Source organism: Indicator indicator, chromosome 28, assembly GCF_027791375.1.
Source record: "Indicator indicator isolate 239-I01 chromosome 28, UM_Iind_1.1, whole genome shotgun sequence".
Taxonomy (NCBI): Eukaryota; Metazoa; Chordata; class Aves; order Piciformes; family Indicatoridae; genus Indicator; species Indicator indicator.
The window spans coordinates 2165332-2234588 of record NC_072037.1 but is presented as its reverse complement, the minus strand read 5'-3'; the positions used below and the strand labels follow the sequence as shown (position 1 = coordinate 2234588).

The 69257-nt window shown below is 54.4% G+C and overlaps 4 protein-coding genes across 4 annotated transcripts; 1 reads left to right on the top strand and 3 right to left on the bottom strand.

Moving 5' to 3' along the window:
* Positions 1 to 1395: 1395 nt before the first annotated feature.
* TOR4A (torsin family 4 member A) lies at positions 1396 to 2916 on the bottom strand. Its single transcript, XM_054393400.1, has one exon. The coding sequence runs from the start codon at positions 2914 to 2916 to the stop codon at positions 1396 to 1398; it is 1521 nt and encodes a 506-aa protein (XP_054249375.1).
* An 18427-nt stretch (positions 2917 to 21343) lies between these two features.
* Positions 21344 to 39850, bottom strand: ANAPC2 (anaphase promoting complex subunit 2). The gene is made up of 13 exons (XM_054393398.1): positions 39767 to 39850; positions 37647 to 38269; positions 36488 to 36620; positions 34389 to 34563; positions 34038 to 34157; positions 33226 to 33343; positions 32969 to 33150; positions 29735 to 29876; positions 26536 to 26611; positions 25300 to 25503; positions 22972 to 23101; positions 22304 to 22539; positions 21344 to 21556 (listed from the first exon to the last, which is right to left on the bottom strand). Exons 1-13 carry the CDS (start codon positions 39848 to 39850, stop codon positions 21344 to 21346), a joined length of 2436 nt encoding a protein of 811 aa, XP_054249373.1.
* Positions 39851 to 39924: 74 nt separating this feature from the next.
* Positions 39925 to 42877, top strand: LOC128976100 (microtubule nucleation factor SSNA1-like). Its single transcript, XM_054393218.1, has 3 exons — positions 39925 to 39982; positions 40057 to 40256; positions 42764 to 42877. The coding sequence occupies exons 1-3, from the start codon at positions 39925 to 39927 to the stop codon at positions 42875 to 42877; spliced, it is 372 nt and encodes a 123-aa protein (XP_054249193.1).
* A 2387-nt stretch (positions 42878 to 45264) lies between these two features.
* TPRN (taperin) lies at positions 45265 to 65834 on the bottom strand. The gene is made up of 4 exons (XM_054393397.1): positions 63672 to 65834; positions 46098 to 46281; positions 45697 to 45827; positions 45265 to 45327 (listed from the first exon to the last, which is right to left on the bottom strand). Exons 1-4 carry the CDS (start codon positions 65832 to 65834, stop codon positions 45265 to 45267), a joined length of 2541 nt encoding a protein of 846 aa, XP_054249372.1.
* Positions 65835 to 69257: the final 3423 nt, after the last annotated feature.

The following is a 69257-nucleotide window of genomic DNA, read 5'->3' as shown; positions in this document are numbered from 1 at the left end:
GAAAGTCACACTTCAGTCAAACAAAGGAAATGTACTTGGGATGACTTTATTCAGGAGAGTTTGGATTTATTCCTGATGACAGCTCTGGAAGCAGGAGTTTGTGATGGAAGTCTTTTGGAGACCAACAAATAGAAAGAGGCAAATCAACTAACCAGTGCAACCAGCCACAGGATTAGGTGTGGGACAATTCACAGCACGTTGTAGAAGGGGATTGAGGCACAAACCCCAGCCCTGAAAAGGCACTGTCACAAATGCCTGCTCCAAACCAGGCTGTGTGCTTTTCCTGAGGTGCTCTCCCTGGGGTCTCAACGGCCAAGAACCTCTTCCTGGCCTTGCAGGGCTGGGAACAGGCCCAGGATTCCCACTGCACTTGGCCCAGACAGCCCAAACTGTCTTTTCCAGTGTGTGTTGCTTAATCTATGTCAGTTGCTATTTTGGGCTTTCTAGATAACGAGTGTGGGGAGGTGCAGCCAGGAGCAAAAAGCAGAAGAGCTCTCAGGACGAGCTGCCACCAGCAGACCTGAAACAATCTGCTGGTTCTTTCTGCCCCAGCTGGCACAGCCAAGCAGCCTTCTAGACAAGCCCAAACAGACTTGCAGAGCAGAAATCTGGCTGGAGGTGCCAAAGGTGAGCTCAGGTGTGAGCTCAGGGATGAGCTCAGAAGAGCAAGAGCTCAGGAACAGGCCCAAAACCACAGCCTGTGGAGCGTGAGGTCGTGCAGAAGCTGCAGGAGGCAGAGCTCTCACTGCCCAGGCGTTTGCTCTGCACATCAGCAGCCAGCAGCAAGAAGAGCAAAGAGCTGAAGACCATGGGTCAGAAGAAGGGAGACACAGCAAGCAGTAATCCACTTACCAATCCCTCCCCCTGTATACATCCCCCAGTGTCTGCTCTCACAGCTCCTTAATGACAAAGGCTCCCAAATGAGGGCAGAACAAAGCATCCCGAAGGGAATGGGAGGTGGCTGGGGCTGTGCTGCCTCCAAGGGCATGGCCACCTTCACTCAACATCAGCAACCAGTGAAGCATCTGGAGCAGAACACAGACAATGCTGCAGAGGAGTCATAGATAGTCACAGATAATCAGAGAATGGGTTGGGTTGGAAGGGACCTTAAAGCTCATCCAGTTCCAACCCCTCTGCCCCTGGCAGGGACACCTTCTACCAGACCAGGTGGCTTAAGGTCTCATCCAAGCAGGCTGCCATCCTGCAAAGGTGGGGGGGAGGGGGCAGTGGCTCCATGGTGGCCCCAACTAGTTGGAGACATCAGAGCAAATGGTGGCTTGACCTTGACTGGGACAGAGCCTGAGAAAGGACACCTTGACCACAGCCTGCTTACCCCTCCATAAGCCCAGAGTTTTGCAAATCCTGAGAGCAAGACTTGGCCTCCGCAGTAAATCCCTACAGCAGGTTGACTTTGGCCACAACCTGCTTGCAGCCCATCCTGGAGTACTGCTTGTCCCCAGTAGTGTAGTAAGTGAGCTGGCTGGCCAGGGTTTCAATATGCTTCTGGTCAGGGTACAGCCCTTCCCTCCTCATCTCCTCCAGGAAGCAGTTTACAACGTGGCTCTTCTCCAGGAGAACAAATGGGATGATGTCTGCAGCCTTCCAGAGAGGGTGGACATCAATCAGTACTGGCTGGACAATGCTTAGCAGCTCTTCAGCTCCCCTCTGCTGCTGCAGCAGCTCAGCAGATGCGTTCTGGATAACAAACTTTGTTATCTCCCCACCTCCTATGTTGCTTATCAGGATGTAGATGGCGTTGAGGAACTCGTTGGTCTGACTGGGTTCAAAGAATCGGCTGAGGGTATCCAGCAGGACTGGAGACATGAGCTCGACCTCATCCAGAATAAACAAAGGGATCTTCTCTTCTGTTTCAGCTCTGGCAACCATGTCAGAAATCTTCTTAGACAGATCTACTTCACAGGTGAGAGGAGGCAGCCCGCTGGGGCAGTGATGCATCACAAAGTACTGAAGCACAAAGTCATTGTCCATGACTGAACGAAAGTGTTTGGCCAGCAGCCAGCCAACGTGACTCTTCCCAACTCCTGTTGGGCCATTGAAAGAGATCACCAAAGGTTTGTTGTGGATGTGGGTAGCCAGGTAGTCTTTCAGCAACTCCATAATGCTTTCCACAGCCACCTTCTGCCCAAACACTTCCCGGTGCATTGTTTTCTCCAGGCTATCTAGGTCATATTTTTGGAGGTTGTCATCCAGGTTCTCTATGGCATTGAGAATCTGGAAGAAGATGATGACAATGAGGAGGAGGAGGCAGCGCTTGGCCTTGCTCTTCTCCTCTGCTGGGAGGTATCTCTTGGTCTTGTCTGGGTACAGGACTACCCGAGATTTCCTCCGGTTCTTTTTCCGCCTGGATTTTTTCATGGCGTACTGCTCCACAGAGGTGTCGAAGGTGAAGTACTGGGAGGTTTCGAAGCTGGGCTGATGAAAGAAGGCCATGGAAGGGCCATAGAGGCCAGTTCTGGTCAGGGACAGCTGCCTCTGAAGCAGCCTGGTGTGGACAAGCTCAGGTGACTTCTCCCGAGGCAGCTCCAGGTGCAGGCGGCTTTTCTTCTGCCCGTGGTAGCGGCGCCGCAGGTGGATGACCGCCCGCAGGGGAGAGGAAATTGAAGACATTTTCTTCACAGGAGCAGGGACCTCAGCATCTGCAACCTCCTCCCCATCACTCTCACAGCAGGATGCCTCCCCTTTGGCACCACTGCTGGCACAGGGCACTTCCCCACAGCTGCCCATGCTGGGCGTCTCCCCTGGCAGGCTGCTCTCAGCACAAAGTGCCTCTTCCCCTGTCTCAGCAGAGGGCATCTCTCCTTCTGCATCTCTCTCCCCACAGGGTAGATCTTCTCCTAGATCCTCTGTGGCAGACATTTCTCCATCCACCTCAATGCAGGGCAGCTCTCCATCCATCTTGTCTGGTTCTTACAGCCCACTCACATCATCTTCTTTCTAAAGAGAAGGAGAAGAAGGTGGACTCATCAAGCTTTGTGACCAAGAACAAGGAGGTTATTTTCCCCAAGGAGGTGCCAGGCAACAGCCATGTTAGCCAGACAGCATCTTTCTCACAGGCAGATGATTGCCTGCAGCAGGCAGCAGTGGCAAGGTGGCAGAGGCAGACTTTCAGACTTCACTTTCTGGAAGATGGTCTCTTTACACATGCAAAACTACAGAGGATCTTCACAGATCAATGTACCTCACAGACCCAGCCCTGCAGTGACAGGATGAGGGGCAGTAGGTTGAAACTGGGGAAGAGCAGATTTACACTGGGTGGTAGGAACAAGTTCTTTACCATGAGGGGGGTTGAGCACTGGAACAGGTTGCCCAGAGAGGTGCTTGAGGCTCCATCCCTGGAGATATTCAAGGTGAGGGTTCACCCATCTCTAGGTGATCTGATCTAGTTGAGGATGTCCCTCCTCACTGCAGGGGACCTTTGGAGGTCCCTTCCAACCCAAAGCATTCAGGTTCTATGATTCTATGACACAGAAGGAAAACTCAGAGCTGGCTGGAGCCAAAGCCAGAGGCTGTGCCCCATGCTGCTGTGAGCAGGACACAGGGCAGACAGCTCCATGCTCCAAAGCAGAGCTGCCCAGCCCTGTTCCCTCCATCTGCTGAACTACAGCAGGACACAACCCCGTGCCTCTGCCCCAGCACAGACACACTCACACACATCCCTGTGGGAATCAGGCTCTCCTGCACCCACAGAGATGTTTTGGGCCATTAGAGCCTGCATGGAAGTGGCTGCTGAAGGGCTCTTGGTGTGCAGGCTATGGTGGCACAGCAGCTTCCTGGAGAGGGATCATAGAACCACAGAGCTGTTGAGGTTGGAAAAGACTTTGAGGTCATCAAGTCCAACCACTCACCCAGAGCTCACAGTCCCATCACTGCTGCTAAGCCACTGCCACCAAACAAAGTCCCTCAGCACCACACCCATGAGGTTTTTAAGTAAGTCCAGGGATGGTAACTCCAGCACCTCCCTGAGCAGCCTATTCCAGTGCCTGGGAATCCTTTCTGAGAAGAAATTTTTCCTAATAGCCAACCTAAGATTTGTCCTGGCTGTGCTGATGTGTACCTCAGGCAGTGCCCATCAATGCTGGTGGGGAGAGGAAGGGAGGGCAGCATCCAGCCAGCTCTCAGCCTGCAGCTCCTCAGGAGTCCTGGGACAGGGAGGGCTCAGGCAGGTTGCAGAGAACTGATGTGGTTGTGACTAATCCTGCCAGCAGCTCATGGCTGTGGAGAGAGGAGCAGGGCTGTCCCACAGCACCCCAACCCCTGCTACTCCCAACCCTTCTACCCCCAGAGCACCCCAACCCTCCCTCCCCCACACTCTCACAGCCCTGCACACACAGTGTCCTTCCTACAGGAGCCCCTGGAGCCATGAAGGAGAGCACAGGAACATGAGAGCCCCTGGAATATTGTGGAGATGATATGGACAAACCTGGGTGGGTGAAGAAGGAGGAAGAGGAGAGGCTGTGCTCCAGCAGCAGGACGTGATGACAAGACACAGACCCAGCAGGAAGCCCCTGGGACAAAGCAGCTCTCCAGCCCTGGGTGCCACACGGCACAATCACCTCCATGTGCTGCAGCTCCAGGGACAGCTCTGTCCCTGCCCAGCACGAAGCTGTTGGTGGCAGGAGCTGTGTCACAGTGGGAGGGCATTTCCCACCCCCACCCCCCCACCTCCAGACCACAGCAGCTCTGACGCAAGGGACACTGCTGCCGTGACAGGGCCAAGCCCCAGAGCAGGAAGCTGGCATGGGCAGGGCGGCACTCGGCACCTTCAGTGACTGCCCAGAAGAATCAACCCTAGGTCTTGCCAAAAGTTCCCTGTCCCTGGGGGGGGAGGGGGGAGGAGGAGGTCCCCAAAGGGTTTCTTATTAACTCACACCAGCTCGGCAGGAAGTTACCAACGTGCAAAATGTCACGGTCCGGAGGAGGTTTTGCTTCACCACCGCCAGGCTGACACAGGCAGCTGCCTGCCAGCACACAGCGAGGGAAAGGCTGCCCAGGGAAGCTCCCAGCCACCTCCTTGCTTCATCCCACTCCTTTCCCAGCTCCACTCGGTGTCCCAGGCCATTTTAGAGAAGCCTTTGCCCCCACCCCAGGGACGAGTTGATTTCTGGCCCATGTGCCAGCAGCCAGCTCGCTGTGGGAGCTGAGCTGGGGCAAGTGGCTCTGCAGTGCTACTTGCTGGGGCGAGCTGGTGCTGTGCAGCAATTAGCCCAGAGTGCTAATTACTGACCCTGTGCAGCATCTGCCTGTGCCCAGAGTGGAACCAGCCAGATGAGATTCCTGCAAGCAGGCGTAGGAGGGCTGGTGGCCACCAGCAACCCCAAACTGTCCCCATGCCACGCTGGGATCACACCCCTGCTGCTCCATCTCATGTACTCTGCCTTGCTCACACTCTGCCTGAGGGTCCCCAAAGGGATGCCTGTCCCCAGAGCTGCTGGGGAGCAGTCCCTGTGGCACAGACCAGCATGGGCCATGGTCTCCAGAAGCTGGTACACAGCTGTCCTGTGGGGCCAGGACAACGCTTCGGGCCATGACACAGTGACACACACAGAGCGAAGCCTTCTCAGCCCTAACCCCACACAGGTGAGGAAAGGGTTCAACAAATGCCAGGGGCGAGCTGCAGGAGTTTATGGAACTCCTACAGCTTATTGAATTGCTGGGGCAGGTCCAGAGGAAGCCAGAAAGATGATCAGAGGGCTGGAGAACCTCTCCTGTGGGGACAGGCTGAGAGAGCTGGGGCTGTTCAGCCTGGAGAAGAGAAGGCTCCAGGGGGACCTTAGAGCAGCCTTCCAGTACCTGAAAGGGGCTAAAGGAGAGGGACTTTTGACAAGGACTCAAAGTGACAGGACAAGGGCCAGCAGCTTTGAGCTGGAAGAGGGGAGACAGCCTGGAAACAAGGAAGAAATTCTTGATGGTGAAGGTGATGAGACACTGGAGCAGATTGCCCAGGGAGGCTGTGGATGCCCCCTCCCTGGAGGTGTTGAAGGCCAGACTGGATGAGGCCTTTGAGCAACCTGGTCCAGTGAGAGGTGTCCCTGTCCATGGCAGGGGGTTGGAACTGGATGATCTTTAAGGTCCCTTCCAACCCAAACCATTCTCTGATTCTATGGGAAAAGGTTCAGGTAGCAGAAGGATGGTGGAAGGGAAGCATGAGATATCCCAAACACACCACAGGGTGTCAGCCCACAGCCCCTGCTGAAACATGAAGCAGTTCAGCTCCTCACAGCCTTGGAGCTGACTCTCCTACCATTGCCACGTTCACACAGGGAGCCCAAGGCCAATGCAAGGCCAATAGAAAGTGGCAAGGATCAAACATTCATCAGCGGGGAGATGTACAAAACTCTCTTTCCCAAAAGCCAAGAGCCCAAACAGCACTTCCATGATCCACCCCACCAGCATTCGATGCCTAACCCTCCAGAGGAGCCAACTAATGCAGGGTGGAGGGACCAGAACCCATCCTCAGCAAAAAAAAAAAAATCTGTCCAGTCATGCATTTAATAGTCCTATTAATAGCATGACTCAGCTCCTAATACCTGCTGGTATTTATAAGAGCAGCTCCTGCTTGCTCAATATTGGATCGGGGCCAGAGCAGGTAGCTGTGCCAGCCCCCAGCAGTGCCAACCCAGAGGTGCTGCCAGCCTGCAGAGATGAGCTTTCAACAGCTGAACCAGATGCTGGGTGAAAATGATAGGGAAAAGAACCTGGCACTGCAGTCCCCAGCATCACAAATGCTCCTGTAAACACCGAGTCCACTCACCCCGCGGGACGGCTTCCACTTAGCTCTTGGAAACGCTCCTGAGGACCCCCTCAGCTTTCCTCCTTTAACTCTTCCCCACACACTGCGATTTGCATTCGTGTGTCACTCTGCTGCCGCCAAAACAAGTTTTCCACAGCAGAGGAGCCTGCGTGGGCAGCCGGAGGCAGCGGGGCGGGAGGGGAGCGGGGCCGGAGCGGAGCGGAGCGGGGCCGGGGGCAGCCGCCGGGCAGCCGGCGGGAGGAGAGTACCTGGTTCGCAGGAGACGTCAGCCCCACGCCAGCCACGGAAACGTGACCCTGCTTAAAGTGGCAGCTGCTGAATCCCAAGGATTGGAGATGAAGGAGCTGCAGCCCAAAGTTGAGCTCTTTGGGTTAGCATAGCTGGAAAAAACCCAAAGGCTGATCCCCCCGCTCCCCTAAGCTGGAAGCCAAACTCTTCCATCCAAAACTGATGGGGGGAAAGTGGAGCAAAGTTGTGGTCAGGAGTGGAAATCTTGGATACTGGCAGAGGCCAGCACAGCCCCAGCACAGGGTATGGCCCCAGCACCCCAAGTTTGCAGCTCCCCGGGGTTACCACTTGGGAACAAGCTGCCAAGCAGTCTGCTCAGGGCTGGAGCTTGGGGCATGCAGACGTTTGCCTCTTCCAAAGCACGGCACAAGGGTGACAGCCAGGACAACGTGAAACCCTCCCAGGCCACCCCAAAAGCCTGCTTGCCACCAAAACCCACCAGAGCCCTGCTCCCAGCCTGGGTTTTTTTGTTGCTGTTGGGGTTTATTTTTGGCCAAGCCCCAAAACCCAAGACCAGAAGCAGGGCAGCAAGTGGAGGAGAAGAGCCCAAAGCATCCAGAAGCAGCAGGAACAGAAGGGTCCCCGCGAAACTGCAGCAGGGTTTGATGGAAAGGGCCCACGGGCGATGAGCAGAAGATGATGGTGGGGACAGAGAACAAAGCGGTCAAGACCAAGGGGTGCCCTGCGGGGTGGGCAGCAGGATGGGGGAGCCGACCCCAGGGCGGTTACCTGCAGTGCCTCCGTCAGGGCCGGCTGCCGCCGCTCTCCTCTGGCCGCCGAGCCCAGGCTCCGGCCTCAGCCGGCTCCTCTGCCCCCCTCCTCTCATCCGTACTGAACCCGACCGCGGGGAGGAAACGGCGAGGAGGAGTGGCCCGTGGCAGCACTTCCTTCTCCCAGTGCCATGGGCCGGCCGCCTCGGCCGGTTCGCTCTCCCCCCTCTCGCCCCACACCTCCTCGGCGGCTGCCGGCACGACGGCGTCGTGTGAAGGAGCACGAAGGCGGCGCGGCCACGGCGGGCCCGGGCCGGGGCGGGCTGCGATGAGCTCAGCGGCCGCGCAGCACCACAGCCCCGGCCTTGGGCAGCACAAAGAATCATGGTATTGTTAAGGTTGGAGGGGACCTCGAGGATCATCCCGTTCCACCCCCCTGCCATGGGCAGGGACACCCCACCCGCAGCGGGGAAGGAGCCCGCAGCCTGCCCCGGCACAGGGGCCAGCGGTGATGCTGCACCGAGAGGTCATTGGGGCTGACGTGGTGCCTGGGGGGTGGAATGGAGCAAAAATAGAAGTGGGGAGATTCAGAGTGGATGTTAGGAAGGAATTCTTCACCGTGAGGGTGCTGAGACACTGGCACAGGTTGCCCAGGGAGGTGGTGGAAGCCTCATCCCTGGAGGTTTTTGCAGCCAGGCTGGATGTGGCTGTGAGCAACCTGCTGTGGTGTGAGGTGTCCCTGCCCATGGCAGAGGGGTTGGAACTGGATGAGCCTTGGGGTCCCTTCCAGCCCTGACGATTCTGTGATTCTGTGATGAGGTTCCTTGCCAGCAGGGAAAACAGGGGAGTGGAACATAGAGGAAACTGGGGAAAAATGAATGAGTCTGTAAAAAAAGAGTGAGTCTGGAAGAAAACAGCAAGTCCAGTGTGGTTGATTTGTCTGTCCCTGGGCCGGCTCCTGCTCTGCTTTCCTTGGCCCCACAGAGGCTTTTGGCCCCTTCGCAGCCCCCAGCCTGGAGGCAGAGAGGTGTGGAGACATGGCCAAGCTGCACAGCCCCAGCAGGACAAAGCTCTGGGTGAGGGGACATGGCCAAGCTGCACGGCCCCAGCAGGACAAAGCCCTGGGTGAGGGGACATGGCCAAGCTGCATGGCCACAGCAGGACAAAGCTCTGGGTGTGGGGACATGGCCAAGCTGCTCAGCCCCAGCAGGACAAAGCTCTGGAAGAGGTGGCATAGGCACCCCAAGCCCTCCCTGCACAAAAACTCCCCGGGGAAGAACCACTTTTTCCCCTCAGCCACGTTAAGGAAGGAGGAAGCAGCAGGGTGTTTCCAAACCCAGCAGTTTAGAGGCTCATCCTGCCAGCTCCTCCTCACCTCCACCTACAGCTCAGCTTTCCTTTAGCCCCAACAAACCTGCCTCGACCTCCCTGACCTCTCACCTGCACTTGCATAACCTGGCCGGGGATTTTCCCCGAAAAGCAAGCCCAAAACAAAGCCAGAGCAGGTCACCCCAGGACAGGTGACCACTTGCCCTTCCTTCAAGCTCCTATTTTTGGATAAACCCCCTGCTGGAATCCACTCCATGTGAGAGTGGCTGTCCAGGACTGACAATAAGGGTGGGGAAATCACAGTTTGGGGTGTTTTGGAGCATTGCAGCATGGACTCTACCCTGCCTGTGAGACACACAAAGGTCCCCGTGGGGAGGGGATGTGCTGAGCAGGGTCTCTCCAGGCAGGGCCAGCAGTCTCCCTGCCCCTAGACCTGCCTCTGCTGAGGTGGGGGCAGATTTGCCTAACAAATCCTTGCAAATGTGGGGATTTCTGTGTCACAGAGGTGCAGGAGCTCAGCTGGAGGACAGCCACCAGCACAGAGCAGCTGGGAGCTGCTCTCAAGGTCAGGAAGTCCCCTTTGGAGGAGCATGGGCAGACCATTTGGGAGCAGCTGTGAAAGGAGAGGTTTATCTGGCTAATTCAGGTTCTGCAAAGGGAGAGCTTCATCTGAGCAGTGTGATTGAAAAACGGGAAAGAGAAAGGGGAAGGGGAAGGGGAAGGAAAGGAGGCAATGCTCCCCAAAACCTCTTGAAGAAGCGATTAGAGAAGAAGCTCCCAGCCACCACCCAAGGGCTGGCAACAAACCTCAACAGCCCAGAGGAAAAAGGCATTGCTGTAACTGGGAAGAGCCTGGGCCATCCTCCAGAGCCACAAGGGCAGCTGAGGAGGAATGAAGTCTCCAAAACCCAGGCAGGGGTGAAGGCAGGGTGAAGGCAAGACTCGAATTGTGCCCAGGAGGGCTGCTTGTTCCCTGCCTGGGGACTGGGGGTTCCAAATCCCTCCCAAGCCACAGAGACAGATGCTGGGGGCCCTAGTCAGAGCAGAGGATGGTGAGCTCCTGGTTATGGTGGGGATGTAGAACCAACCTGTGTCGCACCCTGGAGCTCAAGAAGCTCAGTGGTGTGTGGGGATGGGCACCTGACCAGGGCAGTGTGGCCACCACCAGCCCATGCCCAATCCAGGGGCCAAGCACAGCCACAGGTGCCCATGGGGGTGATGGGGGGGAGAGGGCAAGGCAATGTGCTGGTGCTGCATGGAGAGGAGTGCAAGGGGGGGGCTGCATGCAGAGAAAGGGACGTTGGGGGCAGCTGTGCAATGGGGGGGCTGTGAATGTGGGGAAGGGGCTGTGAATGTGGGGAGGGGGCTGTGAATGTGGGGAGCACACAAGGGCATGGGGCAGTGCAGTGGGGGAGCTGCAGGGGGAAGGCAGTTGGGTTGTGGGGGTCATATGTGTGGGGGCTGGGCACAGGCAGGGTGCTGCTGGTCCAGCACAGGGGTAAGGGGGGGTGTGCACTGGGGCCAGCTCTCTCTCTCCCCAGCCCCAGTACCCCCAGTCACTCACCCTGTCCCCCATGTCCCTGCTGGTTCTGGGGCCAGGTCTCCCCTGGCTGGGCCCCAGGCAGCGAGGAAATGGCTGCTGGGCTGGGCTGGGCGAGGAGCTGGTGCCAGGGCCCTTCCTGCAGAGCCATGGATGCAAATCTTGCACAAACACAGCCTGGCCCGAGGCTCAGCCCCACCACAGGCACCCTGGGGACAGGGGCAAGAGGTCCCCCAGGTGACCTCTGAGCTGAGGTTTGGGTACCAGTCACCCAGCAGTGGCCACGTGTTTGGGTATCCACAGGTGATTGGTACCCCCCAGTTTTGGTACCCACCACAGAACCTTGCTGGAGGTCAGGGCAGCCACACAGCCCCTTGGTGCTGGGCACTGCCTCACACACCAGTTTTAGGGTTTTCCTCTGCTTTTTGGGATGCCTTTTCTTCAGCCAAAACACCCCCAGGGCTGAAAGCAGCAGCTGCACCCTGGGTGCAAACACCCCCAGCCCCTCTGCTCCCCCCAGGAAGCCAGGAGAAGGCAAGGGAACCCCTGGGGCCATGGGGTCTCTCTGGGGAGGCTGTGAACAGAGAGCCCAGAATGGGGCCAGGGTGAAGGCCAGCAGCACTGGGATGGGGTGTCCCACAGAATTGTCTTGGTTGAAAGAGACCTTTTGGATCACTGAGTCCCAGCACCGCCAGCTCACCAACTAACCCAGGGCCCTCAGCACCACATCTCCACAGCTTTGAGACCCCTCCAGGGATGGGCACTCCACCACTGCCCTGGGCAACCTGTACCAGGCCCTGACAACCATTCTGGGGAAGAAACTGTTCCTCATGCCCAACCTCAACCTCCCCTGGCACAACTTGAGCCTGTTTCCTCTTGTCCTATCCCATACCTGCAGTGTCAGCTTCACCCAGAAAAACTCCACAAGAAAGGAGAAAATCTGTCAAAAAGAAGCTAAAGAAAGATGAAAAGGTCACAGGAGGTGCCAGGAAAATGTATGGAGGTCAGAAGTGCACCCCACAGATGTGAAGCCTGGAGGAGGCAGGGAGCAGGCAAGAAGCAGGCAGGGAGTGGGCAGGGAGCCCTGAAACACAAAGTGAGAGCAAGTGGAGAAGTGGAAATGGTGCTGGGGTAGGGATACAGAAACCCCTGACCAGCCCCACAGGCCCTGAACTCAGACCTGGCCACCTCTACAGCTCCAAAAAGGGAAGAATAAATAATAATAAAATTCTCCAGTGGGTGGTGGGCAGCAGCTTCCTTGGTGTGGGGCTGCCCAAGCAGACCAGGGGTGCAGCAGCCTCTGGCAGGCATTGTGGGGCAGGATCCAGCCCCACAGGGTCATTCCCAGGCCCAGGGTTCCTTTTGCTGAGCATGGAGCTGCCCTTTTCCCAGCACTACCAACCCACCCCGACTCCACAGCTCCTCCTTCTCTCTCACCCACCTTGAGTTGATCTGCCAGGAACTGCTGCTCCAGCTGCTCACTCCCGTGGGGTCCCCCAGCTCCATCAGCAGCTCTCCTGCATCCTCACCCAGCACATCGGTGGCAGGGGCTGCAGCCAGCTGGGTGTACACCCAGCAGTGCCTCCCTGGGCAGGATGAGGCCCTGGGGCTGTCGAGGCAGGGTCCTGTGCTCTTCCCAGTCTCACTCTTAGCAAAACTTTCCAGGCTCTGTGGGCAGCCCTGCTTTAACACATCCTAAATAACCCAAACAGTTTATCCCAGACTCGGGAACGTGTCCTGCAGGGACGCCGCATCCTGCTTGGCTCAGCGAGGCCCTTCCAAACAGTTTATAAATAGACCCAGGGGAGGAGGCCAATCACTGCCTCTGCAGCAAGGGGGACTGGGGTTTAGCTCATCTCTGCTTTTTAGAGCCATTCAGGAGTGCTGGTGCCAATGATCCACCTAAACCCCAACCCTCCTCAACCCCAACCCTCCTCAACCCCAACCCTCCTCAACCTAAACCCTCCTGAACCCCAACCCTCCTGAACCTAAATCCTCCTCAACTCCAACCCTCCTGAACCTAAACCCTCCTCAACCCCAACCCTCCTCAACCCCAACCTTCCTCAACCCCAACCCTCCTGAACCCCAACCTTCCTCAACCCCAACCCTCCTCAACCCCAACCCTCCTCAACCTAAACCCTCAACTCCAACCCTCCTCAACCCCAACCCTCCTCAACTCCAACCCTCCTCAACCCCAACCCTCCTCAACCCCAACCCTCCTCAACTCCAACCCTCAACTCCAACCCTCCTCAACCCCAACCCTCCTGAACCCCAACCTCCTCCTCAACCCCAACCCTCCTCACCCCCAACCCTCCTCAACCTAAACCCTCAACTCCAACCCTCCTCAACCCCAACCCTCCTGAACCTAAACCCTCCTCAACTCCAACCCTCCTCAACCCCAACCCTCCTGAACCTAAACCCTCCTCAACCCCAACCCTCCTCAACCCCAACCTTCCTCAACCCCAACCCTCCTCAACCCCAACCCTCCTCAACCTAAACCCTCAACTCCAACCCTCCTCAACCCCAACCCTCCTGAACCTAAACCCTCCTCAACCCCAACCCTCCTCAACCCCAACCTTCCTCAACCCCAACCCTCCTCAACCCCAACCCTCCTCAACCTAAACCCTCAACTCCAACCCTCCTCAACCCCAACCCTCCTGAACCTAAACCCTCCTCAACCCCAACCCTCCTCAGCCTAAACCCTCAACTCCAACCCTCCTCAACCCCAACCCTCCTGAACCTAAACCCTCCTCAACTCCAACCCTCCTCAACCCCAACCCTCAACCCCAACCCTCCTCAACCCCAACCCTCCTCAACTCCAACCCTCCTCAACCCCAACCCTCCTGAGCCCCAACCCTCCTGAGCCCCAACCCTCCCAAACCCCACCCTGCAGCTGCTTTCTCCTCCAGCTGAGCTCCATCCCCACATTACTAAAACTATTTTTAAAAAGGAAAAAAAAAAAAATAAAGCCAAATGGATTTGGCAGCATCCAGCTGACATGTGCTGACCTCAGCATAGCCATGGGGCTACCATGAAGGTATGAATCATAGAATCATAGAATTGTTAGGGTTGGAAGGGACCTCAAGGCTCAGCCAGTTCCAGGGACAGGGACACCTCACACTACAGCAGGTTGCTCACAGCCACATCCAGCCTGGCTGCAAAAACCTCCAGGGATGAGGCTTCCACCACCTCCCTGGGCAACCTGTGCCAGTGTCTCACCACCCTCATGGTGTAAAACTTCTTCCTAACATCCAATCTGAATCTCCCCATTTCCAGTTTTGCTCCATTTCCCTCAGTCCTGTCACTCCCTGACACCCTCAAAAGTCCCTCCCCAGCTTTCTTGTAGCCCCCTTCAGATACTGGAAGGCCACAAGAAGGTCTCCTCAGAGCCTTCTCCTCTCCAGACTGCACAACCCCAACTCTCTCAATCTGTCTCCAGAGCAGAGCAGCTCCAGCCCTCTGCTCATCCTTGTGGCCCTTCTCTGGACACCTTCCAGCACCTCCAGATCCTTCCTGTAACAGAGGCTCCAGAACTGGACCCAGAGCTCCAGGTGTGGTCTGAGCAGAGTGGAGCAGAGGGGAGAATCCCCTCCCTGGCCTGCTGGCCACACTATGACATCCTGCTATGAGGCACCAGCTGGGCACAGCACCAGGCTGGCAGTGGGGTAGGTGCTGGGACTGGGGATGGGAAAGGGCAGGGACCAGCAGCACCCAGGAGGATTTGGGGGTCACACTGCCATTTACTTGAGGAAAAAAAAGAAAAGGTGGAAAATTGGGAAGAAAAATGGGAAATTTGGGATCATTTGGAAAAGATGGAGAGCAGTGAGTGGCCACAGGCTGTCCTGCAGAGGGTGGGACAGTCACCTATGAAGTGTCCTGATGGACAGCTATGGACTCATTTCACAAGGGCTGATCAGAGAAAATAATCTGAAGACCTTCCCATGCAAGCAAGCACTCACAGAGAGGGTTTCCATGGCACCACAAGGGAACTGAAGCCAATTCCAAACACATAAGGAGTCAAGAAATGGGGGTTCACAGTAGCCTTTTAAAGCTGTAGGTGTTTTTTCCTTTCATTTATCTTAAACCTGAAGTGATTTGCAGAGGTGAGGGACCTGGGATGAGGCTTCACAACTCAGCCAGCAGCTACAGCTCTGGTCTGTAGCAATGCAGCTGCAAGGCAAAGGAATAGGGAAGAGCCCAAAGCCCTTTCATTTCCCCCAGCTTCTTCTGTTCTGCTGGAAAACTGAGTTCCCAGCTTGTTTCAATTAATTTTAAGACTTTTACATTCCATAAAAGCTGAAGTGCTCATTAAATCAGAGGGTTTTTTTCCTGTTGTCACACTTAGGAAGAACCACACTACAGCTCAGCTGGTGGCTCTGGCTCAGCCACCCCAGGACCTCCCACAACTCCCTCAGCAGCAGCAATGCTGAGGTGCCAGCTCAGGACCAACCAAACTCATCACACCCCCTGAGCCCAGCAGGGCAGCTGGGAAAAGTCAGGGCAGGAAAGATGCTCAGCTGATGCCTTTCTCCAACCTCCACAGCACTGCCATGGCTTTGGGCACAGCTGGGAGGGCTGGATGAGCCCTTGGCATGGCACAGGAAGGCTGGGAGTGCTGCCAGGAATGGGGTATGGCAGGGGCACACTTGCTGCCCTGCAGCACCCTGCCTTGGGGAGTGGGGAAGCATCCTGGGAGGAATATAGCCAGCAGCACCCAGAGAGAAACAGCTATAGAATCAGAGAGCCATGGAATGGGTTGGGTTGGAAGGGAGCTTTCAAGGCCCTGGGCAGGTAGCAAGCAAGCCTTGTGCTGCCCAGGTATGTGGGTGCCTTGCTGCCTCTGCACCTCCTGCACCCTGAGCACTGCTCTGCTGCCAACAGGAGCTGCTGAAGCTGAGCCTGCAGCTGCACAGGGGCCAGAGCCTGCAACCTGCCAGTGAGAGGGAGAAGTAGAGACTCATGGAATGGTTTGGGCTGAAGGGACCTCTAAAGCTTATGCAGTCCAACCCCCCTGCACTCAACAGGGACATCTACAGCTAGAGCAAGTTGTTCAGAGCCCCCAGCCTCACCCGGAATAGTTCCAGGCATGGGGCAGCTCCCACCTCTCTGGGCAACCTGGGCCAGGCTCTCAGCACCCTCACTGTCAAACATTTCTTCATTCCCTCCAGTCTGAATCTCCCTCTTGTGGTTTCAAACCATCCCCCCTTGTCCTGTCACACCAGGCCCTGCTTACAACTCTGGCCCCAGCTTTCTGATCAGCCCTTGAAACACTGAAAGGCCACCAGAAGGTCTCTCCAGAGCCTCCTCTTCTCCAGGCTGACCAACCCCAACTCTCTTAGACATTTTTGCATCTGTACACTTTTTTTCTATCTCTAAGCAAAGTAGAACCACCCAGGGCCCTGGAGTCCCTCCCAGCCATGTTCCTTGCCCCAGCAGCCAGCCCTGGCTCCATTGGTGGCCAAGGACAGCCCTGGCTGCCAGCAGGGCTCCCTCTGCAAAGCTGGAGCTGTCTTTGATCTCAGGAGATCAAAAGGAGCCCTTCCCATGGCCTGTTGCAACCACAGCTGCCCAGACACTGAGTTGGATGGATGGGTCCTGGCACACCCTGAGTGTGGGGCTGGATGGGCCCTGGCACACCCTGAGTGTGGGGCTGGATGGGCCCTGGCACACCCTGAGTGTGGAGCTGGATGGGCCCTGGCACACCCTGAGCAGCTCCAGCTCCTGCAGCTGGCAGACACTGCCCCCCTTGCCTGCCCACCTTCCCAGATGTTTCCCTGTGCTCCCAGTTTCTCTTTCCTGAAGAAGTAAAACAAACCTAAACCAAACCAGCCCCGAGGAGCTGGGAACTGGGACAGGCAGCCTGGGGGCTGTGCACCTGCAGCAGGGCTGGGGGGAAGCAGCCTCCAGGGCTGTCTGCCCAGCCTGCCTACGTCTGCCCTGGGGCATGTGGGTTTGGGATGTGAGCCCAGGCCCTTGTGGGCTGCTTTGATTTATTCCATAAGCCAGAGCTGAGCAAGGGCAGGAGGAGCTGAGCAGCCTTTGAGGGGACGTAGAGAAGACCCCCAGGAGATGTTTTCTGTGAGGGAAAACACTCCCAGACCTCTGCCTGGCCTTCAACAAGCTGCAGCCCAACCAGAGGTTGTGCCTCCTGTCCTCAGCAGGTGGGTGCCAGGGGTGGCTCACAGCCATGCCTTCAGCCACACTCCACTGGTCCATGGTGTGATCCACTGGCACAGCACTGACAGTGCCAGGACTGGGCCACCTTGCCCAGCCTCAGATGACAACTACCATCTCAGATGACAACTGCCATCTCAATGACAACTGCCATCTCAATGACAACTACCATCTCAATGACAACTGCCATCTCAATGACAACTGCCATCTCAATGACAACTGCCATCTCAATGACAACTACCATCTCAGATGACAACTACCATCTCAATGACAACTGCTATCTCAATGACAACTACCATCTCAATGACAACTACCATCTCAACGACAACTACCATCTCAACGACAACTGCCATCTCAATGACAACTACCACCTGAAATGACAACTACCATCTCAGATGACAACTACCATCTCAACGACAACTACCATCTCAATGACAACTGCCATCTCAATGACAACTACCATCTCAATGACAACTGCTATCTCAGATGACAACTGCCATCTCAGATGACAACTGCCATCTCAGATGACAACTACCATCTCAATGACAACTGCCATCTCAATGACAACTGCCATCTCAGATGACAACTACCATCTCAGATGACAACTACCATCTCAGATGACAACTGCCATCTCAGATGACAACTGCCATCTCAGATGACAACTACCATCTCAGATGACAACTACCATCTCAATGACAACTGCCATCTCAATGACAACTGCCATCTCAATGACAACTACCATCTCAGATGACAACTACCATCTCAATGACAACTGCCATCTCAATGACAACTACCATCTCAATGACAACTGCCATCTCAATGACAACTACCATCTCAATGACAACTACCATCTCAATGACAACTGCCATCTCAATGACAACTGCCATCTCAATGACAACTGCCATCTCAATGACAACTACCATCTCAATGACAACTGCCATCTCAATGACAACTGCCATCTCAATGACAACTACCATCTCAATGACAACTGCCATCTCAATGACAACTACCATCTCAATGACAACTGCCATCTCAATGACAACTACCATCTCAATGACAACTGCCATCTCAATGACAACTGCCATCTCAATGACAACTACCATCTCAATGACAACTGCCATCTCAATGACAACTGCCATCTCAGATGACAACTACCATCTCAGATGACAACTGCCATCTCAGATGACAACTGCCATCTCAGATGACAACTACCATCTCAATGACAACTGCCATCTCAATGACAACTGCCATCTCAATGACAACTACCATCTCAGATGACAACTACCATCTCAATGACAACTGCCATCTCAATGACAACTGCCATCTCAATGACAACTACCATCTCAGATGACAACTACCATCTCAATGACAACTGCCATCTCAATGACAACTGCTATCTCAATGACAACTGCCATCTCAATGACAACTACCATCTCAATGACAACTACCATCTCAGATGACAACTACCATCTCAATGACAACTACCATCTCAATGACAACTACCATCTCAATGACAACTGCCATCTCAATGACAACTACCATCTCAATGACAACTGCTATCTCAATGACAACTGCCATCTCAATGACAACTACCATCTCAATGACAACTACCATCTCAGATGACAACTACCATCTCAATGACAACTGCCATCTCAATGACAACTGCCATCTCAATGACAACTGCCATCTCAATGACAACTACCATCTCAATGACAACTGCCATCTCAATGACAACTGCCATCTCAATGACAACTACCATCTCAATGACAACTACCATCTCAATGACAACTGCCATCTCAATGACAACTACCATCTCAGATGACAACTGCCATCTCAATGACAACTACCATCTCAATGACAACTGCCATCTCAATGACAACTGCCATCTCAATGACAACTACCATCTCAATGACAACTCCATCTCAATGACAACTACCATCTCAATGACAACTGCCATCTCAATGACAACTGCCATCTCAATGACAACTACCATCTCAGATGACAACTACCATCTCAATGACAACTGCCATCTCAATGACAACTACCATCTCAATGACAACTGCTATCTCAATGACAACTGCCATCTCAATGACAACTACCATCTCAATGACAACTACCATCTCAATGACAACTGCTATCTCAATGACAACTACCATCTCAGATGACAACTGCTATCTCAGATGACAACTACCATCTCAGATGACAACTACCATCTCAATGACAACTACCATCTCAATGACAACTGCCATCTCAATGACAACTGCCATCTCAATGACAACTGCTATCTCAGATGACAACTGCTATCTCAGATGACAACTACCATCTCAGATGACAACTACCATCTCAGATGACAACTACCATCTCAATGACAACTGCTATCTCAATGACAACTACCATCTCAGATGACAACTGCTATCTCAGATGACAACTACCATCTCAGATGACAACTACCATCTCAATGACAACTGCCATCTCAATGACAACTACCATCTCAATGACAACTGCTATCTCAATGACAACTACCATCTCAGATGACAACTGCTATCTCAATGACAACTACCATCTCAATGACAACTACCATCTCAATGACAACTACCATCTCAATGACAACTGCCATCTCAATGACAACTGCCATCTCAATGACAACTGCTATCTCAGATGACAACTGCTATCTCAGATGACAACTACCATCTCAATGACAACTACCATCTCAATGACAACTACCATCTCAATGACAACTGCTATCTCAATGACAACTACCATCTCAGATGACAACTGCTATCTCAGATGACAACTACCATCTCAGATGACAACTACCATCTCAATGACAACTACCATCTCAATGACAACTACCATCTCAACGACAACTACCATCTCAATGACAACTGCCATCTCAATGACAACTGCCATCTCAATGACAACTGCCATCTCAATGACAACTGCTATCTCAGATGACAACTACCATCTCAGATGACAACTACCATCTCAATGACAACTACCATCTCAATGACAACTACCATCTCAATGACAACTGCCATCTCAATGACAACTGCTATCTCAATGACAACTGCCATCTCAATGACAACTGCTATCTCAGATGACAACTACCATCTCAGATGACAACTGCCATCTCAATGACAACTGCCATCTCAATGACAACTACCATCTCAGATGACAACTACCATCTCAATGACAACTACCATCTCAGATGACAACTACCATCTCAATGACAACTGCCATCTCAATGACAACTGCCATCTCAATGACAACTACCATCTCAGATGACAACTACCATCTCAATGACAACTGCCATCTCAATGACAACTGCCATCTCAATGACAACTACCATCTCAATGACAACTGCCATCTCAATGACAACTACCATCTCAGATGACAACTACCATCTCAATGACAACTGCTATCTCAATGACAACTACCATCTCAGATGACAACTACCATCTCAATGACAACTGCTATCTCAATGACAACTACCATCTCAGATGACAACTGCTATCTCAATGACAACTACCATCTCAGATGACAACTGCTATCTCAATGACAACTACCATCTCAGATGACAACTACCATCTCAATGACAACTGCTATCTCAATGACAACTACCATCTCAGATGACAACTACCATCTCAATGACAACTGCTATCTCAATGACAACTACCATCTCAGATGACAACTGCTATCTCAGATGACAACTACCATCTCAATGACAACTACCATCTCAGATGACAACTGCCATCTCAGATGACAACTACCATCTCAATGACAACTACCATCTCAATGACAACTACCATCTCAGATGACAACTGCCATCTCAATGACAACTACCATCTCAATGACAACTGCCATCTCAATGACAACTGCCATCTCAATGACAACTGCCATCTCAATGACAACTGCCATCTCAATGACAACTGCCATCTCAACAACTACCACCTGAAATGACAACTGCCATCTCAGATGACAACTACCATCTCAATGACAACCAAGGAGTCAGCATGAACACTTGCTTTTGTGTAGGTCCTGCTCATCACAGGCAGCTGCAAGATGCTGCTTTAGCCACACAGACAGAGCCAGACAGCAACTGGAACCAACAGCCCCCCCCCAAACCTCCCAAGGCTAGATCCAGAGGAAAGGGAGCTGGTGCCTGGCAGAGGAGGGAGCTTACTGCCTGCCTGATGGAAGGCTGATGTCTAGAGAGCTCTGCTGAGAGAAGAGTTGGTACCATCTGCAAAAGGAGCCCGCTGGGGTTTATTGACCAGCAAAGTGGGCTCCCATGTGGGTACAAAAGCAATGTGGGGTGCAGACCCAGCCCAAGAAATTGTGGGGTGCACAGCCTAGGCTGCTGCTGTGCTGTTTCCACGTGGGAAAAGGACAGCTGTTGGGGGCAGAGGGCACAGCACCCCCCCCAGAGCAGAGAAACTCCCCAGGAGGATGCAGAGAGCTGGGCAGCACTCAGGAGCTGAGCAGCAGCATGGAGAAGTGCCAGAGAGAGGCAAGGAGGACACCTGCAGTCTAGTTGCAGTTCTTGGGCAGGCGATAGACACCTCCGGAGTGGATGAGCTGCTGGTCCCAGACCTTCTTCTGGAGGAAGTCCTGCAGCTCCTGGATATTGATTTCTGTCACCACTGGGCCTGTCATCACAAACATCTTCAGCATGCTGTGAATCCTCTCCAAGGACAGGCTCTCCAGGTTGGTCAGCATAGCCTGGATGTATGTCCAGAAGAGCTGCAGAGGGGGACAAGCAAGAAACAGTAACCCACGGTGACATCGGTGCCAGGAGGGAAAGAGCTGCTTACAGCACCACACATCCCAACAGCAGGGCAGGGCCGTGGCTGGCAGTAAGCTCTGCTCTCAGCCACACAGTCTTTCAACAGGAAATAGCCAAGCACAGCAGGAGGTGTTGGGACAGAGTGAGGAGGCAGGACCTGAGGGCCGTGCATGACCCTCAGTGGAGGCACACCAGCATGACACCTCCGGGTTGCACTCTGGCACAAGGGGAGAGTGGGGAAAGCACTGCAAGTGTCCAGGGAGCACAACACAGAGGAGGCAAAGCTCCAGCTGGGAGTGCTGGGGCAACCTTTCTGGCAGCCTTTGTTGCCAAATATACCCCAACCCTGCCTGGGTGAAGCCAAGTCAGATTTGACTGTTTTTAAATACAAAATCATGTCCCAGACTTTGTCTTTCTTTAAACTGAAAAACCAGGTTCAGAGCTGTCCAAATGGATCCCTGGGCCTAGCAGCTGGGCACTTTTCTGGAGGGAAGGCTGCAATCCAGCAGCTGCACTGGTGAGCACTCACCATGAGACACCCATTTCAAAGACCCTCATGCTGGACTTAGCCACTTGCAGTGGAAAATGCAGACCCAGAGTGCACATTGAATCCATCACCTTAATCAGATTCCCCCAGCCCAGCAGCACAGATGTTTGTGTTGTCCTGCTGGCTCCACGAGCAGCTGGGACACATGGATGGGTACCTGCAGCTCCTCCTCCTTCTGGTCAGCCTGTGATGCCATGGCAGAGTCCCCCTCCTCATCACTGTCTATCAGAACAACCTTCTCCACCTGGTCCTTCTGCTCCTCCTCGATCACAGTGAAGGTGCCCTGGGGCTGCTCACGCAGGACCCCCTGCTGCAGCCACAGAGTCATCTTCCTCTTCAGCGAGGTCACAGGCACCTTCAGCACTTCACTCAGCTCTGTCAGTGTCCATGTACCTGTGGAGACCACAGATGTCAGACAGCAGGACACCTGCCCACCCCCCCAGCATGCCAGAGGATCACAGAATCATAGAATTGTCAAGGTTGGAAGGGACCTTGAGAATCATCGAGTCCCAAGCCCCCTGCCATGGGCAGGGACACCTCACTCTAGATCAGGCTGCTGAGGGCCCCAGGGGTGGGGAGCTGCTGCCAGGAGCTGTGTGCAGTGAAAGCAGATGGGCTGCTGAGCTGGGACCCTGCTGAGGCTGTGTCCAAGGAGACCAGGCTGAGCCTTGTGGTAGATCCAAGCCCAGGAACTAGGTCTTGGTCCTGCTGCCGGAGCTCTCAGAGCCTTCAGCCACCCAAGAAACGTGGCCTTGCCCCTTGCCACCCCCCATGTGAAGCAGGCAGGCAGGGGTGGCAGTGCTGAGCCCCTGCCACTGCACTCACTCTTGGTCTGGAAGTGCAGGATGATAGCAGCATGCACAGGAGAGACAGACAGCGACAGGGTGCGGTCGGCCAGCTCCACCTCCAGGCTCACCAGGCCCAGGTGGTACTTCCAGTTCAGGGTCCTCATGGCCTGGAGAAAGAGGAGAAGCAGCCACTCACAGCAGCTCTTCCAACAGGAACCACTAAGTGCTGCATTACTGCATGTGTCCCTCTACAGCCAGGGCCATCTGCACCCCACACACCTCTGCAGACACAAAGCTGCTTTCTTCCTCAGGAGCCACCCAACTGTCCCCTCCCCCCTCATGGCAAATGTTCTCCCTGGCACAAGTTGTTGTCCAGCCCTTGCTCCTCTCCTCACTCAGCTCTCTGGTAAGGTAGGCACAGGTTGAGGGAACACTGGAACACCAGCTGGGCCACTCAGGCCAAGCTCCTACCAGAAATACTCCTCAGAGGCAGGATTTCCTCAGAAGAGAAGCAAACTCTTCTGATGCTGTTGTGAAAAGATCGCTGCTTGCTTTGAAGGCTGAGGATGCTCAAGGAGGCTGCTCCCTCTTTTGCATCTCCTCCTCCATCCCCTCCCAACTGTATTTACAGGCACAGAAAACAGCTGGCACCCACATCTGGCACCCATATCTGGCACCCACATCTGACACATGGCTACAGCAGAAGAGGCAGCACCTAGAGCACTGAGCTCCCCAGCCTCCAGGCACCTATCACCTGGTGTATAATAGCAAGTTCAAGAAAGGACACAGAAAACCAAGGCTGACATGGAGTCAGAGCACAAGTGGACAAGCAAAGAGCAACATCTGCATGAGACAGCCAGCTGTGCTCAGGCTGGCTGCAAAGAGCCATCTGCACCTGCACACAGACACTACAGTGGCATGACAGCTGGCTCTGAATCATCTGTGCCTCACATGTGTGCCCTGCATGCCACCAGGTAAGAAGCTGCAGGACAAGAAAGCCAAGACCACAGCTCTGAAAGTGATCTAAACTTCTCCTTGTCTTCCAGACAGATGCTCCTGCTTCCAACCCATCAGCAAGATGCCCCTCAGGCCTCTCTCTCTGACTAACTGCCATGACCAAGATCCTGGAGAAGAGAAGACTACATCATTATTTCTGTCTGCTCTCTGTGCCTCTCTTCTGTGCTCCCATGATGTTTATAAAGCCAGGGATTCCAACTTTGAGCCACAGTCAAAGTGACCAAAATGCTTACACATAAACTATCATGGACAGCCCTCCAGAAGTGAAAGAACAAATCCAGGAGAGACCACAGACAGAAGAGGAAGCAACATTCCCCTAACTCCAGACTAACAGTGGACCTTAGAAAGAGACCATGTTTAAAGTGCTCTTCAGGAGGACAAACAGGGGAGGAGAGTGCCAGAGTGCTGAAGAGGAGAGGCCCAACAAGGCCAGGATGCCACTCTTCTGCTGTAGAACTTAGGCCAAGAAGCTTAGACCAGACATAGATGCCCAGGAAGTGCCACCTCAGTGCCCATTTAACCAACAAACTGCTACATTTTGGACAACTCCCTTCCCTGACTGCCCTCACCCAGGCACCCCAGCAGGAGGTGAACCTTGCTTTTGGCAACAACTAAGCTACTGCAGCTTCTAACCCTGATTGAAAGCTGGAGGACTTCAGGATTGCACACAGAACCAACCAGGTTGGAAGAGACCTCCAAGATCAGCAAGTCCAACCAATCACCCAACCCTAACTGATCAACCAGACCATGGCACTGAGTGCCTCATCCAGGCTCTTCTTAAACACCTCCAGGGACACTGACCCCACCCCCTCCCTGGGCAGCACATCCCAAGGGCAATCTCTCTTGCAGGGAAGAGCTTCTTTCTAAGACCAAGCCTAAACTTCCCCCTGCCCAGCTTGAGACTGTGTCTTCTTCTAGTGCTGCTTGCCTGGGAGAAGAGCCCAACCCCCACCTGGCTACAGCCTCCCTCCAGGTAGTTGTAGACAGCAATGAGGTCTGCCCTGAGCCTCCTCTTCTCCAGGCTGAACACCCCCAGCTCCCTCAGCCTCTCCTCACAGAGCTGTGCTCCAGACCCCTCCCCAGCTTTGTTGCCCTTCTCTGGACACCCTCAAGCATCTCAACATCTTTCCTAAACTGAGGGGCCCAGAACTGGACACAGCACTCAAGGTGTGGTCTAACCAGTGCTGAGCACAGGGCAGGATGACTTCCCTGCTCCTGCTGGCCACACTGGATTCCACTGCAGCAGCTAAAACATCAATGATGTTAAAGAGGACACTGCAAACCCCACACTACAGAGCCAAGTCTGAACAGCAGAGGCCTCTTGGAGGGAGGGCTGAAGCTTCCTCACCTTCAGTTTCTCGTATTTCTTGGAGTAGGCTTCCATGGCTTCCTTGATCTGCTCTGGAAGCTCCAGCTTCTCCTCCTTCAGTGGTGGCCAGAACTCACTGGAGAGGATGACAGCAGTGAGGCTGAAGGGAGGCCTCTCCTCCTTGGGGAGCTTCTCTTCCTCATCACAGATGTTGGCGTTGATGCGCCGGGAGTCAGCCATGTCCTGGAAGAGGCAGAGGAAGCTCAGCAGCAACTTCTCCTCCATGTCAGGGCTAACCCTTAGGACAGAAGCTTCAACAAGGTGACTAGTGTTGTCCCCACAGGATGATGGGGACACTGGAAAGGACATGAGCATGTCTACTAGACATGTCTGCTGCCCACTCAGAAACATCAGTGGGGAGCTTGATAAGGGCTTACAACTCAACACTGCCTTACACTGGAGGGCCTCCAGACCTGTGCTCTTCTCAGTGCCCCAAGTGAATTAATCTGCACAGACTCAACCCTAGAGAAGCTGGAAGAGCCCAGCTCCTCAGTGCCTGAACACTGCTGCAGGAGAGACAACAGCACCAGAGCAAGCATCCTCCAGAGTGGATAACAACAGAGAGGGCTCAACAAACAGACAGCATTTTGAATGCACTTCTGGTGCCCACAGCACAAGAAGGATGTGGAACAGCTGGAGAGGGTGCAGAGAAGGCCACAGAGATGATCAGAGGGCTGCAGAACCTCCCCTGTGGGGACAGGCTGGGAGAATTGGGGCTGTTCAGCCTGAAGAAGAGAAGACTCCAGGAAGACCTCAGAGCAGCCTTCTGGTACCTGAAGGGGCTCCAGGAGAGCTGGGGAGGGACTTTTGACAAGAGCTGGGAGTGCCAGGATGAGGGAGAATGTCTTTGAGCTGGGAGAGGGGGGACTGAGACTGGAGATGAGGAAGAAATTGTTGAAAGTGAGGGTTGGGAGACACTGGAACGTGTTGCCCAGGGAGGTTGTGGCTGTCCCCTCCCTGGAGGTGTCCAAGGCCAGGCTGGATGAGGCCTTGAGCAAGCTGGGCTGGTGGGAGGTGTCCCTGCCCATGGCAGGGGGTTGGAACTGGATGAGCTTTAAGGTTCCTTCCAACGCAAACCATTCTATGAATCTATCAAATCAGCTCCTCACTGGGATTCTGAGAATGCCACTTTCTTAGAAGACCCTTTTTGTGTCACTCCTCAAGTCCTCCCCCAGAGGGCTCAAACACCCAGGAGTTGAAGGGAAGCAGAGTTACCTTCAGCATGACCTCACAGTAGTGCATCTGAGCCTCCCCAAAGCGCAGCTTCAGCAGCTCCACGTTGCGAATCTCCCTGGGCAGGAAAGCAGCAGATCAGGCACAGGGCCCTTGGATGAGCCAGGCTTGGCCTCCACCCCTCACAACACAGCCAAAGAAAAAAGGTCCCTGGCACAAGGGTGTCTGTGATGGTTTGAAACTCTCTCTTTAATTTTTTCCTTGCAAAGTTCAGAACAGAGAAAGTGAAAGAGTGCAAATAAGTCACTATTGGGTGTAAGAAAGCAAAATACTGATTGTTCTAAACACTTCCATTGGATAGATAGAAATGTTTAAGAACTATTACCCAAAACAAAGTAGGCACTCTGCACATTCTGCGTTCGGCAGTGGGGGCAGCTGCTGGGCTGTCTGGCTGCTGTTTCTTCTTCTCTTCTGGCTGAAGATAACACACTGACCTTGGCAGCTAAGTTAACAACTTTCTGCTCTAACTAACTGTGCTTCTCTGTCCAGGTGGGTCTGGGGGGGAAGCTCCTGGGAGAGAGGCCCCTTTAGGAAGGGTCCCCTTTGGGGGGAAGCAAAGGGAGCTTGGTTGTGCCTTTCTGTTGATTTTTGTAAATGTTGTTGATATTTGTAAATGTTGTGAATTTTGTCTATTTGTACATATTCATTGCATTTCATCATAGATTGTAGATTCTGCTTTGTAAATACAGCTTTCATTTGCTTCCAGACTGGGCTAGCCTGGTTATTGTCAGTGGGGGGGAATTTCAGCTCACACTGACACAGTGTCCTTCCTAGGAAGCCTTGCAAGGCACATTATCTGAAGAGGATCCAGAATCTAAGTGAGGAGCAGTCACTTCCTCCATAGGGCAGAGGCCTTCTGGAGACCTTCCCACCCCTTTCATTTGGGCTTAGCCACCCCCCTTGACACCACAGGGCAACCACAGCAGGTCAGCCACCCTCCCAGGACTGCCCATCCCTGATGTGGTTTGCAGCAGCTGCATTTCAGAGAAAGGAAAATCACTGCAGCTGTTGAATCAAGAGACACAACTGGATTGCAGCTGAGGTCTCCTGATTCTTCATCCCTTTTTCCTCCTTTGACACCTTCTGCTGACCCTAAGCAGCCTGAGCAGGTTGTGAGGATCACCAGAACAGGTGAGATGGAGCTAAGAGGGTGTCAGTGCCTCCAGTTTCCTACATGCTGTCCTGGCAGTGCAAGCCAAGGGCAGGACTCAGCTGGAAGCAGCCAAGAAGAGATGAGACCATGAAATTCTGTGTGCAAGCCCAAAGCTGCAGAGGAACTGGCCACAGGCACTGCTGGCTCCAGAAACAGCTGGTAGAGAATCATTAAGTTGGAAAAGACCTCCAAGCCCATGGAGTTCAGCTGTTAACCCAGCACTGCCAAGTCACAGAATCACAGAATGTTAGGGGCTGGAAGGGATTTCCAAAGCTCATCCAGTCCAACCCCCCTGCCAGAGCAGGGTCACCCAGGGCAGGTCACACAGGAACACATCCAGGTGGATTTGGAATATCTCCAGAGAGAGACTCCACAACCCCCCTGGGCAGCCTGTTCCAGGGCTCTGTCACCCTCACAGGGAAAAAATTCTTCCTCCTGTTTCCATGGAACTTCCTCTGTCTCAGCTCCTACCACTGCCCCTTGTGCTGGCATTGGGCATCACCCAGCAGAGCCTGGCTCCAGCCTCTGGGCACTCATCCTGCACATCTTTATCACCAGCAATGAGGTCACCTCTCAGGCTCCTCCTCTCCAAGCTCCAGAGCCCTCAGCCCCCTCAGGCTTTCCTCATGAGGAAGATATTTCACTCCCTCCATCATTTTTGTGGCTCTGCACTGGACTCTTTTAAGCAGTTCCCTGAGGTCCATCTTGAACTGAGGGGCCCAGAACTGGACACAATATTCCAGATACAGCCTCAGCAGGGCAGAGGAGAGAGGGAGGAGAATCTCTCTTGACCTACAGGGGCAAGTGCAAAGGAGGGCAATGAAGCTCCAGGCCTGGAGGGCTCCTTTGCACTTGCCCTCCAGGAGGGCTTGGAGAATAAATCTTAAGAGGAACAACTGAGGGAGATGAGGCTGTTTAGTTTGGAAAAGAGGAAGCTGAGGGGAGACCTCATTGCTCTCTACAGCTACCTGAAAGGACCTTGTAGAGAGGCTGGTGCTAGTCTCTTCTCACGAGTGATTAGTGATAGAACAAGAGAGAATGGCCTCAAGCTACAATTGGGTAAGTTTAGATTGGATATTAGGAAGAATTTGAATGAACATGAACCAGCAGTGTGCCCAGCTGGCCAGGAGAGCCAATGGCATCCTGGCCTGGATCAGGAATGTGTGGCCAGCAGGACAAGTGAGGTTGTTCTTCCCCTGTACTCAGTTCTGGTCAGGCTACATCTTGAGTCCTGTGTCCAGTTCTGGGCTCCTCAATTCAAGAGAGATGTTGAGGGACTGGAAGGTGTCCAGAGAAGCTGGGGGGTTCTGGAGCACAGCCCTGTGAGGAGAGGCTGAGGGAGCTGGGGGTGTTCAGCCTGGAGAAGAGGAGGCTCAGGGCAGACCTCATTGCTCTCTACAACTACCTGAAGGGAGGTTGTAGCCAGGTGGGGGTTGGGCTCTTCTCCCAGGCACCCAGCAGCAGAACAAGAGGACACAGTCTCAAGCTGTGCCAGGGGAGGTCTAGGCTGGGGGTTAGGAGGAAGTTCTTCACAGAGATTTGCCCTTGGGATGTGCTGCCCAGGGAGGTGGTGGAGTCACCATCTCTGGAGATGTTCAAGAAAAGCCTGGATGAGGCACTTAGTGCCATGGTCTGGTTGATTGGATGGGGCTGGGTGATAGGTTGGGCTGGAGGATCTTGGAGGTCTCTTCCAACCTGCCTGATTCTATGATTCTAAGTTTTTCCCAGTGACAGTCGCCAGGCACTGGAACGTGCTGCCCAGGGAGGTGGTTGAGTCACCAACTCTGGATGTGTTTAAAGGTGGTTTGGATGTGGTGCTTGGGGGTATGGTTTAGGGGTGACCCTTGCAGAGTAGGGTTCTGGGTTGAACTCAGTGATCCTGAGGCTCTTTCCCAACCGGAATGTTTCTGTGATTCTGTGACACTAACCCACAGCCCTCCAGGCCGTTCACAGGGCTGAGAGGGAAGCACACCTTCGTTTGTGAGGTGGCTGCAGGGTGTGCAGGCCTGGGGCCGGGGCTGGGCTCACCTCTCAGCGCTGTAGTTGAAGTGGTGCAGCAGCCTGTCGGCCAGCAGCGTGCGGTACTCATTGATGAACAGATCCTTGCTGCCATAGATGCTCACCAGCAGGCTGATGATGTCCGAGGAGCGGCGCTTGGAACTCGACTTCCCTAGGGAAAGACAGCCGGAGATTAAAAGTCTGCTGATGACACTGAGCTGGGTGGTGTGGCAGACACCCTGGAGGGAAGGGACCCATCCAGAGGGACCTGGACAGGCTGCAGAGGTGAGCCCATGACAGCCTCATGAGGTTCAATAAGACCAAGGGCAAGGTCCTGCAGCTGGGGCAGGGCAATCCCAAGCACCAATACAGGCTGGGCAGGGACTGGCTGGAGAGCAGCCCTGAGGAGAGGGACTTGGGGGTGCTGGGGGAGGAGAAGCTCAACAGGAGCCAGCAGTGAGCACTTGCAGCCCAGAGAGCCAAGCAGAGCCTGGGCTGCAGCAAGAGAAGTGTGGCCAGCAGGGCAGGGAGGGGATTCTCCCCCTCTGCTCCACTCTGCTGAGACCACACCTGGAGGACTGCATCCAGTTCCGGAGCCTCTGTTCCAAGAGGGATCTGGAGGTGCTGGAAGGTGTCCAGAGAAGGGCTACGAGGATGAGCAGAGGGCTGGAGCTGCTCTGCTATGGAGACAGACTGAGAGAGTTGGGGCTGTTCAGTGTGGAGAAGAGAAGGCTCCCAGGTGACCTTCTTGTGGCCTTCCAGTATCTGAAGAGGGCTACAAGAAAGCTGGGGAGGGACTTCTTGGGGTGTCAGGGAGTGACAGGACTGGGGGGAAATGGAGCAAAACTAGAAGGGGGTAGATTCAGACTGGATGTTAGGAAGAAGTTTTACACCACAAGGGTGGTGAGACACTGGCACAGGTTGCCCAGGGAGCTGGTGGAAGCCTCATCCCTGGAGGTTTTGAGGGCCAGGCTGGATGTGGCTGTGAGCAACCTGCTGTGGTGTGAGGTGTCCCTGCCCATGGCAGGGGGGTTGGAACTGGATGATCCTTGAGGTCCCTTCCAACCTAACAATTCTATGAAACAGGATGAGATCAAACAGGGCCCTGGCCCAGCTCAGCTCTGGAGCACCAGCAGCCAGACTGCTCCAGACTCCAGCCTGCTGGGGTAAAGAGCAGGCTGCCAGGATGTTTGGCCACAGAATCATAGCATGGTGGTGTGGCAGTTTCAGGCTGTGCCTGGAATTTTTTTTCCACAGATCTCTAGAATAGAAAGTGGTAGAATGTAAATAAATCAGCATTGGGTGTAAAAAGGGAAATAATGATCACTTCTAAACAGTCCCATTGGACAGGTATCTGCCATCAAACTCAGAGAGGTAAACAAACTTTCTCTCTGCTTCTGCTGGCTGTCCTGAGCCCAGCTGCACTGCTTTGTTGTGGCTATGTACTGACAAACAACCCTCTGCTCTTCTCTCTCCTCTAGTGTGTACAGGGGAGGGGAGCAGGACAGGGGGAGCTATTAGCTCCCTGGGTTTGGCCAGGGGGGTTCTTGTGCTGTTTATCAATTGTAAATACCTGTAAATACCTGTAAATATTGTAAATATTGGATAGTTTGTACATATCCATTGCATTCCATTGTAGAAGGTAGCTTTGCTTGTAAATACAGCTTCCCTGGCTTCCAACACAACTTCCCTGGCTTCCAACACAGCTTCCCTGGCTTCCAACACAACTTCCCTGGCTTCCAACACAGCTTCCCTGGCTTCCAACACAGCTTCCCTGGCTTCCAACAGAGCTTCACTGGCTTCCAATACAGCTTCCTTGGCTTCCAACACAGCTTCCCTGGCTTCCAACACAGCTTCCCTGGCTTCCAATAGAGCTTCATTGGCTTCCAATACAGCTTCCTTGGCTTCCAACACACCTTCCCTGGCTTCCAACACACCTTCCCTGGCTTCCAATAGAGCTTCCTTGGCTTCCAATACAGCTTCCCTGGCTTCCAACACAGCTTCCCTGGCTTCCAATACAGCTTCCTTGGCTTCCAACACAGCTTCCCTGGCTTCCAACACAGCTTCCCTGGCTTCCAATACAGCTTCCCTGGCTTCCAACACAGCTTCCTTGGCTTCCAACACAGCTTCCTTGGCTTCCAATACAGCTTCCCTGGCTTCCAACACAGCTTCCTTGGCTTCCAACACAGCTTCCCTGGCTTCCAATACAGCTTCCTTGGCTTCCAATACAGCTTCCCTGGCTTCCAACACAGCTTCCCTGGCTTCCAACACAGCTTCCCTGGCTTCCAATACAGCTTCCCTGGCTTCCAACACAGCTTCCCTGGCTTCCAACACAGCTTCCCTGGCTTCCAATACAGCTTCCCTGGCTTCCAACACAGCTTCCCTGGCTTCCAATAGAGCTTCCTTGGCTTCCAATACAGCTTCCTTGGCTTCCAACACAGCTTCCCTGGCTTCCAACACAGCTTCCTTGGCTTCCAACACAGCTTCCTTGGCTTCCAACACAGCTTCCCTGGCTTCCAATACAGCTTCATTGGCTTCCAACACAGCTTCCCTGGCTTCCAATAGAGCTTCCCTGGCTTCCAATACAGCTTCCCTGGCTTCCAATACAGCCTCCCTGGCTTCCAATACAGCCTCCCTGGCTTCCAATACAGCTTCCTTGGCTTCCAACACAGCTTCCTTGGCTTCCAATACAGCCTCCCTGGCTTCCAATACAGCCTCCCTGGCTTCCAATACAGCTTCCTTGGCTTCCAACACAGCTTCCTTGGCTTCCAATACAGCTTCCTTGGCTTCCAACACAGCTTCCCTGGCTTCCAACACAGCTTCCCTGGCTTCCAACACAGCTTCCTTGGCTTCCAACACAGCTTCCCTGGCTTCCAATACAGCTTCCTTGGCTTCCAACACAGCTTCCTTGGCTTCCAACACAGCTTCCTTGGCTTCCAATACAGCTTCCTTGGCTTCCAACACAGCTTCCTTGGCTTCCAATACAGCTTCTTTTTACTTCCAACTGAGCTGCTCTGTCAATTTAACATTGGGGAAAATTTTCAACTCACCACAGGCTGGGGGTGGAAGGGACCTCTGGAGATCATCCAGCCTGACCCCACTGCTAAAGCAGGGCACCCACAGCAGCTTGCCCAGAAGCACAATGGCCAGGGAGGTTTGGAAGGTCTCCTGAGAAGAAAACTCCACAACCTCCCTGGGCAGCCTGCTCCAGGCCTCCAGCACCCTCACACCAAAGATTTTCCAAGTCTGGTCTTAGCATCTAACCTTGATCTGCATCAACTGGATCAGGAACCCAGTCCCCTGGTTCTGAGATGTCATCATCACTCTCCTGGCCATTCTCCAGGGTCACTGGGTCAGCCTTGGAGAGCTCATTTGCCAGATCACCAGAGCCCTCCGTGTCCCCGGTGAGCCCAGCCACGATCTGCCGCACCGTGTCCTCCCGAGTCCTGCCGAGGGCAAGGGAGACAGAGTGAAGGGAGGGCAGAGGGGGGATGTGCAGGGCTGCCCTGCCAGCCTCTTACCTCAGGTACTTCCTGATGGGCTCACAGGCGACCTCCAGGATAACCATGGAGGGGTCAAGCTCTCGCAAGGCCTTGATGGCCGAGATGTACAGAGTGATGATGTCAGAAGTGTTGACTCCTACAGGAGAGGGGCAGAGGGGTCAGAGTCCAAAGCACAGAGCTTGGGTGTCAGCAGCCTGGATGCTCCAAACCCTCTGCTCAGTCTATGGAGTGAGAGGTGAAGGGTGTGCTGCCCTCCTGCCCCAGCCACAGGGAGAGAGCAGATCCCTGTGTCTGAGGAACCAGTGCCAACCACAAACACAGGCTGAGAGACCACTGTGAACCAGGGGAGCCTGGACTGTGTTTGGAGCTCAGAGCACACACAGCAGAGCAGCCTCCACCCACCAGGGGCAAAGCTACACTTCCAGCTCAGCTCCTCACCACACTGCAAAAATGAGGCAAGAAGGGGCTGGCATACAACCAGTGACTGCTGCCCTGCACACCCCAACATGGAGGGCTCCCAATGGGCACAGCCTGGCTGCCACTCACTCATCTAACAGGAAATCAGGCGGCTCCCAGTAGATCCCCACCCACGCCCAGGCTCCTTAGAGTATGGGGATATACATGGGGATAGAGAACCCAGTAGATCCCTATCCAAGGCCAGGCTCCTTACAGTGTGGGGACATAAATGGGGACACAGAATCCAGTAGATCCCTCTCATGCCCAGGCTCCTTACAGTATGGGGACATACATGGGGACACAGAACCCAGTAGATCCCTCTCATGCCCAGGCCCCTTACAGGGTAGGGACACACGTGGGGACATGGAACCCACCAGGATGCAGAAGTCGCATTTCCAGAGCACTTTTCAGGGAGCTGAGCAGCTGCTGCCTCTGATTAGTCCTTTCCAGGCAGAACTTGAGGTCCTCCACAGCAGGCTTCGAGTCTGGGAAATCTACAGAGGAAGCAGAGCTTAGAGACAAGCCATGCCCCATGGGAGGACCAGAGGAGAGAGTGTGGTGTGTCAGGAGCTGGAGAGACATCTGTCACTCATCTGAGTCCTCGAGTGAATGGACATTGAGCTTCAGCACACTCAGGAACCTGAACAGTGACCAGAACTGAGTAACCAGAGCCTCAGTCCCCTGCCCAGTGAGGCTCAGGGTAGCCAAGGCAGGGTCCCACCTACCCCTGATGATGCTGAAGAGCTCCTCGATGCGCATGCTGGCGTAGATGCGGTAGAAGAACCTCTGGACGTGGCACCGCCAGCGCTTCAAGGTGCTGCTGGCTTCTGGAGAGGAGCGTGCCAAGGGACCATCCTGCAGGAAAACCCTGCTCAGCCAGCCTATCACCTTCTCAATCCACTGCACAAGGAGAGGGAGAGCACAGAGATGGTGAACACCACAGCAGGAGGCACAACCACATCCCACGCTTAGAATCATAGAAGAACAATCACAGAATGATTTGGGTGGGAAGGGGACTTTAAAGCTCATCCAGTCCAACCCACACACAGTCAGAGGGACATCTGCAACTGGAGCAGGCTGCTCAGAGTCCCAAAGAACCTCACCTGGAATGGTTCCAAGAATGGGACATGCCCCACCCCTCTTGGCAACCTGGGCCAGGGTCTCACCACTCTCAGTGTCAAACATTTCTTCCTTAGATCTAATCAGAACCTCCCCTGAGATTCAGTCCCACATGGGCAATGATGCCCAACCCACATTTTTCATGGGGAAGAGTTTGCTCTTGCTTTGAGGTGATGTGTTCCCCTTCCATCAACCCAGACTGGTTCACACAGGAAGAAGCAGCAGCTGCTGCAGCACTTCTGCAGCATTTTGGCTGATGCTTTTTCTGTGGGCTCTGGGCTTCCTTGCAGTCCAAGCAGGCTGCTGAGGCTTTGAGGGTTGCCTCCCAGCAGGCAGAAATGCTCTGCAGCTCCCTTTGGAACATGAGGAAAAGGTCTGAAATTGTGCCAGGGGAGGGTTAGGTTGGAGATGAGGAAAAATTTCTTGGCTGCAAGAGTGGCCAGGGATTGGAACAGGCTGCCCAGGGAGGTGGTGGAGTCCCCAAACCTGGAGGTGTTCCAGAAACCTGTGGCCATGGTACTTGGGGCCATGGTTTAGTGGCCATGGTGGTGTTGGGTTGCTGGTTGGACTGGATGATCTCAGAGGCCTTTTCCAACCCAAACAATTCTGTGAAATCAGGGCAGCCACAGGGAGCAGCCTGGGTTGCATGGCAACCTGACCTCATGCTCTGCTCCTCAGCACAGGCAAAGGCAAGGTCATGCACCAAGGAGCACAGAGCACAGGGCAGCCCTGCAGAGCCAGGACTGCAGCCTGGAACAGCCCTCCCCTGGGGGGGAGTTTTGTTTTAAGGTCACACGAGGTAAACAGCACAACAAAAGCTCAGTTTAAGGCAGCAGGAAAACCGCTGGGTGGGTGCAAGGAAGCATTTTAAATCTCTATTAAGCCCACTGGTGAGATCAATACCAGAGGACCACTTCCCACCTTTGCTTCAGATTTTAAAGGGAGGCTGAAAAACTGGAAAGAAGAAAGAAAACAGCAACAGAACTTCAAATGATGAGCCCTCCTGCACAGGGGGAGGGCTCTCTGCAGGCTGTGGTTTGTAAAGCAGCAAATCCCTCAGAAATTCCCTCATTACCATGGGCCAGGTGAAGTACAATCACAGAATCACTTTGGCTGGAAGAGACCTTTCAGAGCATCAAGACCAACTACTAACCTGACACTGCCAGGTCACCACTAAATCTTGTCCACATCTCCACAGCTTTTCAATCCCTCCAGGGATGGGGACTCCACCACTGCGCTGTTCCAAGACCTGACAATGCTTTTGGGGGTGAAATTGTTGCCCGTGTCCAACCTAAACCTCCCCTGGTGGAACTTAAGGCCATTTCCTTTCCTCCTGCTGCTTACCCCCTGGGAGAAGAAACCAGCCCACACCGGGCTCCAGGGAGCCATAGAGAGCAATGAGGTCTCCCTTCAGCCTCTTTTTCTCCAGGCTGAACAACCCCAGGTCCCTCAGCTGCTCTATAAGACTTATGCTGTAGACACTTCCCCAGCTTCACTGCACAGGTCAGAGCAAATCTTCCCCTCTATCATCATCACTTAAAGCAGGGAGTTTTAACCACCCCTTCTGCCAGGGAAGGTGCAAGTCACAGTCCTGGCTCAGGTGTGCTCAGGTAGAACCCACTTCTAGTCAGAGCTGCAAAAGCAGCTCGAGGAGCAGCTGCACAGCCCAGCAGCAGGGCTCTCACTGCCCACAGGCTCTCCTCACCTCCTGGAACTCATTGAGGAAGGAGTGCTCGTACTCGCCCCGGCACCGCTGCTCCATCCTCTCCTCGATCATCCTGTGCAGGATGGTGGTGACGGCGTCGGCGCTCACCCTCTCCAGCAGGTGCAGCTGGCGCCTGCGGGCAGACAGACACCAGACTCAGAGCACAGGGAAGCAAGGGGACAAGGACACAAAGACCATCCTCACACCTGCAGCCACCTTCCTCCTCTGGGAGCCACGGACCCAGGCTTAGCCCTTCATTTACAGGCTCCGAGAAACACACAGACACACAATGTGTACAGCACTGCCCCTGGCCTCTCCTCCTCAGGACATTGGTTGTGAGCCATCAAAACCTTCTGAATTTCATAGGTGCAGAGAATGGTTTGGGGTGGAAGGGATCTTAAAGATCATCCAGTTCCAACCCCCTGCCATGGGCAGGGACACCTCCCACCAGCCCAGGCTTGAGCACCTCCAGGGAGGGGGCAGCCACAGCCTCCCTGGGCAACCTGTGCCAGTGTCTCCCCAGCCTCACTCGAAATTTCTTCCTCATCTCCAGTCTCAATCTCCCCTCTCCCAGCTAAAAGCCATTGTCCCTCACCCTGTCACTCCCAGCCCTTGTCAAAAGTCCCTCCCCACCTTTCCTGTAGCCCCCTCAGGCACTGGGAAGGCTGCTCAGAATTCTCTCATGAGCCTTCTCCAGGATGAACAGCCCCAGCTCTCTCAGTCTGTCCCCACAGCGGAGGTTCTGCAGCCCTCTGATCATCTCTGTGGCCTCCTCTGGACCCTTTCCAGCAGTTCCAGGTCCTTCTTGTGCTGGGGGGCACCAGAGCTGGACACAGCACAGCACATGGGGTCTCATGAGAGCAGAGTAGAGGGGAAGAATCACCTCCCTCATCCTGCTGGACACAAAGCATTTGCATCTTTGTGGACAGAAGGCCTTAAAGGAAGATATTCTCACATCTAAGGAATAGAACTTTCTAACAATCTGCTCTAGTTCGACCACCAGCTGGCAACCATGTCGTTTTCTCTCCCCAGTACTGTGATACAGCCTGACCTTGCATATCCCTCCTCCCACTTCCAGACATCAGAAATGCTGCTGCTGCTCCCCACCCAGCCCAGCTGCTTGCTCCAAGGGACAGCCACAGCCCCGTAGCCCACGCACAGGATGTCATTGAGCTGCTGAAACTGCTGCATGGCTGTAGGGCACCAGCACTGCTCCCTCTTGCTGCTGCAGCCTGCACAGAGCAGGCCTTCCCCTCCGCCCTCCTCGGTGTCGCTCTCCTGCTCGGCCTCGCTCATGCTGCTCTCGCCCTCGTTGGTTCCATCCTCTCCCTTCCCCCACTGCCTCATGTAGATCTTGAAGGTGCGGCTGTAGAACTGCTGGATCATCTCCTGGAAGGACTTGGTAGTGGAGAAGAACAGGATAGCTTTGAACATGGTGTAGACCTTTTCTTGCAGCATCTGAGCACCTGTGCCCAGGAGCAGGCCTGCCTTGGTCCATCTCTCCAGGAGCTCCAGGCTGTTCAGGTAGGGGTCCAGGCGGCACTTGAGGAGACAAAACGCGTCCAAGAGGAGCGAGGAGCACTGGGCCTCCTCAGCTGTGTTTTCATACTGGTTGATGCCGTTCCAGAACTCAGGACCTATGTTCACCTGCAGGTCTGTCTGTAGCACCTCAATGAACCACTCCTCCACGACTGAGTGCAAGTCATAGCACCGCAGCACCTCCAGGGCTGCCTGCAGCTCAGCATCCTTCAGCGGCCCCACAGGATCGGACCTTGGTGCTGCCTGAGAAGTGGAGATACCAAGTTAAACAGCGGGAAAAATTCTCCAGGAGGACCTGTGGCAGAAGAGATCACTGGTCCCAAGGAACAGGGACCAAATGCACATGGACTCTGGCCTGCATTAAGAGGAGTGTGTCCAGCAGATCGAGGGAGGTTCTCCTCCCCTCTACTCTCCCCTATTAAGACCACACCTGAAATATTGCCTCCAGTTCTGGGCTCACCAGTTCAAGAGGGACAGAGATCTGCTTGAGAGAGTCCAATGGAGATCTACCAGGATAATTGAGGAACTGGAGCACTGCCCTATGTGGAGATGCTGACAGCCCTGGGGCTTTTTAGTCTGGAGAAGACTGAGAGGGGATTTAATAAATGTTTATAAACATCTGAGGGCTGGGGGTCAATGGAGGGGACAGGCTCTGCTTAGGTGCACCCTGGGATAGGACAAGGGGCAATGGATATGAACTCCAGCACAGGAGGTTCCACCTCAACATGAGGAGGAACTTCTTCACTCTGAGGGTCACAGAGCACTGGAACAGGCTCCCCAGAGAGGTTGTGGAGTCTCCTTCTCTGGAGACTTTCAAGACCTATCTGGATGCATTCCTCTGTGACCTGTGCTGGATTCTGTGGTCCTGCTCTGGCAGGGGGTTTGGACCCTTCCAACCCCTAACATCCTGTGACTGCTATCAAACAGCACCAGGCAAATCCTCTTCCTCCATGGACACCTTCCGGGGTCTCAGCCTGCTGCTGGAAGCCAAGAGCCCAGCACTGGCCACTGCTGTCCCTTTAGGGCTGCCGCAGGACCCAGGCACTGGCTGGGATGTGGTTGTTGAGAGGCACAGAGCTCTGACCACAAGAGCCACCCTCAGGTCCTCCAAAAGCCAGCCTCTAAGGCAAAACGTCTGGTCAGTGTGAGCTGCCCCAGGGAGTGAGCAGGGAGCAGAAGCACAACATCTTCTGTTTGGCTTTCCTGGCCAGTGTGACGCGGGAAGAGGGGGACAGCTGGAGCCCCTTGGCCCTTCCCTGACACCCCCCCACCGGCAAGGCACCGCCAGATCCCCGCTTTCCCGGTCAGCAGCTCCCGGATTTCCCCTCCAGCCCCTCGGCAGCACCAAGAAATGGAGGGGACCGGCCAGGCCGGGGGACAAAACTGGCACCGCCTCAGCCACCCAGGGGTGTGCGGGCACAGGAAAGGGTGGGGGGCACAGAGACAGGCACCGGGGAAGGGAGCGGGCACCCGGGAAGGGAGCGGGCACCGGGGAAGGGAGCGGGCACCCGGGAAGGGAGCGGGCACCGGGGAAAGGAGCGGGCACCCGGGAAAAGGAGCGGGCACCCGGGAAAAGGAGCGGGCACCCGGGAAGGGAGCGGGCACCCGGGAAGGGAGCGGGCACCCGGGAACGACGCGTCCTGCTCCAGCCCTCCCCCCGGCCCCCGCCGCCCGAGCCCGAGCCCGAGCCCAGGCCCAGCCCCACCGCAGCCTCCGGCCCCCGCCTCACGCCCGGCTCACCAGCCCCAGGGCAACGGGCGGCACTAGGGCGGTGCTCAGCGTGTGCCAGGCGACAGAGAGCTCGGCGCCCGCCGGCCGCTCCATCAGGCCCCGCCGCAGGAAGAGGCGGAGCGCGGCGGAACGTTGGGCCGGGCCGGGGGATGGGCAGGGCCGGGGCCATGAGCGGGGCCGGGCTGGGGGCCGCCGTGCGGGAGTACAACGCGGATCTGCAGGAGGGTGAGCGGGGCCGAGGTCAGCGGCGGGGCCGAGGCCGGGAGTGGGGCCGGGGCTGACCGGTCGGTGCCGCGCAGGGCTGGCGGAGCTGCGCGAACGGCGGCGGGAGCTGAGCGGCCGGATCCGGGAGGAGCAGGCGGAGCGGGACCGGCTGCAGGGGCGGATCGTGGCACTCACCAGGCGGCTGCTCCGCACCAGCGAGAGCCTGGCCCAGCTCCTGGCCGAGCGCTCCCAGCTCGACGGCGTGATCGCCGAGACCGAGGCGGCCTGCAGCCAGGTAACCCCTTACGGCCAGGTAACCCCTTGCGGCCAGGTAACTTCTTACAGCCAGGTAACCCCGTACGGCCAGGTAACTTCTTACAGCCAGGTAACCCCTTGCGGCCAGGTAACGCCAGGTAACCCCTTACGGCCAGGTAACCCCTTGCGGCCAGGTAACCCCTTGTGGCCAGGTAACCCCGTACGGCCAGGTAACTTCTTACAGCCAGGTAACCCCTTACGGCCAGGTAACCCCTTGCAGCCAGGTAACCCCTTACAGCCAGGTAACGCCTTACAGCCAGGTAACTTCTTACAGCCAGGTAACCTCTTACAGCCAGGTAACCCCTTGTGGCCAGGTAACCCCTTACGGCCAGGTAACCTCTTACAGCCAGGTAACCCCTTGCAGCCAGGTAACACCTTACAGCCAGGTAACTTCTTACAGCCAGGTAACCCCTTGTGGCCAGGTAACCCCTTGCAGCCAGGTACCCTGCATGCGAAACAGCATCCCCCGGTACCACCAGGTACTCTGTGTACGGTAAGGTACCCCCCTTAAGTCCAAGGTCCCCCCCATCCAGGGCTCCCCATCCGGCCCCAGGGCCACTCATCCTACCCTGGCCCCGGTGGGACCAAGCTCCTGGCACACTGTCCCTGTTAACAGGTGGTTTGGTTCAGTACTGGTGTGAGCTGAGGGAGAGCACATTGTGAAATACATCAGCATGGTCCCTTGGAACAGACCCCTGCAGAAAGACCAGCATGTGGAGGGGAAAAAGTGGAGGAAACCAGGGACAAGACATTGACCCAGAAGATCAGGCAGTTATGCTGGGATGGCAGAGCTGTTGGCCTGCTAAACACTCTTTCTGCCCAACTTTAATGTCGATTCCCTCCACCTTTAATGGAACAGTATCATTAAGAGTAGAAATGTTGAACCATTAAGAGTGGGAAATTCTGAGGCACTTTCTCATCTTCCCTCTGTTGGTAACAAGGAGCTGTTTGGCTCAAGACTACCAACCCTTCCCCTGGTAGCTGCCTGCAGTCTCCGCCTTTTCCCATGTGGGTTTTTAACGTGGTCACTAATGTGTCAGATCCAGATCATCTCCCAAAGTCAGTACTGTACTCTGACAGATGAGACTGGAGCCATTTTTTCACCTTACTTAAAGATCTGATGGTTTGGGGCCAAGGGGGGATACTTAGATAAACATTTAACAGCTTGGAAGTTGTGTTGTAAAGCTACACAAAACCCCAGCAACTTTTAAAAGAAACCTGACAAATGCAAGTCACAGCTCCCTGCCTATGAATGACTTTGTGTTTGTTGAAATGAAGATACTTGCAGCAGGTAAGAAGCAGTGGTGGTGGGGAAGAGGACAAACAGCCACCCTGTGACCAGAAACCAGCAACAGTTCCTTTCCCATGGATGCACATCCCTCATAACTGCACTCCTTGCCTTCCCCCAGCCCCTGGCAGTTGCAGGACTCCACCTTCCTTGGACAAGGTATCAAGATCCTAGCATTCTGCTGGTGTCTTGTCCTGCAGGGCACTTACCTTCATCTCTGATCACTTGGTGATTTCCACAGGTTCACAGGAACATGGGTGATCTTTGATGCTCCAGCTCCACCTCCACACTGTTAGAATTGTCCACTCTGCTAAATCTAAAATGGTGAGGTGGACAGGCAGCAAGGGCTCCTAAACCCACTGTAGCCTTGTTTCCTAGAGCATACTAAGTGGGAACCTTGAGTTACATACAACATAAGCTAAAAATAGGGGGAAATTAACAAAATGAAAAACTTAGTCTGAGTTAAGGACATTGTGGAATTTGAGTTAGTTTTGAAGCAAGAGTGGAAGCCAGTTGCAACTGCCAGTTGTGCAGTTGAGCACAATACTGATCTAAAAAGCCCAGGGATAAGAGAAAAGGAGAGAGAAGAGAGGAGAAAAGAGAAGAGAGGAGAAAAGAGAAGAGAGGAGAAAAGAGAAGAGAGGAGAAAAGAGAGGAGAAAAGAGAAGAGAGGAGAAAAGAGAAGAGAGGAGAAAAGAGAAGAGAGGAGAAAAGAGAAGAGAGGAGAAAAGAGAAGAGAGGAGAAAAGAGAAGAGAGGAGAAAAGAGAAGAGAGGAGAAAAGGAGAGGAGAAAAGGAGAGGAGAAAAGGAGAGGAGAAAAGGAGAGGAGAGGAGAGGAGAAGAGGAAAGAGAGAAAAGGAGAGAGAAGAGAAAAAGGAGAGAGAAGAGAAAAAGGAGAGAGAAGAGAAAAAGGAGAGAGAAGAGAGAAAAGAAACCCCTAAACCATAAAAGTTCACCCCACAGCCTGCTGCAGAAAGTTCTCTGCCTCATGCTCCAAGATATTAAGGAGGAGTTTTGTATTCAGGACCTGGGCATGAACCAGTGAACCCCCCCTCAGATGCCCCCACAGTGAGACAGGATGAGATGTCACCAAGTGAGTGTAAGGGCTGCCAGGTAGGTCAGCTGAGTTTGAAGGGAACTCGTCAGAGAAACACTTAATTGATGTAAAAATAAGCTATTTTTATTTCTGTCTTTCCCAGATACTGGAGGCATTGCCAGCTGACCTGAAGCAAGGAACAGGGGGTGCTGGTAAAGCCAGTGAGCCGCCAAACACTTCCAAAGGACAACAAGCAGGTGAAGAAAAGCATGGCTAAGCTGCTTTAATAAAAGTCTTGGCTTTGCAGAAGTAAATTTTCCTTGCAGATGCACTTTGGTATTAGTTAGAGATCTACTAAATCTAATCCTCAAACACTAGGGAGGAAGGTAGGCATCTACCAAAAAACCCAAACACCTTTATTTTGAGCACAGTGACACCCAAGCATATCCCAGGAGGTGACTTCTCAGCTAACGCTTCTGCCCTCACTCTGCCAAGAGCAAGCTCAGGGTTCATCTGCTACAGACAGGGATGGGAGGATGAAGCCAGGTAGTGCAAAGGCAGCACTCAGTGAGGTGCCAGTCACAGCTGCAAGGTAGAGCAGGTAAACTGGCAGAAGTGGGCAGCACCTCAGGGCACCATGCTCTCCTCTCCAGCAGCACGCTGCACTCCCACACCACCACTGAGCCTGCCCTGACCAGAGGAGTTGTAGGCACAGAGCTCATTCACTGAGGACAGCACAGAGAGCACCAGAGCAGTTTTGCACTTGGCTGAAGTCACTGGAACAAGCTGCAGGGTATTGTTTGCCTTAGCATTCCTCACTGATCCAGAGCAGAACAAGGACAGGACAGTCCAGGCACCTTGTCCCTGACTTTAACTGCAACTTCTGCTTCACTACCTGCAGTTTTGCTGAGCTGCACATCTTGAGAGAGGGAGCTGCCTTCAACTGACCTGAGCCTTTCCACTGTGCTCCCTGGGACCATCTCTGTTAGGAAAGCTCTGTGTAGCCTTTTCTTCAAGCACAGTCTCCTCTGGCTGTGTGCACAGCTCCCGGCTGCGGGCAGTGCTCGGGGTTAACTCCACACAGCTGATCACTTACTCACTCCTTAAATCTAGCAGTCAGTAGCAGTCCTGCAGTTTTCCACATTCTACCCCAGTCTCAGCACCTTGTTCTGAAGTGTTTCACTAATGGAAGAAGCCTCAGCAGATGGCCTTCACTGCTCTTTCAGGGTACTTGTGTCACAGGCAGACACACTGCCAGCCACACGCTGCTCCTGGGAGGTCACACAGGGAACTGAGCTTCACTTAGCTTGAGAAGAAGTGCAAAGAGGTGGAAACTTTCCTTGTGGCCCCTAGCCAGCCAGCATCTAACAAACTGCTGAACACCTCATTCCTTTTTTTTTTTTTTTTCCATTATCTTTCCAGAAATAATTAGGCACCCAGGGTAGACAGAAGTAGGTATGTCCTCACATTTAGCCCTGACTGCTAGCAGAACAACCTTCCTCCTGCTGCTGCAACACACCCCAAAAGAAGTGCAAGGTGTGCAGAGCATTAGCTCCCAGACCAGCATCACCTTGAGTAGACATTCACCATCCATCTACAACAGCCAAACCAATGAATGCATCAAAGGTAATCCAAGATCCCAGCCTGTTCCTCTGGACAGAGCCACGTGCTGGGTACCACTCATTTCAGAAAGCCCAGAGAGGCCACATCTCTTCCAGCTGCATCTCCTTTAATCCCAGAAGTACAAATCAGTTAGCAGCAGTGTTCTGTCTTTTCCAGAGTGCAGTTTTGACCCTGAGTTTACAGTAGTAGAAAATTTAAATGGAAGAGTCTAGCAGATTCCTTTGCATATTGGCTGCATTAAACAGTTACAGTAGAACTATAAAAATCCTAGAAAAAAAACCTATCAAAAACCATATTCCTTGTTCAAGTTCTGCAGCAGAAAGGAGTGGAGTTGCCCTCCTGTGCTTTGGAGGAGCAGTGCAAAAATGACTCCTAAAGCTAAAGGCCTTTATTCCCCTTCCCACCTCCCATCCCTCACACATTGCCTTCAGCTTCCTTCACAAGAACATGACTGGCACATGAATTCCATGGTGGCTCAGTGAGACCAGACCCCAAGACAACCCAAGAACAAGCCATGAAGCTTTCAGGGGTTTCCAAGCTGACACCCAATCCAGCTGTCAAATCACATCTGCTGCTGTGAATCCAGCTCATTGCCCAGACACTCCCAGTGCTGCAGCTCCAGAACCATTCTTCAGTGGGGCCCCTGGTGGGGGAAGGGTTCCAAACACCTTCCAGACCCTGCAGAGAGCCTGGAGGAGTAGACTCAGATAAGCTCTGAGGGGATCTATGTCCATGCTGAGATTACAGATCTGTCCTTAAGACACTTCCCTATCAGTGGCTGATCTTGAACAAGGAATATGCAAGGCCACAGGTAGAATGCATCATAAGCCTCAGAAGTAGTCGTTAGGTCCCAGAATCCAGTGCAAATATTCTCCAGAGATGCCTGACAGCATCTAGTCCACCATTGGCATCGAGATCCAAGGAGAACTGCGGTGAGAGAGGGCCCCAGGAGCTCTTCCCGCGGGGCTTGCGTGGGCGTTGGGAAGCTGCACTGACAGGCTTCGTCCAGCAGCTGCTGCTGCAGGCTAGCAGATGAAGCCATCAAAAGTAGAGAGCAGGCTCGCTGCTGAAATCCGAGAGGCTGCCCTTCTCCGCTGGGGTGAGCTGTGGAGGAAGCAGAGGTGACAAGGAGGTGTCATCAAACCCAAAGCAGTGAGCACCCACACCTCTGCATGCTGGCACCCTGCCCGGGGCTAACCAGTGCACTTAACTGCCCCCATCCAAACGTGCCTGGGAGTGCAAAGGGTGCCAGCTGCCTTAGCTCTCCTTTACAGAGGCAGAGGCAGGTCTGCCAGTGGCCTGGGCCCTGGTGGTGATGTCTCTGGGAACAGTGGCATGGCACCCTAGGCAGGGAGCACCAGCACCAGTGCTCAGTGGAACGCACATCCCGTCCCATCCACTGCCCAGACCAACCCAAGCACTGGAGGAGAGCACAGCAGGACAAAGCCCAGACTTGCTGATTTAAAGTCTCACCATCACTTGGTTCCCACGGGCATCAACTTCCTTCAGGAGGGGACCCTCTGCAGCAGGCATCTCCTCATACTTCTGCTCCTGCCACTCGCTGAACTTCACGGAGTGCTTTGGGGTGTAGCTGGATAAATCTGCTGGAAGGACAAAGCTGACTTCAATATTTCTGCCCACCCCAAAAGGAAGCAGGATCAGGAATCCCACAGGGACACCAAGGAAGCTGCCCCACCCACATCTCCCTATTCTGTTTGATCCTTGTCCCCATCAAAGCCCTGACTGCCATCAGCTGGCAAAGGTCACCTCTAGCAGCATTTCCACCTCTGTGGAGCCCCTTGGGTCTGTGGGAAACATGGACAGTGCCAGGCAGCACCAGTAGCCTCCCAGTGCCACCACAGTGCCTCACTCACCTGAGTTAGGTGTGCTGGGATGCAAAGTGCTGTTTGAGTGTGGAATGTGAAAGGTGCAAGACTTGTCCTCCTCTGCTTCAGAAACGTGTCCTTCCTCTTCCTCCTCATCCTCTTCTGCCAGTGAGCTCTCTGATGGGTACTCAAACATAGTCTGCAAGCTTGTCTCATTGAAAGAGATCTTCATCTAGACAGAAGCAAAGGAGAATCTTTAGGAAGCAGCACAAGAAACCATCGACCCCAACACCTGCTCAGCCAAAGGCCACCTCCCAGGCCAGGACTTCCCCCCAGCTGCCTATCCCCACCTCCTGCTCCAGGGGCCTTGCTGAGAGCAACCACAAGGAGATGGGTTGGAGGCAGGAGCCCGAGAGGTTGAGAGCACCCCTGGCTTTTTGCCCTGGCACATACTTTGCCAGCATCTAACACTGCTGCCCAGCAGCCAGGAGGAACTACTGGCATGTCCCTCGGGAGGGATCTGTGAGGCCAAGGAGGGGAGGAAAGCATCCACACCTCCACAACTCCTGCCAACTCTCTCCTGTAACCATTGCTCCAGGCAACAGAAACATCAGCAGGACTGCACTGCTGGGAGGACATCCTGGCACAAAGCTATTTAAGTGCACAAAACCAGGGCTTAATCCCAGCAGGCAGAGGATGGAAGCAGCTAAAGGAGAGATGGTAGGAGTAGAGAAGAAATTCTGGGCAAGTGAGAGGTCCTGAAAGGTTCCATCTTAAAACTGGTGCTATTTAGTATTGTCACTAATGACCTGTGGTGGTACTGGAGACCTGATGTGATTCCCTTCCTTCCTGGGCCACATAACCAACCTGGGGTAGGTCAGTCACGGGCTGTGAGAGACAGTGGAGCAGAACACTGAGGGGTCTCCTTGGTGTCTGCTCTCCCTGTCATTTGGGAATCCATCACCTCCTGACAGCCCAGAACATCTGTGCCTGGGTTGTGGCCAACAGGGAGGTGACACCAACCTTCCAAAGTCAGTAAATTCTGTGTCTGCACAACAGGCAAAAGAACATCAGAATGTTTTGACAGCTGAGGAAGGCCAGAGCAGAAAAAAAATCCCCCAAACCCCAGTTATAAACACTGACCATAAAGCCAGAGCCTTGGAGCTCTCCTGTGTCCAGCATCTTCCCCAAATAAGACATCTCTCAGGCACAAACTGCCAGGATGAAGTCAGACTTCTCAAAATTCAGTTATCATCCACTGACAATCACAGAACCTTAGAGGTTGGAAGGGACCTCCAGAGATCACCCAGTCCAACCCCCTGCCAGAGCAGGGTCACCCAGGGTAGTCCACACAGGAATGCATCCAGGTAGGTTTGGAAAATCTCCAGAGAAGGAGACTCCACAACCTCTCTGGGCAGCCTGCTCCAGGGCTCTGTCACCCTCACAGGGAAAACATTTTCCTCCTCTTTCCATGGAACTTCCTAAGCCTCAGCTCCCACCACTGCCCCTTGTGCTGGCACTGGGCATCACCCAGCAGAGCCTGGCTCCAGCCTCTGGGCACTCATCCTGCACATCTTTATCACCAGCAATGAGGTCACCTCTCAGGCTCCTTCTCTCCAAGCTCCAGAGCCCTCAGCCCCCTCAGGCTCTCCTCATCAGGAAGATGTTCCACTGCCTTCAGCAGCTCTGTGGCTCTGTGCTGGACTCTCTCAAGCAGTTCCCTGAGGTCCTTCTTGACCTGAGGGGCCCAGAACTGGACACAATATTCCAGATGTGGCCTCAGCAGGGCAGAGGAGAGAGGGAGGAGAACCTCTCTGACCTACTCACCATAGCCCTTCTAATCCAGCCCAGGAAGCCCTTGACCTTCTTGGCCACAAGAGCACATTCCAGAACATCTCAAGAGCACTTCTCATTCCAACCCCCTTACCAAGGGCAGGGACACCTTCCACTAGATCTAGATGCTCCAAGCTTACCTTGCACACTTCCAGGGAAAGGGCATCCATGACCTCCCTGGGCAACCTGTTCCAGTGTCTCCCCACCCTCAGTGTAAATCCTGTGATGACTTAGAGCAAGGGAGTGTGACTCTGAATCTGCTGCTGGTTTGATTCTAACATCTTCTACTGAACAACTTTGTTCATTTCAAACTGGTTAAGGATTCAGTGCTGCTAAAATCCAACCTTTTGATCTACCTCTCACCATCAACACATTTTAAATTGCTGCCAAAGCACAACTGTGGCAAACCTTTCCAGAGTGGCCTTTGCACAGTACCTGGGAGACTGAGAAATGAAGATGACTCCAGCTCAGGAATTCATCAAGGGAAAAAACAGAATTTTATGGATCATGAAGAAACCTAGAGAGTAACACTAGAAATGGGAGCACGTTTAAGACCAAGCCTTGCTCTAAGAGAAGTTCATCACCCGTGAATGAGTGAGAAAGAGGATTGTGGATTGCCCACAGGACTGTAATTGTCATTTGCCTGCTGATTAAACAAACTGGGAATAGAGCAAGGTATTTCCAGTGCAAATTGGGACTGCCTGGCTCCATCCTCCCTCTAACACCCAGCAGGCAGTGGAAGGCAGCAGCTGGGCTCCTTCTCTCTTCTCCAGGCTAACCAAAGCAGCTTCCTCAGCTTCTCCTCACACACCACATCCTCCAGCCCCAGGAGCACCTTGGTAGTCTCTGCTGGACTTGCTCCAGATTCTGCCTCCGTCCTGCAGCAGGAGGCTGAAACCCAGACACAGTAACTCCAGATGGGCTGTCGAGAGGCAAAGCTGGGCCAGGCTCTCACCACCCTCAGTGTCAAACATTCCTTCCTTCTCTCCAGTCTCAATCTCCCTCTCTTAGTTTCAAACCACCCCCCCTCGTCCTCTCACAACAGGCCCTGAGAAAAAGTCTGTCCCCAGCCTTCTGATCAGCCTCCTGAAGTACTGAAGTCTCCTTGGGGCCTTCTCTTCTCCAGGCTGCACAACCCCAACTCTCTCAGCCTGGCCTCCCAGCAGAGGGCTTCCAGCCCTGCCAGCATTGCTGTGGCCTCCTCTGGCCCTGCTCCACCAGGTCCCTGTCTGTGCTGTGCTGAGCACTCCAGAGCTGCCCCAGCACTGCAGGGGAGCAGCCAGCCTGCTGCTGCAGCCTCCTGTGCTGCTCACAGACAGGCACTCTGGAGCTCTGCAGGTGAGAAGAGTTTCCAAGAGGAGCTCTGGGACAAGACAGTGAGCATTTCACTGCTGCTTTCCAGAAAAGTGATGAGAGGAGCTTGAATCAAACCCAGGTAGCAGAGTGAGTACCTAATGCCTCCTCTATGCACGGCACACAAGCTGGAGCTGGTGCTACTCTGCCTGCTGACCCTCAGACACAGGCTGCCTCCCTTCCCCCTGCTTCCAGGAGAAGGCACCATGGAAAGAGCAGAGAGGGCAACCAGCTGCCTTTCTCCATTCCCTGCCCCAGCCCTGGCCAGAGCAGCTCTGACCTTCTCCAGATGACGCATGGGGAGAAGAGCAGCTACTGTCCTTCAGAGAAAAGGGGGTGGAATAAAATGACCTTGAAGATCAGAGCATCCCAGCCGTTGTTCCCAGGATTTCTCAGCCCTGGTGCTGACCTAGATGCTCCCTGACCCGAGCTGGGCAGCGGAGCGGGCACTGACCACTCACAATGTGGCATCTGTGCCATGCTGCCAGGCACAGAGGCCACCAGGCTGGAGGTACCCAGGGCTCTGGGAAGCTCAGAGGCTATCCCAGATGCAGACACTGCACACAGGCTGACTACCACTGCTGGCAGCTGTGCTGAAGGGCAAGCACTTGGCTGTTGTACCAGTGTGAGAGCTGAAATCCCTGTCCCACACTGCCCATGACCAGGCTAGCTCAGCCTGGAAGCAAATGCCAGATGTGTTTACAAGCAAAGCTACAATCCAGGATGCAATGCAATGAATCTGTACAAACAGACACTGTTCACAACATTCACAAATAGGTACAATCAACAGAAAAGCACAACCAGGCCCCCTTTGCTTGCCCCAAGGGGCCTCCCCCTCAGCCAGAAGGAATCCCCCCAGACCCGTCTGGCAGAAGGCAGGGAGGCTGTTAGACTGAGCTTGTCAAGGTCAGGGTGTTATCTTCAGCCAGAAAAAGAAGCAGCAGCCAGCCAGAAGCTGAGGGAGCTGAGTCCCAGACTGCCCAACTCCCCAACCTTGTTTGGAGTAGAGATTCTTAAACATTTCTCTCTTTCCAATGGAACTGTTTAGAATAATCATGATTTTGCTTTCTTACACCCAAGAGTGACTTTTTTACATTCTTTTACTTTCTCTGCTTGAACTTTGTCAAGAAAAATTAAAAAAAAAAGTCTTAAAACCATCACAGCTATCCATGGAACATGAGGGGACAGGAGCCCCTGGGTTTCAGACCCAAAGCCTGGGAGATGGAACTCACTTTTCCTGGGTTTCTGTTGTCAGGAGGGAATCTCTAAGGAAAATGACTCTAAGCCCAATTTGGACTAAAGCTGTGAGTAGTGCAGGAGGAGAAAACAGCCTCACCAGGGAGTAAAACCAAAGAGTGTGAAGCAGCAGCAGTACCCAGGAGACTCCCTCCCTGCAGTGCCCAGAGGCAAGGTGCCAGCAGCCCAGCCCTGGAACATCTCTCTCTGAGGAAAGGCTGAGGGCTGGGGCTGTTCAGGATGGAGAAGAAGAGGCTGAGGGGAGATCTTATCAATGCTTACAAAGATCTAAGGGGTGGCTGTCAGGAGGATGGGGCCAGACTGTTCTCAGTGCTCCCCAGTGACAGGACAGGAGGTAATGGGCATGAACTTGAACATAGGAAGTTCCACCTAAACATGAGGAGGAATTTCTTTACTGGGAGGGTGGCAGAGCCCTGGAGCAGGCTGCCCAGAAAGGTTGTGGAGTCTCCTTCTCTGGAGACATTCAAGGCTCACCTGGATGTGTTCCTGTGTGCCCTGCCCTGGCAGGGAGGTTGGACTTGATCTCCAGAGGTCCCTTCCAACCCCTGCCATTCTGTAATTCTGTAAGACAGCTCCCACTTGCCCACAGCCAGCTCGCCTCGGGCCACAGTGGCTCGCAGATTGGGCTGGGTGTGCTGCAGAACACTCTGCCTCCAGAGGCTCTCAGGTACCTTCTGCAGCAAAGCCCCAGCAGTGTAGGAGGCAACGGTGAAGCTGTTCAGAAGGAGCAATCGCTGAGCCAGCCCCACCACCAGGGCCCCAGCCTGGGGGAGAGCTCCTACCGAGATAATTTGCTGCTTCAGCAACACCTCGGGCTGGTCCTGCACAGCCTGTGCCAAGGCTGACACCAGGCAGTCCTGCTTGGCATGAGAGCACCTCCAGGGCAAGCCTCCCCCCAGAACCTCGCTGGAGGCAGTGTCCCACCCTCTGCACCCAGAGAGCTGCTCCCAAGAAGCAGGAAGAGCCCTGCAGGAAAGCTCTGGGACACACCCAAGCAAAACAAACATTGGAGGAACAACCAGCAGCTGGCACAGGGTCAGAGCCCAGCAAACAGGCTCTGCACAGGCAGCCACCCTCCTGCACCTGACCCACGTCAGCCCTGCTCACACTGAGCCACAGCCTCAGCAGCAGCCCCGAAACTCCAGCCACAAAGCTGCTGTGGCAGTCACCCAGGGGCTCCACACACGGGGTGGTTTCAGGGGGGCACAAAGCAGCTCTGCTCAGCCCAGCAGAGCATGGAGGGTGCCTTATTGAAGAACTTATTGTGGCCTTCCAGTGCTTAGAGGGGCCCCTACAAAGCTGGGGACAGAGTTTTGAGCAGAGCCTGCTGTGACAGAACAAGGGGTGATGGTTTGAAACTAAAGGAGAGAGATTCAGACTGGAGAGAAGGGAGACATTTTTTATGCTGAGGGTGGCAACACCCCAGCCCAGGTTGGCCAGAGAGGTGGGAGATGGCCCATCCCTGGAACCACTGCAGGTGAGGTTGGTTGGGGCTCTGAGCAACCTGCTGTGTCCCTGCTGACTGCAGGAGGGTTGGACTGGATGACCTTTAAAGGTCTTTTCCAGCCCAACCCAGTCTGTGATTCTATGATTCAGGCAAAGCAAGGGGACACTCGGGTCAGCACAGCTGCCCTAAGAAGCCCTGTGAGCAGCCAAGGAGCAGAACCAAGCACTGTGTGTAGGGAACAAGCAGATTCAGTCCCAGAACCATCTGAACAGAAAAAAAAACAGGAACCCAGAGTTGGCACAGACTTGCAGAGTCAGCAGCCCCTTGCCAGACCACAGAGACATTTCTGGAAACACAGAAGATGACAGAGGTCATTTTCTGCAGCTGGTAAGTGCATCCCAGAAGAGCCAAGCCCAGCCAAGCCCAGGCAGAGCACTGTGTGCCTCCTGTCTCAGCACTGCTTCCCCCATTCTGCCTCAGCAGCAGCTGCCAGTCGTGCAAAGGAGGAATTCTGCACCCTTCAGCTGCAGATGTTGGCAGGGATTTGTCACTATTTGCTCAGCAGAATGCTTCACCCAGAACTGTGTCACAGCGGGGGCCAACCCAAACCCATCCATCTGCACATGAAGACTCTGCCCAGCAACCAGAGCCATGCTAGCAAGAACAAGGCAAAGCTTTTCAGGGAATCTGGTGCTGCTCAGCCACCAGCTCCTCGTTGCCATAGCAAAAATAATTTATTTATTTGCTGGGATTTGAGTAGTAATGAGAAATAGAGAACCCAAGAAAGAGAAACCAGGGTGAACATTGCTCAGTGAGCCTCAATCTGAGTAGTCAGACAGGGCTCACTTGGCAAGCCAAAACAAGAAGTCAGTCTTAGTTCAGGGGTGAAGGCTGTCAGGACCCAGTCTGCACCAGACCAACAATGAAAGGGTGTCTGTGTACACACAGAGAAATAAAAATAACTACTTTATCACTGGAGGGCAGGGATGGCATCCAAAAGGACCTTGACAGGCTTGAGAAGAGGGCCAGTGCCAGCTGCATGAGGTTCAACAAGTCACAGTGCAAGGTCCTGCATCTGGGGTGGGCCAGGCCCAGGCACAAACCCAGGCTGTGTGCAGAGTGGGTTGAGAGCAGCCCTGAAGAAAAAGCCTCAGGGGTGTTGGGTGCTGAGCAGCTCCCCAGGAGCCAGCAGTGCCCTCCTGCAGCCCAGCAGGCAGCTGTGTGCTGGGCTGCAGCCAGAGGAGTGTGGGCAGCAGGGCAGGAGAGGGGATTCTGCCCCTTGGCTCTGCTCTGCTCACACCTCACCTCCAATCCTGCCTCCAGTTCTGGCACCCTGAGAAGGACACAGAGCTGTGGAGTGAGTCCAGAGGAGGCCACAAAGATGATCCAAGGGCTGGAGCAGCTCTGCTGTGAGCACAGGCTGAGGGAGCTGGGGGTGTTCAGCCTGGAGAAGAGAAGGCTCCAGGGGGACCTTAGAGCTGCCTGCCAGGACCTGAAGGGATCCTGCAGGAAGGCTGCAGAGGGACTCTTCATGAGGGTGTCTGGAGACAGGACAAGGGGGAATGGTTTGAAGCTGAGGAGAATAGTATTAGACTGGATGTTAGGAAGAAGTTCTTCAGTATGAGGGTGGTGAGACTCAGGAACAGACTGCCTGGAGAGGCTGGGATGCCTCCTCCATAGAGGTGTTGAAGGCCAGGTTGGATGACGCCTCAGGCAACCAAGTCTAGTTGAGAGGTGTCCCTGCAGGGTGGTTGGAGTAGATGATCTCTGAGGTCCCTCCCAACCTGTTGTGGTTCTTAAACCCATAACACAATCTAAGCCATTCTATGATTTTATGATCAAAGCAAACCTGCAACATGAGCCACAGCAGCCAGCAAGCACCTCACCTTCAAAAGCTGATTGGGAAAGTCTGCAAGACTCCACAGTTAATGACACAGCAGACACCTGACAGCTTCTCACAAACCAAGGACAGCACCCTGAGCCCCAGGAGAGACCCAAGGGGTTAATCTCCATCAATTCCAGAAGCAGTCTCTTTAGTGTGGCTTTTATCTTCTCCACCCATTATCACTTTTGCTTTTTGGCTGATGTGGCAAAGCCAAAAGGATGACGTACAGTGCTCTACAACTCTTAAACAGTGCCAGCTCACATCCAGCTTCTCACCCACCAGCACCCCCAAGTCCTTCTCCACAGGGTTGCTCTCAATCCCATCCCCAGCCTGTGCTGTACATCACACCAGATGCCTGAAAACTGGAAAGTGCATCAGCAGACAGCTGGGAGTGCCTAAGGGAGTCTGTTGATCCAGAGCATCCCATAAACTTTTGTGAGAAACAGCCCCCAGAGCTGAGCAGGAAAGCTCCTGGGGCACCAAAAAAGAGACTCTAGCCACTGGAGCTCAGGTCTGTGTGAACAGGAGCATCTCTCCACACAGAACAACCTCCCAGCTCCACAATGCCATGGGGTGAGAGGGGAGGTACCTGCACAGGCAAGCAACTGCTTGTGAGACTGGAAACAGAGGGTAGAAGCAGATATTAAATGGTGGACAAAGATCCCCAAAGGGATCTTTCCAGCTGGGATTTTCCACCTGATCCAGCCTGACCATTCTCACAGATCAGCAGATTTAGAGTAAGGAGGTGGAGGAGCAGTTCATAAACTGCATAGCTCTGCAGGGACCTTCATTCCTCTCATTACAGTCTGTGACCTAGACAACTCCCATTCCCTCTGAAACTTTGAGATTAAGGATTTGGGGGAGCCATTTCCTAGGAGCTAGCAATGAGTTTATCTACATGCCTGTCCTTGCCCTGCAAACATGGTCATGTGTCAGCCCAGACTGGTGAATAACCCCAGGCACAATCTCTATGAGCAGCCTGGAATAGTACCCTGAGGCTGCATCAGCATATTACCAAGACATTTGCTATCCTTCAGGAGAAGGTAAGAAGCTTTTGTACCTCTAAAGCCTTTCACTGACACAAGAAGAAACCCTGACAGGTGCCCCTAGGAATGGGTTCCTGTATCAGACCAGCCCTGTGCTGCTGTGCCTGAAGCAGCCTCAGGATGCCCAGACACTGCAGATGGCACCACAGAAATGTACTTCTCTGTTATTCTGTGGATGAAGAAGAGCTTTGGGGCACAGGAGTTGGTTGCTCTTCTACAGGCTGACCTGATGATGCTTTTGCAAGCAGAGTTCCCTAAGAGCAACACTGAGCTTTGCTCAGCTATGAACTGAACCATGGTTAGTGCCAGCAGCACTGAAGGTTCAGAGCAGCAGCATGGCAAGGAACTCTGTGTGGCTGGCAAAGGAGAGGTTGCCTTCAGGATCACATCCCAGCTCCCAAGCCACGAGGCAAACCAAGCAAGTCTCCATTTACAAGGCAAGCCACAAAGCCAGCTGTGTGTAATCAATCTGCTGAAGCACATGGCAGATAGGGGCAATGCCTGCAGAGTCGAAATATTAAACTCCTGGCAGAGGACACCAGGCAGGGGCAGTTTCAAATTCCTGCTGAGAAGTGACAGGGTGGGGACAGTCCCGGGGAACACAGCAGAGCAAGCAGCTTTGTTAACTCTTCCCAGGGCACTGGAGTCCCAGTGTGAGGGGGTACAAAGCAGCTATTCACTCAGGGATGCCTTCAGTCCTTCACCCATCTGCAGACGGAGGAGCCAGAGCCTTTCACAGCTCAAAACAAGCAACTCAGACACTGCTTGCTCGGCCCAGAAGTGGTGCAGAAACCTCCCTGCAGATATGAAACAAATCTCTGAATGCACAAAGAGAGCAGGCAGAAACAAGACACAATTAGTGCCAAGCCTTGCTAGCTTCACAAACAACACACAACACTCCCCAGCAGCAGAGGACTCTGCTTCACAGCCAGCTCCCAGCCTACCACTTGTGGCTACAACTCAGGTAGCTACCACCCACCAGCACTCCTCTGCAGCCATGACTGACCCAAATCCTTTGGGTTGGTGCAAGTGAAGAGTCTCCAGCTGGAACAGGACAGATGGAGCATCATTTCCTGGGAAATATGGGGAACAGAATGACATCCCACCCTGGCAAGCAGCTAATTCTAGGCTTCAGGACCAAAAGGCTTCTGTGGTATGCACAGTATCAGCTGCACCACAGAGCTCACATCTCCTTTGCTCTTTTCCTGTGCTACCAACAGGCAAAAGAGAAGGGACTGAGAGCAGCAATTCACCAACATATGCCCTCAGACCTGCATCTTCCCTAGCTGCAAGCTGCACAATTTCCCCAAGCACACAAGTGCTTGGCTGTCAGAATGTCTAAGATACTTTCCTTCAGCTTGCCTCTAGTCCTTTGAATGGCCACCAACCAGCAGCTACACCCTGTCCAGTTCCCAAGATCATCCAAAGGGCATTTCCCAGAAGGGCACATCAACACCAAGCTTCTTCAGTCCACATTTCCCCAGGAGGTTTGTGAAGTTTCTCATCTTTTAGAGATGCTTCACATGCCCAAAGAGTGAGACTGTTACAACCTGACACCATAGCCTCATCCCACCACGGGCACTAGGAGTAGTCTGGGTCTGTACAGGTTTTTATTTGCCCAGGAGGGGAGTGAACACAACCCCAGAGAAGAGGGAGATGCTGCTGCAGCAGCAGATTTCCTTCACTGCCACTCAACCTTGAAACTAAACATTTCAACTTTTCCCACCACACAGACGAGCAGGACTTGTGCCCTGGCCAGCCTGAGGATGTACTTCCTCAGCTCCCCTCAGGAACATCACAACCAAGTACTGGAAAAAAACAGAGTGGGGAGGAAAACCCCAAACCCAAGCCAAGCTGAACACTTGGGATGGAAGGAAATGATCAAGCATCTCCAATCTAGTGCACAGATTAAGGAAGGTGATTAAGATAAGGGAACTGTAATCCTGGAGATGGGAATCCAGAGCACAAAGTACTCCAAATCTTCTCTCAAGCTCTGGGGCACGCTGAGCCCTGGGCACATCCTAACCAGCTTCAAAGGCAGGCTGGGCTCTGATTTGCGTAAGAGTTCCTATTTTAGCTCTTCTGTCCTGCTCCCTGTGCTGCTGACAGCAGCAGAGAAAGAGGAAGAGAAGCAGAGGGGATCTGGGGAGCAGCTCAGGCTGCCGCTGTGGCACGAGGCGCAGCATGGGAGTGGCGAAGCCACAGAGAGTCTCAGGCACAGAAAACTTGCCACTAAGATGAGATAAAAGTGACTCATCTGCTCTGCCAGGCATCTGGGTACAACAAAGCACCAGCCCTTCAAGGGGCTGGCAGGCAAGAGGGAAACAAAACCCAACCTCCTTGCCCACTGACAGCCTCAGGTGCTGCTTGTGAGGTGGTTTAAAAACTTTTAACCACAACCAGATGCTGACTTCTGAAGTCTTCAGCCATCAACATCAACAACCTAGAGCAGATTTAGGCTGGATTTTAGAAAGAACTTCTTTAGAGTGAGGGTGGTGAGATACTGGAACAGGCCCAGGGAGGTTGTGGATGCTCCCTCCCTGGAGGTGTTGAAGGTCAGGTTGGATGAGGCCTTGAGCAGCCTGGGCTGGTGGGAGGTGTCCCTGCCCATGGCAGGGAGGTTGGAACTGGATGAGCTTTAAGGCCCCTTCCAACCCAAAGCATTCTATGAATTTATAAACCTAGAATTGGAGAGGCACTGCCTGGGTGAAACAGCCTGCTGAGATCTGCCAGCTGGTGGAAATCACCTCTGCAGGGGAGGGACACACCCCATCAGCCAACACATGGATTTTCCACCTGGGAATTGTCACTGCTGACCTCATCTACCAAAGATTCCGCACATCCACATCACGAGACAGAAAACAGAACAGGAACACACAGCCCTCTGAAAGCTAAACTCCACCAACTTTGTGCTGGCCCCTCCAAAGCAGAGAGATGAGGCAACCTAAGTTACTTTTGCTTCTACCACCAGGTTAATTTCCCTCTGCTGTGGCTACCTTTCTACATCACCCAAACACACTTCAGGCAGTCACTGGTATTTAGATTCCACACTGTGCAGACTTGCTCCAAACAGGTCTGGGCAACAGTGGGAAGGGTTCATCCCAGCCAACATCTCAAGCCTACACCTGGTTCTCACAGGAGGCCATCTGCAGCTCAGTTGAACAGATGGAAAGCTACAGAGCAAGAACTTCAGCAGGTTAGACCGACGGAACTGCTGCCCAGTCCTGCCCATGTGAGGGATGTTTAGAATCATTTTTTAACAGACACTGAAGTGGGCATTTGGAAGCCATATTCAGGCATCAGGTCAAAGTGTTAGAAAATGGACCAAGCTGAAGTCCAGGCAAGCTGGAACTCTTTGAAGCTCAGCTGAAGGTGAACTTCTTTGAAGACAATTTCACAAAGAAGCATTAGACTCCAACTGTTTGGATCCCCCCAACCTTGCTCTTGTAAGCCCTGTTGGCACAAGGCTGCAGCTCACCTTCCAGCACTCAGCAAGCTGCCAGCTGGGACATGCAGACCCCACAAAAACCCTTCAACACTGATGTCTGTTGCTTCTCAGCTCCTACTAGTTACAGGACTTTGGATGGCCTGACCAGAAGTCACCTTTCCTGCAGGATCCCTAAGAGGTATCAGGAGCTGGAGAGGACAAACACACTGTGCCTTGGGATGAACTGCAGGAGTGATCAGACAGAAGGAAGGAGCAGAGTCAGGCCAAATTGTGTACACACAGCACCTCTGGGGCAGAGTCCAGCCTCCAAGAAGGTGAGAACATGCAGCCTAGAGACAGACAGCTCCTGCTCAGGACCCCAGCTGGCTCAGCACCCTGCAGCCCTTTCCAATCCCTGCTCCAACACGCCAGCCACGTGTGTACAGCAACCCAGGCTGCTACCCTGCTGACAACTTCATTGTACGTTCTTCTGGCAGGTAACCAAACCAAGACTGATTCTTGTCAGCTCAGCTGAGCTAGATTTTATCCCCCGAGATCCCAAAGATCCACATCCTGCAGCACAGCCTTCCCTTCCTCCTGGGGCTGCTATCAGGCTGAAGTGTCTGCACTACTTCTGTAATAACAGAGTATGAAGATGAGCCCTGATCAGAGGTCACCAACAGCATGCTGCATCCTTTCCCCCACTCCCTGTCTGGAATAAAGGTCAGTAGGTCTCCTTCCACTCCTGCACATGTATCCTGTCCTCCCTGGCAGAGCTGAAAGCTCAGCCAGCCCCCTCCAGCAGCTGCCCAGCTCCCCCCTGGGAACCCAGCACATCCCTTCAAAGCTGCAAACGTTCCCTTAGGTTTCAAACTGGAGTCACAACCCCATCTGCTTTATCTGAACTGTGATATGCTTGGAGAGGTCTCAAAACAGACATGGAGTAGATGAAGTGTCCTGAAGGACATCTTAACACTTGTAAGAGGACCAGAGTTCAAACTCCCTGCCCACAGGGGCAGCCCAGTCCCTGGGAGGAGCATAGCTGGGGCTCTGCCTTCCACCTGCAGATCTTGACTGTGTCCCATCACACACAACCCCACAGCAGAACACTGGCACAGGGTGCCCAGGGAGCTGGTTGAGGCCCCATCCCTGGAGATGTTCAAGGTCAGGCTCAAGAAGGCTCTGAGCAGCCTGATCTAGTGGAGGATGTCCCTGCTGACTGCAGGGGGATTGGACTGGATGAGCTTTGGGGGTCCCTTCCAACCCAAACCACTTTATGATTCTGTGTTCAGGTCACAGCCCTGGGGGATGTCAGCTGTCCCAGCACAGCAGCTCTGGTTGCACAAGAGAGCTGGGAACCAATATTTTCTTCTGAAACAGGAACAGCATTTCTCTCATCAGCTCAAGAACCAGCTCCAGCCCCCAAAGAAACAGCTGCTTCACATAGCTGAAGTGTCTGGAAGGAGCAATAAAGCTGTTTTTCCTGAAAGGCCTGGACACCAGCAGGTCAGAGCAGAGTCACAAGCAGACCTTTGGTCCTGCAGCTACGCAGCCCTGAGCAGGGGACTGGAGCTCTTGCACGCAGACCACAGCAGTGCTGCAACTCAATCCCATCCTGTCCCAGCCACCAGCCACCCGCCCTCCCACTCCAAAAAGCCATGGAGGATGTGAACTGGAGGACGTGGACTGAGTCAGCTCCATTTTGCTGGCTCCTCTACCAGAGTCAGGCAATCAGTGGCCAGAGAAGGGGAGGGAAAAGTGAGGCCAAATTTCCGCATTGGAAGAAAAACACAATTTGCATCTCAGAGAACAGTCTGACTGCCACCCCCACCTCCTTCCCTCCTGAGAAATCATTAGCCCTGACTGCAAGCACAGAACCCTCTGATCCATGAGGCATTTCCAGGCTGTGCCAGACCTGCTGCTTATCTTACCCAGATCCCTGCTGGGCATCAGCAAGCAGAAGAAGCCTTCCAAGTCATCCACGTTTCACTAAACACCACTTTCTTGAGCCTGGAGCACACTTAAAGACTTTTATCATAGAATTGTTTGGTTGGAAAAGCTCTCTAAGATCATCAAATCCAACCAGCAACCCAACACCCCCATGATCATTAAGTGCCATGGCCACAGGTTTCTTGAACACCTCCAGGGATGGGGACTCCACCACCTCCCTGGGCAGCCTCTCCTAATCCCTGACCACTCCTGCAGCAAAGAAATTTTTCCTTATCTCCAATCTAACCCTCCCCTGGCACAATTTCAGGCCATTTTTAATTTTTCTTTCAGCAAACCCAAGGCAAGGTCTGGAGAGGAAGATGCTGAGCAGGAGGTGGGCTCAGCCAGCAGGTCTGCCTGGGCAGAATCACCCCCAAAGACCTCAGTGAAACCAGCACCGGGTTGGATTTTGATGCCCTCAAAAGGGAAAGGGACATTGGTTTTACCAAAAGATCCTCAGCTTCCAGCTCACAGGAAATGTCTGCTTCTGCCCAGTTCAGGCTAAAATCAAGTTTCTGCAAACCCTGAGGAATCTCCAAAACAGAGCCCTTGTTTTTGGCCGGTCGCCTTGGTGACACCCAGCGATCCCTTGGGAAGAAACCAAGGAATGCGTCCTAATAGTGCCTCCTTCCTTTTTCAGGCACCAACACTTGGCCTCATTACCCAGAGTAAAAGCCACAAACATCCTCTGGGTTAAGAGTAAACAGAAATCTTTCCATTTGCTGCAGCATCAGCATCTTCTGAACCCTGGCTCCACAGTCAGGCTCCATGGCTGCCACCCCAGCAGGATGGGAACTGTTCCTTCTGCTACATCAACACATTTAATTTGAGATAGAAACTTCTGTCTCTACTACTTCTCCTTAAGCTGGAGCTTATTTTTGAAGGGTCCCCATTTGTCTCAGCCTCCTGAGCACTGCAGCTTTACAAGCAGTCAGTCCTTTTCACATCTCTCCTCTCAGAAGCTAGACCTTTATGCAAATTCACTGATTCATAGGATGGGTTGGGTTGGAAGGGACCTTAATGATCATCTAGTTCAAGCCCCAGCCATGGGCAAGGACACCTTCCACCAGCCCACACTGCTCAAGGCCTCATCCAACCTGGCCTTGAACACCTCCATGGAGAGGATATCCACAGCCTCCCTGGACAACCTGTTCCAGTGTCTCCCCAGCCTCACTCTCAAGAATTTCTTCCTCATCTCCAGTCTCAATCTCCCCTCTCCCAGCTCAACACCATTGTCCCTTGTCCTGTCACTCCCAGCCCTTGTCAAAAGTCCCTTCCCAGCTCTCCTGGAGCCCCTTCAGGTACTGGAAAGCTGCTCTTAGGTCCTCCTGGAGCCTTCTCTTCTCCAGTCTGAACTCTCTCAGCCTGTCCCCATAGGGGAGGTTCTCCAGCCCTCTGATCACTTTCCTGGCCTCCTCTGGACCCACTCCAGCAGTTTGATGTCAAACTTCTCATGCAGGACACCCCCAACATGTGACTCTCAGCAAACACCATTATGGTTGCACGCACATGGTGCAGTATTTAGCACACTGCATCTCCAGAGTGCCTGCAGAGCAGGACAGTTAATGCTATTAAGCTGGTAAGAACTTAGGCAGAGAAGGTACACAGCCTGCCCAATGTCACACAAGTCCAACCCTGAACAGACAAAACAGCTGTTAACCAAATTCCAATGAGTTGTTTGATATTTGAGGTTGGGAAAGGACCTCTGGAGGTCTTGAGCCCAAATTTCTGCTCCAATCAGGTCTGACCTGATCAGATGCTCCAGGTTGTCCCCAGGCAAGTTTCAAATAGCTCCAAGGATGGAGATGCCACTGCATTCCTCTGTCAGTTCCACCAGCCTTAAAAAAGTCAGTCACTGCAGCAGCCTTGTCCTCCTCTCCCACCCTCCTCTTTGTACTGCTAAGGACAGTTCCCAGTGTGCACCATCGATGTGGTTTTGCTTATTTGAGGCTTTATTCTTTCACCAGCAAAGTAAAAGCATCCCAGAGCAATCAGCTCCTCTGGCTGCATCAGAAGCCAGGTTTAGCTAACAGTGACTGCCCCAGAGGTTTCCTCTGTTTTCTGCTCCATCCTAAGGGTGCCCATAACTGGAACACCTTGTCTTGACCCTTCTCACCATTTACCCCACACGTCTGATTTGGTGTAAATCCAGCTATCACCTGAGCAGAGCCAAGAACACTGCTGGGAGGAGTGCAAGCCAGCAGGTCTTTAAGCAGCAGAGCAACTCCAGTCTGACCAAACGTTTCCTGGTAGGAGCACAAGGAAAAGCTGCAGGAGCCCTGAGCGAGCCTCCACACTCCTGCTTATCAGCTAATAAGATCCAGATCTGCTACAGGCATCAGTCACAATCAAATGAACACAGCCTAATGACAGAGTTTAACGAGGTCAAGCCACGAGAAGCAGCCCTCCTGCCTCCCTGCCCTCTTCAAAGGATTTCCTCAAGTTATAACGCTCAGTGCCTCTGGCACCCATGTGGATTGGGTCCATCAAATACTGAGCTGCATTTAGGTAACGGAATGTCAAACAACCCTCCCCATGTGGAGAAACATGGCACACCCAGACCTGCAACTAGGGATCTGTCACCTCAACCTGCTGCTCTCAGAGCCCAACAGTTCACACCTACTCCTCCTGCACAGCAACATAACCTGCTCCTTGAGCACAGCTGTGTCTGTGTCACATCCAGGGGCACCTCACCAAGCCACACACAGACTAATTCTCAGCTTAAGGCTCACGAGGATCTTCCTTAGATGCCAAGCAGTGAGAAAAATCTGGCATTCGCCCCAAAGACACTTGGAGCAATCCACAGCTTGGTGGATCTTCAGAGACAGAGCTGCACATCCTGAGCCAGCAGCCAGGTGGTATAATCCTATCAAGGGGAGTTAAGTTGTTGCTGATCTCTTTCTGCCTAATAGAGACCTAATTCTTCAGCCTCTATCAATAGATCACTAATGCGGGGAAGATGCCAATGCTGCCCAGCCCAGAGTACTCTGTCACAAGCCAGGCAGTGACCATGGGGAGCTCAACATGTCCAACACACACCAGACAGTGCGAGCTGCGCTGGAGAGAGGGCAAGTCCACAGCCCTTCAAACCACACAACCCACCCTGACCTTCCAAATACCTGAAATCCTTCACTTTTTGTTACCATACCTCCAAGAGGTGACCAGGAGGGAGGCCCTGCAGTTACTACAGGTCATATCCCACCCTCAGCTACTTGGTGGCACAGCACCCAATGTCCCCTCCCTGAGGGCAAGCCCCTGGCTCCCCAAAGGACCAGGAAAACACTGCCCACCTTCCCAGCCAGTGCCTCACAGACAGACAAGCCAGAAGTAGAACAGAGCTACTCTCAGCCTGGCTGTTCAGCACAGGGGCACCCCAGGCAGTTACCTTCTTGCGGCGTGAGCCTCTCTTGCTTATGCAGGACCTCTCCAGGGACAGGTACCCCCCAATCACTTCGATCTCATTCACCGTGGGGTAGCGCTTTTTATGGGACACCCCTGCTTGAGGACCATCAGCACTCTCCACAGCTTTGCCTTTTACTTTGCTCTCCTCCTCCTCCTCCTCTTCCTCCTGCTGCAGCCTTCCGCTGGCATCAGTGAGAGCCTGCAGCCCCGAGGCAAGGGGCTTCCTTTTGGGCACGATAGTGAAGGTGCTGCCTCCCCTCTGGCGGGGGGCAGAGTGTGGTCTGTAGAGGGGCACGGAGGAAAACTCCATCTCCAGGTCAGGGCCAGCTGTTCCAGGCTGCTCTGTCAAGCTCCCTGTCCTCGCAGCAGTGCTGGCCCTCGGAGAAAGCTCCCCACCGTCCAGCTCCACAATGTCATCGATATAAGTCACTGGCACCAAGGGATCCAGAGGCGCCGGTGAGGAAGCGACAGGCTCCTCCTGCTGCGGGGCGGAAGCCCTCAGGGGCTCCTGCGTTGCCTTCTCCTCCGCGGACGGTGGCGGTGGTCGTGGCCTGGCGCTCTGGGCTGTGGGCAGAGCCGAGCGGCCCTCCCGGCGGGGCACGAAGAGGAAGGTATTGCGTGAATTCAGCCGCAGCTTGGCCAGGGCCTGGGCCTGCAGGTCGTGGGCTGGGATGGCAGCCAGGTCGGGCTTGGGGGCCGGGTGGATTTCGAAGGAGCCCCCGGCCCGGGGTGCAGAGGCAGAGAGCGGCTGGGTGGCGCTGGTGGCACTGGGGGCCAGGCTGGCACTGGGCGAGGGTGACACGGCCGCTTCTGCCTCCTCTGGCTTTGGCCTCCTGGCGTTGGCTCTGGCATGGGGAGTGCTGGTGGATGGCACTGGTGGCCCCTTGGGCAGCGTGGGCCGGCCGGCAGGGACAGCACCGGGCTCGGGAATGCGGCTGCCAGGGGGCAGCCCCCGGGGAGTGACAGTGAAGGAGTTGGAGCCGATCTTGTGGAGAAAGCAGTTGGCCTGGGGGGCTGCGGCCTTCGGGGTGGCTGGGACCACCGGGGGGACTGCAGCCCGAGGAGCTGCTGGGACAGGGGGCTGCGGGGTGACTGCAGCCCGGGGAGAAGCAGGGGCCGCGGGCTGGGGGGTGACAGCCCGGGGAGGAGCAGGGGCCGAGGGCTGGGGGGTGACAGCCCGGGGAGGAGCAGGGGCCGAGGGCTGGGGGGTGACAGCCCGGGGAGGAGCAGGGGCCGAGGGCTGGGGGATGACAGCCCGGGGAGGAGCAGGGGCCGAGGGCTGGGGGGTGACAGCCCGGGGAGGAGCAGGGGCCGAAGGTTTTGGGGTGACAGCCCGCGGAGGAGCCGCCTGCGGGGCAGCGGGCTGGGGGGTGGCCGGCACTGCCGGGGGTGTGGCAGCCCGGGGGGAAGCCGGCAGCGGATGCGGAGATCCCGGTCTTGCCTTCGGGGCCGAGGCTCGGGGAGAACCGGGTCCCACCTGCGGAGGAGGCGCAACCACCCCGCCTGGAGCGGCGCCGGGCCCGGGCCCGGTCAGCGCCTCCCCGACACGGCGTCGGCGGCCCCGCGGCCGCTGGCCGAACTTCTCCAGGAGGCGGCTGACAGTGCCCGGCTCGGCCGCCTCGGGCGGCTCGGCCGTCTCGTAGATGACGACCTGGTCAGCGCAGATCTCGGCGAGGGCAGCGCCCCGGCGGGCCAGCAGCTGCTGCAGGGGGTCGGGCCGCCGCGGCGGCGAGGAGGCGGCCGGGTCCCGGTCCTTGCGGCGGCCGGGCAGCGCGTCCCCATCGGCGAAGCAGGCGGCAGCGTCCGGCTGGGACTCGATGATGAGGATGTTGTCGGCGCGGATGGTGCGGATGCCGGGCACGGCGCTGTACAGCTCCAGCAGCTGCTGCAGCGGCCGCGCCGCCCCGCCGCCGTGTCCGGGTAGCCCCTGCCGCAGCCGCCGCCGCTCGCTCTCCAGCCGCATGAACGGGTTCTCGCGGAGCGGGCCCAGGCTCTCCGCCACCACCAGCCGCTCCCCAGCCGGGGGCTCCGGCTCGCCGCCGCCGGCCAAGCCGGCCAGCTTGGCCCGCTTCCGCTCCAGGATCTCCCGCTTCCAGGCGGGCTGCGCCCGCGGCCCGGCCCCGAGCGGCGGCTCCGCGCTGCTCATGGCGGCGGCACAGCGGCACTGGCGCTGCACGGCCGCCGCCGTCTCCTCCCGCTGCACCTGGCCAGGCCCCGGCGCCGCCTCCGGGCCGCCCTCCACGGGGCGGGCGCCATGACAGGGTGGGCGGCAGCAGCTGTCCCGCCGCTCACCCGGCGCCGCTTGCGGCGCTGGCCCCAGGCTCGGCGCTTGCCCCACTCCCCCATCAGCGTTGGGCCTCTGCGGGGCGGTGGCGGAGGCCGGCAGGGAGAGCCCCACGGGGCCGCTGCGAAGCAGCCGGGCTCCGGCACGGGCGGTGGCACCTGGCATGGTCTTGAGGGATGCGGCGCGTTCTGTCCCCGGGGCTGGTGGCCTGCTCGGGTCCCTGCTGCCCACACTGCCCTCCTGCAGACGGGAGCCCCCGGGAACAGAGGTGTCAGGCTCCAGAACACAGCTGGGGACAGGCCCTGCCCCAAAATCCTATCTGCTAATTCTGCCTATCCTGGACTGGCCCGTGTGCTGCCAGCCAAAGAGGAAGAACCCTTTCCAGGGCAGACTATGCCCTGTCCCAGTACAAAGCTGATCCCCTGATCTTCCCCTAGTCCAGACTGAGCTCTGTCCTAGCACAAACTGCATCCCCTGATCCTCTCCCACTACAGACTGAGCTCTATCCTAGCGCAAACTGCATCCTCCGATCCTCTCCCACTACAGACTGAGCTCTATCCTAGCGCAAACTGCATCCTCCGATCCTCTCCCACTACAGACTGAGCTCTGTCCTAGCACAAACTGCATCCCCTGATCCTCTCCCACTACAGACTGAGCTCTGTCCTAGCACAAACTGCATCCCCTGGTCCTCTCCCACTACAGACTGAGCTCTGTCCTAGCACAAACTGCATCCTCCGATCCTCTCCCACTACAGACTGAGCTCTGTCCTAGCACAAACTGCATCCCCTGATCCTCTCCCACTACAGACTGAGCTCTATCCTAGCGCAAACTGCATCCCCTGGTCCTCTCCCACTACAGACTGAGCTCTGTCCTAGCACAAACTGCATCCCCTGGTCCTCTCCCACTACAGACTGAGCTCTGTCCTAGCACAAACTGCATCCCCTGGTCCTCTCCCACTACAGACTGAGCTCTGTCTTAGCACAAACTGGATCCCCTGGTCCTCTCCCAGTACAGAGTGGGCCCTGTCCTATAACAAGTGGGATCCCCTGTGAAGCAATGAAAAATGCCTCTCAAGATTGCCCAGCTTTAGCTCAGCTGCAGAGGAGCTGGTGCCTGGGCATGAGCAGCCATGGCAGGTGAGGACAATGGCACCAGAGGAGGGTCTTAATCAGGCCATCAGTGGAGTGTTTTGAGGAGAGCCTTGGAGGAGACCAGATCCCCACAGCACACAGTGGCAGAGCAGGAACACATTTGCCCTCCAGCAGCAATGGCTGCTTGCTGAGCACATAAGCAGGGCAAAGAGCATGGCCAGAGGGTTCTTTCTGGGCAGTGTCAGTTATCAGCTGCCAGCAGGGAGTTGGGAAGCCTGCAGTCAGGAAATGCTCACAGAACTGCTCAGGACTTCCCACACCTCCGACACCGCCGTGTGCCAGAATCCTTGGTGCAGGTGGCACAGGGGACATGGCACAGCTGACATGGCACAGCCTGACATAAATAACCTTTGGTCAGAGCCTGCCACGGTCCCAGCCTGCCTGGGGGGTGTGGAACCACACCCTGGCATGTTGGGCTGCTTCACCCCAATCCTGGCACTGGGGTGTGGTTACTGGAGGAAGCACCATACAGGTGTGTGTACTGGAAGAGGCTGCTGATAAGGCTCTTATCTTTGCACTCCTCAGTCAGGACAGAGCAACTGCACCTTCTTCAAATGGTGCCTGGAAATGATACTGCTGAAAATAGCATTTTATTGCCAAAGCTGCCAATGTGCCCAGAGGTGCTGTGTGCCCTGAGGAGAGCTGGCAAACAAGAGCTAAGCAGAAGGAGGCAGCTCCTTGCTATTCAACTTCAGTTACACGGTGGTTATTTAAGGTTTACACCTTACACACTACAAAAGAGGTTGAGGTGCAGGAATGGGTCCGGAGAAGGGCAATGAAGCTGGGGAAGGGTCTGGAGAACAGGGCTGGGGAGGAGCAGCTGAGGGGACAGGGGTTGGTTTAGTCTGGAGAAGAGGAGGCTGAGGGGAGACCTCATTGCTCTCTACAGCTCCCTGAGGGGAGGATGGAGCCAGGTGGGGGTTGGACTCTCCTCCCTAGTAACAAGTGAGAGGAGAAAAGGAAATGGCCTCAAGTTGCATCAGGGGAAGTTTAGATTGGACATAATAAGAAACTTCTTCATGAAGGGTTCTCAACCACTGGCACAGGCTGCCCAGGGAGGTGGCTGAATCCCCATCCCTGGAGGTGTTGAAAAGAGGCAGAGATGTGGTGCTGAGGGCCATGGGTGAGCCCCAGCCTTGGCAGAGCTCGAGAATGGTTGGACTGGGGGATCTTAAAGATCTTTTCCAACCAAAATGATTCTGTGAGCCACTGTACCTGGCTGAGGCACAGCTCCACGATCATGCTGCACCCTCCCAAGGCCCGCAGTTGAGGATACAGAGCGTGCAGCAGGCAGTGACATTTCCCTGCCTCTGCTGACTCATGGCTCAGGCACGTACCGAGCCTACAATGTGCCTTTGTGCTCGGGGGAGCTCAATGGATTTCTCTTTCGTAGTCTTGTCTGGTTGGCTTTTGAGGCAGCATAAAGCCCATAAATTGGGACCCAATGAATCCTACCCAGTCTGTCTGCACCTGGTGCAAAGGAGACGCCTCCCTTTGTGGGCACTGAGCCTGCCATGCCGCCTGCCTTTGTCACCAAAAAATAAACCCAGCCAGCATTCGTCTTCCCTGCCAGTCACCACTCAGAGCTGTCTGCTGTCTCTCTCAACTGCTTCTTCCCTAGGCTGAGTCAGTGGAACAGTGCTGAGGACTGGGCAGTGAAACTCGGCTGGCAGGCGAGTGCGGGGGAACTAATCCTCTGCATATTTACACCCCTGGGTAACCTCGGAGGAGTGCCCAGGGGCTGGTACTAAGAGGCTCCCGGGAATCCCTCTCAGCTTTCACATTTTGGCACAAAACCTAATGCTCAATTACAAAACCCAGGTGTGGCCATGGCAGGGGACAGGAGCAGGGAGAGTGTGATGGCAGAGTGCCAGCCTGTAGCACAGGCAGGAGTTGCTGGAGTCCCAGTGGTGCCAGGGCACAGCTGGTGCCAGGATGCGGGGTTTATGACGTGTCCAGAGGTGGCACGAGAGGGAGGTAGGGCTGGCAGCAGTCAGAGCTGCTGGGGCAGCCCCAAGTGTGGGCAGGTGGCAAGAGCACAGGGAAAGAGCAGGGCCCAACAGGACTTCACCTTAACCTCTGTGAGACACCTCAGTGCCTCACCCTTTTGTAGGGTGGAGTCAACCTCTGCCTG

Bases quoted from the DNA above. Each gene is read 5' to 3' on its own strand.
- TOR4A (XM_054393400.1), bottom strand. From the start codon at position 2,916: ATGGATGGAGAGCTGCCCTGCATTGAGGTGGATGGAGAAATGTCTGCC.
- ANAPC2 (XM_054393398.1), bottom strand. From the start codon at position 39,850: ATGGAGCGGCCGGCGGGCGCCGAGCTCTCTGTCGCCTGGCACACGCTG. The intron at 34,564-36,487 runs GTGAGGAGAGCC...CTCCTTGTGCAG, and splicing joins TCCTCAATGAGTTCCAGGAG to TGGATTGAGAAGGTGATAGG. The intron at 25,504-26,535 runs GTAACTCTGCTT...TGCCTCTTCCAG, and splicing joins ACTGTGAGGTCATGCTGAAG to GACATGGCTGACTCCCGGCG.
- LOC128976100 (XM_054393218.1), top strand. From the start codon at position 39,925: ATGAGCGGGGCCGGGCTGGGGGCCGCCGTGCGGGAGTACAACGCGGAT. The intron at 39,983-40,056 runs GTGAGCGGGGCC...GGTGCCGCGCAG, and splicing joins CAACGCGGATCTGCAGGAGG to GGCTGGCGGAGCTGCGCGAA. The intron at 40,257-42,763 runs GTAACCCCTTAC...TGTCTTTCCCAG, and splicing joins CCGAGGCGGCCTGCAGCCAG to ATACTGGAGGCATTGCCAGC.
- TPRN (XM_054393397.1), bottom strand. From the start codon at position 65,834: ATGAGCAGCGCGGAGCCGCCGCTCGGGGCCGGGCCGCGGGCGCAGCCC. The intron at 46,282-63,671 runs GTAACTGCCTGG...GCTTCTGTCTAG, and splicing joins GAGGCTCACGCCGCAAGAAG to ATGAAGATCTCTTTCAATGA. The intron at 45,828-46,097 runs GTGAGTGAGGCA...TTGTCCTTCCAG, and splicing joins TCCCAGCACACCTAACTCAG to CAGATTTATCCAGCTACACC.